The 68,325-nt window shown below is 43.6% G+C and overlaps 1 protein-coding gene across 1 annotated transcript; it reads left to right on the top strand.

Moving 5' to 3' along the window:
• Positions 1 to 20,349: 20,349 nt before the first annotated feature.
• LOC103780112 (pappalysin-1-like) lies at positions 20,350 to 61,046 on the top strand (the record flags this gene model as incomplete). The annotated part of the gene is made up of 7 exons (XM_008947761.1): positions 20,350 to 20,495; positions 25,036 to 25,329; positions 29,354 to 29,546; positions 36,010 to 36,131; positions 41,903 to 42,410; positions 59,240 to 59,368; positions 60,955 to 61,046. Coding segments are annotated over 7 exons (1,484 nt in total), but the record flags the coding sequence as incomplete, so codon positions are not given.
• Between the last annotated feature and the right edge of the window lie 7,279 nt (positions 61,047 to 68,325).

The following is a 68,325-nucleotide window of genomic DNA, read 5'->3' as shown; positions in this document are numbered from 1 at the left end:
GGAGATCATCCCCTTTTATCTAAAAAACCCAGCAGTTTGCACATTCCCTCTGGTTTATTCTCTTTGCTGAACGATTCATGTTACAGTCTAACTCACAGCCAGCAACCCCTTGCCTACTACCGCATAAGCAACCAAGGTGGAGATCATCCCCTTTTATCTAAAAAATGCTGAACGATTCATGTTACAGTCTCACTCACAGCCCTGTGGTTTGATCACGTCCAATGTGCCTCTGGCAAGTGCTGTGGGGCTTTGAATTCATCACCCTGGTTTTCTCCCGTGTCCGTGTGGGTACCACCTCTCCTCAGCAGTGGGTGTGAGGCACCCTTGGCATTTTTAATTAGTGGCAGCTGAAATCTTCTGTAAATTCAGGAGGTTGCACCTTTCACATGGAGGAAGATGCAAAGCACAGGCTATTTCTGTGGCAAGCTTAACCAGGTGCAATACTCCCATTTGCAATTCCCATTCTATCTTTCAGACTTCTTTTCTGATAGGAATTTAAGCCAAATGATTGCAAGCAATAGGTGCCCCTTGGGGAAGGACAGAGCAGCCACCTCCACCATGCTCCATTTACAGCATCTAGGAACATGATGCATTTGACTTTGTCTCTCACATGAATTGCTGGACTTGGGTAAATGGTGCTTCAGTTGGGTTTTGTTTGTTTTCCTAACGATCCCTTCACTATTGCTGCCAGTACAGAAATCTTTGAGAAGAGACTGTGCTGACTTGTGCTGTGTCCTGGGGGATTTTGCTCTGTGCAGCCACATTTCAAACCCTTGGCATTACTGGTGCCTTCACATAGTGGGTTTGCATGGTTCAGGAGAAAGGGTGAGAAGGATAAAGTGAATTTTCTTTCTATAGTCTCAGCTGAAAATGTCAATGTGAGCAGAGAAAGGAATATTGGCCTAGCAGCTCTGCCTTTGCCCAATATCTGTGAACTTAATGCCGGGGGAGAAGGCCAACCCAAAAGTGTGATTGCTCAGAAAATAGCAGTTTCTATAAGTAGTTTATATTTCTGGGTAAAAAAAAAAAAAAAAGTATCTTTATGTCACAGAGGACTTGCCTGCAGGCTTCAGCAGATGTGATGGAAAGACTGGGAAAAGAGATGCAAGTTCTGAACAGAAGAAGCAGATAATAGTGATAATAGTGTGCCAGTGCTGTGATTTTCAGAGCAACGATGGTCTTGATGTAGCTGGGAGAGCTGAAGCTTACAAGTAAGGCACGTTTCAGCAGCAGGAGGGGTGCCTTTTCTTAAGCCAATTAATAGTGTTAGAAAGAAAAGATATGAGCAACACAAAGAAGGGTTTATGAGCTTGAAAACTTGTCCTTTTTTTTCCAAATTAACCAGTTGGTCTGGTAAAAAAAAAAATAAATAAATTGATATCTCCCAAAAAATCATTGCTTGTGATTTGCTTTTGTAGTCTGTTTTGATGTAGTTTATTGGCCTGATGGGGGATTTCAGAGGGATGAGGAGTGTATGTCAGGGGATTTGGGTATGTGTGTGTGTTTAAATTTGATAGCTGGAACAGAGTGAAGAGGGGATTAACTAAATGGAAAGGTGATGGAAAAGAGGAAGGTCTTGGAAAAGATTGAAGGAGAAAGGATGCAGAAGTACATCTGTAGGAAACAAGCCTGAAGCATCGTCTGTGTCTATTGGCCCTTGTTTGAACTCCTTTGGCACAGTTTCCTGATGTTTTAAGTCCCTGTCTGCCTCCTCTCTGTTCTCTCTTCCTTCTTTCTCCAAGCAAAGTCTTCCCTTCAGTGTAGATTTTCCCCTCTCCCCAGTTTGGGGGAGACTCAATATGTGGATCTCTATCTTCTCTGAACTGCAGCAAGAAGAATTAATTGTCCTTCAAGCACCCCAGGATCAAGACAGTGTGGAGCTGTCCTATCACATTGGCAGCTGCCCACCATGAAGATACACTGTGCAGAATGATTGGCGAGGCCAGTTTCAAAGCACACGTGATGCTTTCTCCATTATTCTATGTCAAGACACCCACTGAAACCACCCTATAGTCCTAAAACTTCCTCTGTGTGCATCTTTGGGAAGGGTGAAGAGCGTGAGGGATCAGAATGGCTACAGGGAGCTGCTGATAATAATTTCCTTAGGGCTCTCAGGAGATGCAATGATGCAGAGCTCCACAACAGAACTTTCAGGACTACTGAGATATGCTGGAACCACTTCAATATTTGCAACACTTTCCTAGAAGCTGTGTTGTGAAAAGGGACAACACTGATAGCCATAGTCATTTGTCATCCATTAGAGCCAGATTCCTTGAGAAGCAAGGTGGAAATATCCCCACCCCACAACATGGTAGAGTCTTTAGACCAGGAATACAAACCACTGCTGTCAAAAGCAATTCTGTGTTTCATTGATTGCAGCCCTGGCTGAAGCAGAGTTACAGGACCCACATACAGTGGAGGAAGATTAGGAGCATGTGCACTGCTGGGGTCAATGAAATCCTGTCCTTCAGTTTTGTGCTAAGCAGATTTGCAATTTGGGAGTTTGTCAGGGTAACTCAACCGAAACTACCTAGTTTTCTCAGAATCTCAGCACTCTGAATTAACATAAATTTGCAAGAAAGTGTTTTCAGGTTCATTAATAATGGATGGATGGCTACGCCATCAGAGTGCTTGTTCTCAGCTTCCAAAAGGATCAGAGTGAGCTCCACTGAGGAAACTTCTTGGAGTATTTAAATGTTTGGGGTATGAAACTCTAATAAACCTCCAAAAAGCCAGGAAATTTGGAGTGAAGGCTGAAACTCCATACCTAGTGCACCCTACTGGGTCTTTGTATTTCAGAACACGTTACGTTTGTTTGCTGAAATATCTCTAGCATGGAGCTCTTGAAGGTGGAGTTTCACCTTTAACTCTAAATTTCCTGGCAAGTGTGTGTTTGAAGTACACACTTAACTTTTCCCCAGTGCTGTTTTTCATTTTTAATTTCCTTTTTATTTTAAAAGAGGGACCCTGATAGAGGGACCCCTGCTAAAAAGGGACCCCACTGAAACCCAGATTAGAGCTTTTGGTCTAATTTGATCTTTCTGAAATTCTTCAGGAGAATTAGGCTCAGCATTTTTTTTCTTTTTCCATTGTTATTCTAAAGACTCTCGTGGCCAGCCCACCTCAGTGAAAAAGGTGGATAAAATCTGCACCCTACAGACCAATTATTTTAGAAGATACCCAGATGTTTGAGTAGTATATTACAAGCCTTGGAAACACAGAACATCCCATGTAAATTCTAGTTAAAGATCTGGTCATGGCCATTGATACGCGTGAGTTGTTGGTTGTAAAATGTGTTATTTCTGTTAATTCCATAATTGCAGCAGCAGTGTTTGCTGGTGACACTTGTTGGGCTACATCAGTGCTGGTGACATCCTGGGAACAGCAGTGGTTTGGAATGGCAGCGGTGGCAATTACCTGCAATGCTTTTAAAAATCATTTTGGCCCTAGATGTTGAAAAGATGTGTCATCACTGATTTGTGCCAGGGCAGCTTCAGCAGGGTTGAATTACAAGGCTTTGGAGAATAAAATTCTTTCTGCTGCCTCAAAATGCAACTTTTGAGCTATATGCCAGTAGGTAATATGGAATAAATTTGCTTCTCATGCTATATCTTTGTTGTGTCAATAAATTGAGGACTTCAATGAGAAGTTGTGGTAGATATTTTCCCCAGCAGAAGACTCTGTTGGTTTTTCAGATCATTCCCATCAGCTTTGCAAGGTGAAACGTCCCTAGGGAAATCTGAGGAGTGCTGAACTGCTGTGGCATTGGCTGTGTAAGTGCCTCAGACCACATGTTCTGGAAGTGCTGAGAGCTCCAGCCTGCTTCCCAGAGGACTCAAGGCTCCCATATCATTTCCCTACCAACCCTCATGATGGCTATGCCATTGTACACTTTGCATGGAGGCCACTGAAACTCAGCAACTGTTGAGATTTTTCAAGAAGTTTGGTTCGTGGCAATGAAGATTCAAAGTGAAATGCAGGGAGGATTCCTGCTGCCTGGAGCCAGGCACTTTGTCACCGACCAGCCCCTCTGCGATGGGACTGGTTCTGTGCGGTGCTGAGCATGAGGAACTCCCTGTATCCTCTGCTGAGCTGAACATTTCTCATTCTGATTCACATAAGAGCACTTTGTCCCTTTACTGGAAGACAATATTCCTCTCCTTTCGCCCTTTCCAGTATGGCCCCCTCAACATCCTTGTGTTGTATTTCCAGCCTTGACTTTGTAATACAGATCACAGCTGGCTGGTTTGAATTTCCCCTGAGTTACCCAGGATGCTGCTGAAAGCACAGGAAGAGCAGAAATGCTTTAATCAGTTAAATCAATCAAACAAAGAAAAAAAAAAAAAAAGGAGACTAGACCTTAAAATTTACCTGTCGACCTTTGATACTCGGAGCAGTGACGTCTTTGCCCTATTTTTTTAAGTGCAAGGTTTTATTGGGACTTGGCAGAAGGGTGGAGCGAGGAAGACATTGGAGGGGGGGTTTGCTGAGTGAAAAATAAAGAAGGAAAAAGAAAATGTCAGTGAGAAAATGGAAACACCCTGATGTTTCTCTAGCCTAGCGCTGGAGTCGGCCTCGCTCCCCCTCTCGTGCAGGGAAGGGGCTCCTTTTCCGCTCCCTTGACTGTGGCCTTATTTAATCGGTTTGCTCTGACATGGAGCCAAGAAAGAGTTTTGCTGCGTGATCCTGGGTCCTGTGTGTGTTCAGGCCTCCACAGCTGCTCCCTAGCAAGGGTCGGCTTTTGACTACCGAGGTATGTTTTAATAGCCACAGAGGGCAACTATTAATAGATGAGATTTACCAAAACACAGAGCTACGCAGCATGGTGTGGAGGGGAAGAGGGAAACCTGGGTGATTTATGCCAGGAAAATTCCATGTTGAAATTAGACTGAAAGACAGAGTAAAAATGAGTATGCCAAGAAGGGGATTTAATCTCTTTCTTGGGCCATGCCAGCATTTCTCCTCCATTAAGAATCTGCCCCATCACATGAAGTATGTGGTTGAATTATTTCAGCGTTAAACAACACAAATTATACAAAGCATAAAGATAAGACACACAGACACATAATACCAGTTTTTCTGAGATGTGATTAGACTGTGAAAGAAATACCAAAATATTCCTGACCCTGAAGACATTTCAGTTTGATCAGATGTGGGATTAGGGCTAAAATGTGAAGAATTCCACATTGTTTGGTAGGAACAAGCTGATCAGGAGCTTGCCTCTTTGTTTATTGATTCATTTTTAATTTCTGTGATACAACATAATGAGACTCGTGCCCTTGTCAGACTTGCAAAGTATATTCATATATTGAAGACAGCAGGTTAGGGAGCATTGAGCAGAAAGGAGTGAGGGTGTCAATTTAAGCTTCTTTTGAAGTTAGATCTCAGACATTGATTAAATAACATAAAATCCAGATGATATCAATTCATAGACCCATCACTGTAATCATCTATGTGTTTTCTGTGCCCTTTCCAAAGGCACAGAAGGGAATTTTATTCCCAAGGCAAGACCCACTGACTATCAGTAGCATTTGGGTATCAAAATCCCCTTTACACTTTGACAAGCTTTGCCTTAAGTTGTTTTGTGTTTCCTTGATTCATTTAGTTGTTTTGTTTAATTAAGAAAGAGACAGGGAGAGATTAACTGTGAAAAATTCAAAGTAAATCAAAATGATACACTCATTTAGAGAAGGTGGGTAGACATCAGAAAGGACAGAATTCAGTTTGCTTCACGTGAGCATCAGTGGCTGTGGAAACCTGTCCAAGCTGTCTGAACTGCTTAGGTTTGCAGAGCTGATGAGAACAATTACTAAACAGCATTTTTCTGTGGTGTCCTGATTTCCACAAGCTTGAAGATGCTCTATCTCTATCTTCAAGTGCAAATGGAGACAAACATAGGCATGCCTGATAAACATTAAGGGTTGCATAAACTTCTGTTATTCAAAATATCTGAATGTGTTTGGGCTTTGCAAATGGAAACAAACATAGGCATGCCTGATAAATATTAAGGTTTGCATAAACTTCTATTGTTCAAAATATCTGAATGTGTTTGGGCTTGGCATTGTTGGGTAAGGGGTTTTATTTTGCCTTTATGTTTGACCTGCTCTCTGTAAAGGGCTAACACTGTAAGTTGAAGATTCCTCCCAAAATGTGTAGCCTCAGTGTTGCTGCACAGAGTGCTGAGGATAAGCTCTGGCTATTTGTAGTTGTTGCTCAGTTAGTTCCTTAGGGGAACAGAGGTACCATCTGCTCACAGCAGGTATAGACACACAGCACAGGCGTGATTTAGAGAATTAAATCTTAAAGTCTTTATAATTACTGGAGAAAAGGTAGGTGCTTCCACTAGGATAGAGAGCACCGGGGTTAGAGGCTGAAAATAGGTATGTGAATGCCATGCACAATTTACATCAGGCTTCCCCATCACACTGCATTCCTTAGCAGTCATTCAATCTTTTCTATTTTTACATATATAATGTTGTTCCAAACGTATGTTATGCTTTCTGTCTGGACTAAGTTATACATCCCAAGCTCTTTGAAGTCTGCAGAAAGACTGAACTCCCAAAGACTTTGGTCTTTGGCTTGGATCTCTACATCCAGAGCATGAGTGAGGTCGAGAGCCTTCCTGAGACGAAGGGCAATAGCTCAGAGGAAAGCTCCTACAGAACAGCGCTGCACTAGAGCAAGGAGAAGAAATGTTTCGGGTAAGGATTGATGGCAACAGTTCACAGCATTATGAAAATTACTTCCCTTTTGCCTCCAGCCTTTTTACCACGACTGTGTCAGTGCCAAAAACCAGAACTCACTCACTAATTCTTCCAGAATTGATCGGTCATGATAAACTTCCAAACGCAGAGTAAAATGCTTCCGTCAGACACATCAGAGTGTTTCTCCCAGTCTGCCTGAAGAAATCTGTGCTGTTTGATTCCCCCCTGCACTCAGCTGGATTCAGAGAAGGGCTAAGAGTTCCTGGCTTCCTCCTTGTGCATGCAGAATTCCTCTAATAGTTTGACTTCTGGGGATAGATTTATTTATGTGTTTTTGCTTCAGAATATCTTGTCTTATAAATGCAGGCTCAAAGCTTTAGCTATTCTCATCTTGTTTGGACTCAAAGTTCTTTTGTTGTCCATGTGGGAACAATACTTGAAGCATTTCCAGTTTTGGGTCTAGAAAACCATCAGAAGGAGATAGTCCCAAAGGTGGTTTTGGGATGCCCTCTCTTCCCCACAACTGAATGAGGCAGGATGTCAAGTTTTGCAAAGTTCTTGAGGTGTACTGGAGCTGGCAGAAGAGTTGTGGAAGTGAGGAAACTCATAGCAGTCCCTCTCTCTGTCTTGAGTTGTCATGAAATGTCTTGAGCTGCAAGACATTTCATGCTAACACACTTTTTATAAATGCAGGTTTGTATAATTCAGGGTCTATGTGTGGGAAATAACGGACAAAAATGACAACCTGCAATTTTTGCTGGATCCTTTGCAAAGCTAGTTTTGTAGTCATCAAGATCTTCAGTCCTGTGGTAGTTGTTAGTGACACATTATCAATAAATTACTGCAGCAAACCAGAGAGAGAGTCAATGTGTGGTTGAGAGGTACAAATGGAGTGACAGAGGGTGCAAATGTCACGGGGAAATTAAACTGCATGTCCTGTCTATAGCGGTCATACTTGTGGCAAAAGTCAGTCAAGAAATTTGCCATAAAGGAGAATTAGAGTTTTCCCCATCTTGTGTTAGCATTCGATGATGGAGAACAGATCTTTGCATTCTTGTAGCCCTTTGCTAGAGGTCTGTGTTTGATTCACGTGGATGCACAAGCTTGTGGTGCCAAAACAGGCAATTTCTGCACTCGTGTCTGAAGGCCAAATATATGGGTATGATTTCCTATAGTTTACTGTTACATGCTGGATCAGTATTGTACGTTTCATGAGCTGCCAGCCCAATTTTGTAGGGTCTTGGGAAATATATCCTCCAGGGAATGCTTACAATCAGCCTTATGTTTTGGACTGATAGTGCCTGTTTTCTGGTGTGCCTGTTAGCAGATCCATATGTGAGGCCACTCAAATGTCCTTCCATCCGACTAATAACCTGGGCATTAGATGTCTGCTGTCTGCTATTTCCTTAAGAGGCAAAGAACTTTTTCTACTTGATGCATCCTTCAGTCCAAGAAACATCCACTGTCAAAAGCACCACATTTGAAAATACAGTGGTATTTTCTTTACCTTGTATCCACGCAGAAGTTGCAATTCCGGTTTAAAAACCAGAAAGTCTGAAAATTCTGAGTACTTGGAAAAGGCACATTTACATCTTTCCTCCTGTTGCTTGTCTCTGGCTCAATGAAGAGAAATGAGGGGCAGGATTTTGATGTCAGGGAGTTAATTAAGTTAGTAGTAGCTGTTGCAGCCATTGCTGCTGTGTTCCATCTCCCAACAGTAGTTGCCTGATGGAGTCATGTTCTGCTAAGACCTCTCCAGCTCTTTCTATTCCTTTCTTTCTGTTTTTCTAGTGAGCAGGAATAGAATTTTTAAAATAAATAATTAAAACTGTTGTATTTAGAAAATAAGCTGTCCACAATACTATCCTCCTGCAATTCTGAACTGTTTTCCTTGCAGGTGTCTCAGCATTTCTTCCAGATCACCTGGCAATGTACTGTGAATTCTGGGAACTTCAAAGCCAAATGTTCTTATGTGAAATTTCTGTTTCAGCATCTGACATTTTCTGTTTCCTGGTAATCTCTTCACTGCAGGGAAAGAACAAGAGTAACCAGCTTTCATAAATCTCATAATATTTAGTTGTTCTTGGAATCTGATTGTTCCATTATTTTTTTTTTTTCCTTAAAAAAATGTGTTCAAGATTTCACTGTAGAAGATAAAGGCTTAATGGTGTGATACATCACTACTCCCTGAAAAAAAAAAAAAAAAAAAAAAGAAGGCACATATTGCTACATATTAGTCCTTGATTGTAACAGGGAGAAAAAAATCTAATGAAAAATGTGAGGATTTTAGTGCCAGGGCACAAGCTTTATTTGATTTCCCTGAATTGAAGTCTCCCATCACCAGATTGTGGTCTTTGATTTTGCTTTGGTGTCCTTTTCCTGCATAAGATGAAATAAGAGGAAATTTCAACCAGTCTCATTTGAATCAGGTTTCCATTTCTTTCTCAGAAAAGAGGAAAATTAAGATGACCCTAACCATAAGCCACTGATGATTTGCCCACTGCAGCAGGACCAACTTTATGCACAACCCTGCCAGGAGATTAAGAAATGAGATTGGAAATCCATGAGTTGTAAAAACAAAACCAGAAAAGAAGCGGCACCTCAAAGCAAAAGTCCTGTTTTGTAAGATGCATATTTGGACTGGTTATTTTGGCCCGTCAACTCCAGAAATATCTGTAATAAACATGCTAGGCCCTTTGTGGTTATATATGATTTTATTTTACTCTTCTGCTGACGTCGGCCTGATTCCAAGTCACTCTTCATTCCAACAGCAACGTATATTTCACTTCGTGGCATGGGGTTTATGTGCAGGGAGGATTAGTGTCAAAAAGTGAGATGAAACGAGCAAAGAATTTGATCTTGTTCTTTTTTTTTCATCCTGCATTTTTTAAGGCATGTTGATTAGGGAAGATGCTGAAGGACCAGCCCCTTAAAGTCCCAGCTACACATCCCAGCTGGGATGGTGCCACGGTGTCACCCTTCTGCAGGAGCTGCGAGTCATTGCATTCTGGCTATGAGCACCCCAAGGCCATGGTGCTTCTTACCCTGATGGGTGTTCAATTTCCTAAAAATCTCAAATATTCCTACAGTAGATGACCAACCAGAGCCCACCCAGGCAGAGTCCTGACCCATCCTGCCTGTGGTTTCCTTGTGCAAGGACAGAGGGCACAGGTAGATGAGCCCAGGACAGAGCAGTGTCTACATGGTAGGGTAGCCCCATGCTTTCTGTGGACTCTACAGAGGGGACACAAAGCGTTTCTCAGTGCTCCATAAGTTCCAAAACCTGAGTCACTCCAGCTGTGACTCCCAAGGGTTACACCAGCTGGATACTTGTTTGGACAGGCTGCAATTGTGACCTCAAGCTTGACCCTGCAGCCTTTGGGATGGAGATGAGAAAGACAAGACTGAGTTGAATATTAGTCGTGGTAATTGTTAGACAACAGTAATAGAGAGACCTGCTATGAGCTACCTCTATAATTAAAGAAAATTCTGTGTCAAAGCCTCAAGTTTCCTCTTGATCTCTACCTTCAAGACTGATTAACAGAGGCTCTACCTCACTCTTGACCTGATTCAAGGGCGTGATGACAGGCTGCATTCCTGGTCTCTGGTGCTTTTCATAAAGAAATCAGGTTTGTTCTGGTGACTGAACCCAAAATGTCCTTTAGTTGAACTATTGTGCAGTGTGCTATGCGCATTATCTGTTGGTTGTTCTTGGAAGCTTTGGGACGAGAGGTGGTATGTAAATGCCAAATATTATTAGAGCTGCTTGCTCATTGAAAGCAGAGCCCTGGTTTCACAAGAAAATCTGTTTGTGAAGTAGATGTGCTACACTGTCTTCAGAAACAGTAAAGCCACGGGATTCAGGAAGGACCAGCTTATTGTAGGGAGCTCTGGCTTCCCTTTTGATGAGCAGCAGACCTTCAGGACTTTTTTTTGGAGATTGTAAGATATGAGCAAAAGATTGTAAAATAAGAATGAAGGTTTGTAAAATATGATCAGTGGCCACCAGCAGAAAACTTTAAGGACTGGTAACACAAGCCACCACTTATTTAAAAGAAAGATGATCCATATTATCACAGAACATAGGCTCAAGAGAGAGAGTTTCTAATCCTAGCTGTCACACCAAATGATTTTGTTACTTTGAACAAATATTACTCCTCTCTACCTCAATTTTCTCTGTTAGGAAGACATGGAAAATGACTCTATTTGCCTATTTCATGCCTTCTTCAGTCATGGTCAAATTTCTTGAGGGGAGGACCAGCACAAGGGCTTTTGTCCCACTGTACTATTACTTAAGCTCTTGGATGGGGTTTGGAGTGGTGCAGGGGGCTTGTGTCAGGGCTTTGACCAGAGTGGAATTTCCCTCTTCGTGTTTAGGAAGCATTTTGAGGCCCAGAGGGGAAGCACTATGGAAGTGCCAAGCAGCGTAACTGGTAGTGAAAATATCCTAAAAAAAAAAATTATATATATACACACGCACACACATACACCTTCCTATAGTGATTTCAATTCTTGAGTATATGTGAAGGAGGTTTGCTGCAGCCAGGAGGGGTTTTCAGGAAAGGGGCAAAGGAAATCCATTTTAACAGAATGGGTTCCTGAAAATATACTTACGCTGCTTCTTTCTTTATCTTGTGACTTTTCTCCTTGTTAGAATGGTTCAGCCTGTAGAGTCTGGAAAAACATCAGGGTAACCAGGGCAGGGGAAATATCAGATGGAGATGAGGGATGGATAAGAGACAAATTACAGTACATTTCTCATGGGTCATTTGGCTCTAGTCTTGAAAAAGAGAGAGAAAAAAATCCCAAAGTAGTAAAAGAAAGAGAAAGAGACAATCAAAACAAATAAACCTGCCAGTGTTGCTGATTTCAAAGCTCTGTGAAATGTGCATATATGCTTCAGAGAGGCATCTTGAACTGTTCCATGCTTTAATCTTACTCACTGTCTCAGAAGTTAATTGTACAGTAAGATCATAATTCTCTTTGCCAAGGCTTTCCTTTTGTTTTCTTTTTTCTTCCTGCAAGTTGGCCAGCCAGCATATCTTCTCCTAGTTCTGTGTAGTTGGTTAACTTAATTATTTTTTATGGTCGTGAGAGGAAACGGGGCTTTTCAGCTCTTGCTGCATGAGTGAACTCAACTGTTGCTCCGTTCTTGGACATAGATCTTGCAGTGGAAGAAGTCTCAGAGATCACATATTAATGGTCTGTAGCACTGCAGCTCTTTGAAAACCTACATAAAGGTTGTATATAAAGGTTTTCACAAGGGCCTGCAGTGATAGGACGAGGGATGACGACTTTACACTGAAAGAGGGTAGATTTAGATTAGATGTAAGGAAGAAGTTCTTCACCATGAGGGTGGTAAGACACTGGAACAAGTTGCCCCGAGAAGCTGTGAAATGCCTCATCCCTGAAGTATTCAAGACCAGGTTGGATGGGGCTTTGAGCAAGCTGGTTTAGTGGGAGGGGTCCCTGCCCATGGTGGTGGGGCTGGAACTAATGGTCTTTAAGGCTCCTTCCAACTGAAACCGTTCTGTGATTCTATAATGAAGGTTTGGTCTCTTGTATAAGAACTGGGCAGGAAAGTCTTGGAGGATAAAGGGAGAGGGGGGAGAAATAATTTTGTGTACTTTAACAGCTACCCCAAATTTTTGCCAAGAAATTGGACAGAACACAATTGACATTTGAAAATTTTGACATCATCTTTTTCCCTGTTCTTTTCTCGGAGCTTCTACTCTCTCTTATCCTGGCCAGAACCAGCAGCAAAAAAATGCCGGGGAAAAAAAAGAAAAAATATCTGTTTTCACTGTATTTCTGAATCTCAGCCCAGGTTTGTGAAGGATTTGGCAAGGATTTACAAACCTTTGAGAGAATCTGTGTGGAGATCTGAGGAAACCCGCCTCCCTCCTTAAAAAAGCAAGTTGTATTGGCCAGAAATTGGGCAAAAATTGGTCGTTTCAACTGAGGTTTCCCTTTGAGATTTTGGATTTGAACCTGAAGCTGTGCTTTGAGAATCAAATTTTATTCTGAGTAACTCTAGATTTACACTGGAGCAAATATATCACAGTCAGTGCTGATACTTGTGCACAGTCCTTTGAGAGCAGAAGCTGGCTCGAAGAACAAGCCCACATGAACCAAACCAGAAGAGGGCTTAGATCTGGGTTTGGAGTAGTCCAGCCACCAGGTTTATTCCAACCTGTTGCTGTGGTTCAGCCCAGAGTTATTGCACTTAAAACACCCAGAAGTTATCTAAAAGCAATTGCATGAAATGAAGGTGTATCATTTATTAGAGGTCTTTTATGAGAATGTCAGATAGGGCTGAGCAGCAGGGTGCACCATTCAGGTTCTATAAATGATAATACTGAGTTTTAGAATTTAGTAGCAAATAATTTCCTTTATGAATGGGGTGGTTTGTTTGTTTTTGTTTGTTTGTTTGTTTTTTTGGTTTTTTTTTTAATTTATTATTTTATTTTTGTTTGTTTGTTTGTTTTTTATCCTTGCAGTCCTAGAGATTTATAATGCAAAATGTTAGAGTAGAAATCTGCTTATTTCTAGGACTGTCCTGCTGGAAAGCCAGGATTTCAGACAAATGGAATGAAACTGATGACTTCACAGTTGTAAAAATTCACCGTATTAGACCAAGGAGCTGCTCTCAGTCCAGGTTGCTGGACAAAGAAAACCCAGACCCAAACGATTCCCATATTTTGCACAGTAAAACTCTTTTATTTTAAATAATTTATTTTCTCACAGGGTGAGTAAAACCTGAGTCATTAGCGTAATGGTAGAATTCATTCAGTTTGGAAAGAAGGCTACCCTAGGATCAACAAACATCCAGATACTGGTAGCTGTGTGGGTTTTTATTTTGTAATATGTGTTTCTTAAGGTGAGTTTTTATTTTATGACATGCCAGTGATGTAAAAAAAACCTTGTCCAGCTTTAACCAGCTAACCTGAATGCACAAGCAGTATCACAGAGTGATGCAGCTCTCAGCACAGGCTACCAAACCTGCCCAAGAAGCTGGGTTTGTGTTTGAACAATTATCCACAGTGTCTCCTCTTGGATCCTTATCATTATTACTTTTTTTTGCCAAAACATTCCTCCTGAAAAAAATTCCCCCATTACATTCTTGTAATGGGAGATGAGATTTGGGGCTGTAGAGGACATTTTGCTGCAGCGGATAAACCAAAATTCTTTAAAAGCTGCCAAGCCTACATGTGCTGACAGTGCCTGCAATTTATGCTTGTGGACATGACCTAGCGACTGCCTGGTTTGGATGTGGTCAGAATTACAGTTACACATTTGGACTTCAATGTGAACACAGGCAGTGATCTGGATCTAAACTGGGACCTCAAGCCTTCCACTTGTAATATTCTGGCTCTGCTCTATTTCAGGCTCTTTCCCAATCACTGAAAGATTTATTCCTTTATCAATAAATTATCATGACTTTTACTACACTTACAGCAGTGTCTTAAATTAACACTAAACTAAATGTAGATGAGGCACGCTTCCTGCTTCACATGATTTATGACAATCCATCTGAAATGAGGAGTAAAATTAAATTTGCCAACAAAGGCAGAACTTTCAACATCAGGTCAGACAAAAATTTTGTTGAGTCCACTGCTAAAGAGAGTTTATAGGTTGTCTTTTTCTTGTTCAGGTTTTTGATAGACCTGTATCACTTTAGGCAAAAAAGAAGAAAAAAATGTTAGAAATGTTTGTAGGTCTGAGATCTCTACTGTGTACTTTATGTCAGGTTGGAGGTGATAGACAGGACAAACGTAGCAGTTTGATGGCACTGATAAGCTCTCAGCTTGAGGACTGTGTCCTCTTTTGATGACTTGCCTTTGAGAAAGATGTGGAGAGTGCAGATGAGAGCATCAGAAATGACCAGAGATCTTAAAAAAAAAAATAAAATATATAACCAGTGGGGAAAGGTTGAAGAAATGAGATGGTTTTAGCCTAAAAATGAGATGGTTTACAGGAGGTACAGCAAGCTTTCAGATAAGGAATAGGTTTGGTAAAGCAGAAGGGAATAATGAAATCTCCCTGTCTTTGGGGGACAGCACAAATAGTTGTGCACATCTGCTGAAAAAAAACCAATATTCTGGTAGACCTTTGGAAAAACTTTCTGACCATAAAGGTGTGGAAATACGGGCTGCAGGTTGCTGGGAGAGTGGCAGAAGCCTTACCACGTGTGGTCTTAAGTATGAGTGAGGTAAAAATTTGCTTGGTATAACAGAGATGCCCCTGCTTGGGGTGAGGGGCTAGCAGGGATGGTCTCTGGGCATCCTTTCCAGACTGTTTTTTCTGTGACTCTGTGATGGAACGCAAAAGGCAGCTTAGGCACTGGCACCAACACTGTGTGTCCAAAAGGAGAATCCCACGTCTAGCCACCCGAGACTGAGAAATCACAGGGGGAAAAGCTAAATGATAATTGTGCACATCTGCCAAGTGGCCCCATTTCAAGGTCAGCTGTCAGTGCTATTAAGTCACAGCTCTTGCCATTATCTTCAGGAAGAACATCATTTATCTCAAAACCATCGCTTGCTGTTCACTGCAGATATTGGAAATCTCTAGGTGGACATAGTGCCCTAAAACCTTGGGCCCTCATGTTGCTTGAACAAATGGGAAGATAGTTGGTGAGTGTCTGTCCAAAACCGACCCACTGTGGTCTTTGCTGGTCTAATGACTCAGTGTCAATCTTGGGGCCAAGACCAGAGCTGGAGGGATAAGGGGAGCACCTCTGAGACATATTAGCCTCACTGTGTTGGGAAGCACACCTGGGTCTGTCACAGGCTGCCAGCGAGTGTTGCTGGGTCTCCCCAGGAAAGCTTTCTCTCTGTCTGATAAACTGTATTCCACAGTTTAAGCTGGGTTAACAGCTTGTTTTGAGACCATCCAATGCAAGAAGAAACAAGGAGTCTTGGGAAAGAGAGACACTAGGTCTTTATGATTCTGGCAGATCTCTTCTGTTGTGCCATGTGTTGAACCTGCTGGGTAAAGGATTAGGACATTGTATGTCCAGAGATAAAATGGAGATTTTTTTTGAGGCTGACACCAATTTAGAAGATGCTGTCAGAGGGGTTTTTTTTGTGTATTGTTTTTTTAATGATGAAATGCAATGCCTTTTATTCCTAACAGACTAATCAGGCAGTTGGAGCCTAGACTAATCAGGCAGTTGGAGCCCACAGTTCACAGTGAGCAGATAGTAAAGTTCCTACTCTGTGTTTGGGTAGGGTCTTGCAAATAATCCCTTTAAGTACCTTGTTTGTTTTCTTGCTGTAAAGTGACACTTGTCTTGGAAGGGGAAAAAAAAAGAGAAAACAAAACAAAGTCAAATAGAGAATAACTCAGAGCAAACAGTAGAAAACATTTCCTAACAATACGGGCTGGAAGGCTCCGTGTTCCTTGCAAAAACAGCCATGGGTGCAAGATGCTGCACCTCAGCCACGTTAGGGAAACATGGGAAAACCACTCTCTGACCTGGAAGAAAATGGAGAAGGAAGAGTTTCCAGACCAGTTACAAAACTACTCAACTCTAGTCATCAAGGCCAGACTTAATATGCTTAGAGCTGATACCAATTGAGTTTAAAAGCCATTGTCAAATGTGTTTGTAGCTAAGTGGCAGAGATTGCTGTCTGGATTTGGCTCTGGGGCTGAGGGCCAGCAGGAGGGAGCTCCTCACCCTGGCTCCTGCAGGCAGGTGGGGCTGCTGGCTGGGGCTTCACCTCGCTGCCTGGGGATGAGTCCTGCTCTGGGGAAGCCAGAGCCCAAATGGTCAGGAAATGGGCTTGACAGATGAGAGAGGCCCGGGGATAATGGCTCGTGTGAGTGATGGGCAGGCGGCGTGGTGGGGAGCGCAGTGGCGAGACACGGCTGGCTGAGCTAAAGACTCCATTAGACTGAAACTGGAGCAGTGTCCAGGGTACATATTACTGACTGAGGTCTGGGGCTTACTGGACAAGGGTGAGGTGCTGCACAATGTGGTTTCAGGGGGCTGTTTACACTGTGGTGGAGGAAAAGCAAACCAAAGCCATGCATTGGACAAAGAAGTCGATAAAAATACCCGGGTGGGAATGTGCACATTGCTTGATATGATTTGGTGTCCCAAATGGCCTTAAACAGCCCATAGAATGTCTACGTCTAAAACAGATTCCAGCAAAGGAGAACTTTTATGATGCACTAATAGGCTCATTAGGCTTTCTTGAGCAAGGCACGCTTACAGCATTGTATGTTTTTTTCCATTACAGGAATTACATGTGTTTTGTTGTGCTTTGGGTTTTGTTTTGTTTTCCACATAGACTTGCCCTGACAGTTCCCCCATTCAGGTTTATATTGGAGGTACCATCCCGAGCCAATGAATTTTATGAAATATGTTGCTGGCACTCACAGGGAGATGCATAAAGGAAATATTCTAATGACAGTTGGAAGGGCTTTGATCCCTTTCCAAGACTGCACTCACGTCTTTGAAATGTGAGTTTGGCAATGCTGGAAAGGCTGGGTTCTCTGGCTCTCTTTGGCACGAGCCCATGTGACAGACATTATGTCCTCTATCAGGGGACCCACATAACCTTGAGAAGTGTAAGCAATGCTTGCAGATTGCGTTGGGTCAGATAGTCTGGGCTGATAACAAAGCAGCCGCGGCAGCAGGGGGGAGTCAGCCCAGTCCAGCGCAATAACTGAAAACTATTTTGACCTGGTAACTGTTGGGTCTGCTGCCTGCGGCTACATCGTTGGACATGAACTGCAAAAGTAGTTAATTTATGCCTCCTTGAGTGTAGGAATGTGGTGATGATGGATAGGGATGGGAGGTTATTAGAAACATGGGGAGGAAGGAGAGGATGGAATTCCAGCTCGTGTTTTTATCTCTTACACACACACACACACACACACACGCTGGCTCCTTTGCATACACACTCTTGGCTGTCTTGCACGTGTGCAGTGCCAAAGCCACGCTTACACACTTGTGCCTGTCTTTCATGCACACACATGCAGGCACATGCTCACATGTTACAAGGGATTTTCCTGAGCTAAGTGCTCGAGCATGTTTATATGCTGGGATTTGCAGTTACTTCCTCCCAAGCACGATCTGTTTACACCTACTCCGGTGCAAACTCTTCGCTAAAAATCCTCTGTGTGTTCTGTCCTGACACTGTTTGATCCTTGAGATCCCTTCCAACCTGGTGCTCTATGATTCTGCTCACTCACAGACTATTGTTGGTTAGCAAAGCCATGATCAGAGACACACTACAAAACCAAGTCCAATTGACTTAGCCCTGTGGGTTTATGTAAGATGTGAGTTCGGTCTCGGTGATGCGCTGACATCACCGGCCAATTAGTTAAATGCTCTCTGCTCTGGCTGTTGTCTGCAGAAATATTCAGTGTACAAAACAGCCCTAGATGCCGAAGCCCATAGTCTGTATGTGAGAGAGGGAGCGACTGTGGCCATGTGCTGGGGATATAAATGAGCACTGGGGTATGTAAATAATAAGCAGAGAGACAGCTGAGAATAAAGAAATATTAGTTTAGATTATTTGAAACCATAAGAGAAGAGTGAGGATAAAAATGGTAATCTCAGGAGGGGAGTTTGATTGTAGTTACTCCTACAGGGATTTGCATAGGCCATAAAGCATCTGGATCCAGAGTCAACAGCCGCAGTCTCAGTACAGACAGTGGCCTTTCCTTCCTGCTGTGAGACAAAACACACCAACGGTTTTCTACTTAGAGGTACGCAGTGCTTCTGTTTCTGTCCTTTTCTCCCTTGCACAAAGTATCACATCACTCCCACATTCTCTCTCACCCTTTTTCCTGCTGTCTTTTACTGATGCTGCCATACGTGCTGACATACACGTTGTCCCCCCCTCTGCCACATATTCCCCTGATGTGCTTACACTCCATTTGGAAACGTACATTTGTTCTCATATGTACTTTCAAGCTATTGCTCGTGGACATGTGTAAGTATGAGCCCATGTTTGGAAAAGATGTTTTCAAAGGCACAAAGAAGATCCTGGAATTAGATTACGTGCAACCTCAGAACGCTGGGCAGCTACATGCAGGACAAGCTTGAGGAGTTCAGGGGAAGATCTGTGTATTTTCCATAGATATGTTGGGAACACTGGAGAGATGAGAAATGTGTAAAGGGTCACAGCGCTGACCTGTCCTTCAGGATGTCATCCACATTTGATTGGAAGATAAACACTGTATGGAATGGAAACATACCCTTCCACTGGTGTCCCCAAAGAGCACGTCTTCCTCCATGAGTCAGCGAGGGCCTGGGGACACCCAGCCATGAACTATTTTGGAGGCAATGACTTCAGCAAGTGGCAGGGGAAGCTATTGTGGAAATATGAATGTATTTTCCATTGGTGAGTCCTCCAGGGAAGGACAGAAAGATCTTGGTGCTGGGCCAGGTCCCCTATTTTTTCTTCACCCTTCTGGGAATGAAAGCCTTGCAGAGTATGCAAGGAACCCTACATACTGCATGTGAGCGTGTTTGGTTTGAGAGAGCTACGTGAGCCCTACACACACACGTTACATACAGAAAGGAGGACTTTAGGAAGCAGGAATCAACCTGTGTGAGACCATCATGGTGCCCTTTCCTTACAAGCTAGTCAACAGCACTTGACTCAGTGTGATCTCTCTGTTTTTTTCTGCTTGTCAAGTGAATATAGTACAATTTATCTGCATTTTAGATCTTGTGCTAGCACAATGCTTCATCATCAGAGGACAATGCGAGCTAAGAACAGAGAGCCAATGGGTTTACTCCTGTGCTTCACTTCCTCCAGCTTTTCTGTGAGTTAGAACATCACAGTGCCACTGAAAGCAGTGTGGCACCACAGTCCACACGCCAGCAATTAGCTCCTGTATTTCAGTATTGACAACGTCTACTCCTTTAATGGAGTGCAAAAAATACATCCAGTGGCCATCGAGATTAAAGGCTTCACTTTGCTTGTCTGTGAGCAGATTGCTCTGAAACCTCCAGACATCCCAAAAGCCAAGAGGAAACTCTACTCACATCGGTGGGGGATGACCTAAGGAGCCTTAGAAATTTCTGTCATGGTAGAGGTACCACTCCTGTGGAGATCTCTTGCAAGGAGATCACTTGGCACAGCTTTTCTTACTGAAAATAGCAACTCCCAACCAACGGTCCTGTGTCAGGGTTAGACCGTGTGCATCTTGGCACAAGTAGCTGGCACTGGTGCTAAAGGAGTAACTTTGTGAGCTGGTGTTAGTTGCTGTGCCAGCCTGAGGATGTGAAACTTGTTATTGTAAAGGAAAATTAGAGGTAACTATAATAAACATCTCAGAAGAAATGTGTAAAGTAACTGCAGATATAAAAAGATTTACTGACCATAATACCTGGTTAATTACATTCATAATAAATAGATGCCTACACTTATCTCAGGAATGTGGACAGCTTTATGTATTTACCTTGGATTTTGTGGTCTTTGTTAATCAATGGCCTGAAGTCCTTAGATGAAACTCACTATATGCAAAGTAATTGAAGTTTGGGAGTGGGTTATGAAAATACTTCAGATGACTGATACGCAGGATATTATAAGATCTTTGGCTGGATTGCAGCACTTCTTCAATATTTTGTTGCTTTTTGTGTCACCTTTAGAAAAGATATGCTTTTGTTTTTCTACAGAGCATACTTAGATGTCAACGAACTGAAGAACATACTCAAACTGGATGGATCCACGCACCTCAACATCTTCTTTGCCAATTCCTCTGAGGAAGAGCTGGCTGGAGTGGCAACTTGGCCCTGGGACAAGGAAGCCTTAATGCATCTAGGTGAGTGATAAAGATGTTTCTTTTTTTGTAAAGCATTCTTTTGAGGAGCTGAGAAGGAAAGACAAATATGCGTTAAGCTCTGTTCTGATTTCTTATCATTCCTCTAATATATAGTCAGGGGAAAAAAAGTATTGCACGATTCCCAGATACTGGCTCACAACCAGGAAAATATTAGGTTATAAACCCAAAGCATATTATGGTATTTGTAGATGATGTCAAGCTGAAAGTATTTCACCTTTTAAGTGAAGCTACTTTACAGGGCATTCACTCCATGGGAGCACTTTGTGAAGAAGATTGGGGGGGATAGGTGGGGGAATGCTAAATAGAAGTGAATTTTTAACCTTAGCCTGTTATGTTCTGCTCCATAGTTCATTACCTAGTAAGAGTTCAATTAATTTTCCTCACAAGCTGTAGTTAAAATTTGTTGTTATTTTTCTCTGCCAATGTGCAAAAGAGCAAACTGCTGGGAGATTGTATTTCTAATGTTCATTTAAGTGGAACTGGAAAGAATTCACTACCCTGCAGACTGCCCTGCGTGTTTCATAACTAGGTTGCTGAGTATGGCTGCTGGAACCCAGGGATCCAGACAAAGCTGTGCAGCCTCCCAAATGACTCATTGCCCTGACACCTGCAGTGCCACTGGACTTGTGTTCCTTGCAAAACGTCAGATGAACCTCAAAAGGTTCAGAAGGCACAGACTCAGTCTGTTTGTACTCCTCTTAACTGCACAAACCTCCCTCAGGCTGCGAACCTGATCTGGTCATCTTAGTAAAGCAGGGATTCTCACAAGTTTTCCAGATATTTCTTCAGCTTGTCCAGACCTTCCTAGGCTGGAGGCAAAGTCTAGTTTCAGCCAATTTCAGTCTTTGTGAGAGGCTCTTTCAGCCAGTTTTTATATTACCCAACCCCATGCTGAGCAAAACAAAGAAGACATAGTAAATGTAAACCTAGGTGAGGAGAGCAAAACATGGTGCTTATTGTTCTAAAGCATGCTATGAGAGCTGAATTACAATCGAGCATCAGTCAGGGAGGTGTTTCCACATTCAAAAGTACATTACCCCAAAACTAGACGTTAACATCTCTTATAGTCACCTGTTTCCAGAGCTCTGAGAGGCTCCACGGTCCAACCAAGCAGTTGGAGCTGGCTGCCCTACTTCAGTTAGTAAACATTTCATTGCAACATTCAGCTGCGCAGCTGCTCTGGAAGAAGTGTGAGCAGACTTCCCTTCCCAAGGATGGGCTCTGACACATATCCAGTCTCCTGCTGAGCTGGGCTGGACGTGAAGCCACTTCCACTCTGACTTGCCTCCAGCCCCATCTGCATGGGCTCCTGCTGGGGGCACCCAAACCAGAAGATGCTGAAAATGCCCAACCCTGGGCATTCCCTGCGGGAACATCTTTTGACAAAGATGTGATTTCTATTGCTTTGTAGTAGTATTTCTTTTGCTGTGTTTTCTGTTGCTTTGTAGTACCGTGACCCCTTACTCCTGCATTAGCCCCGCAGTAGCTCTGTTTGCTTCTGGTTGTGTAACAGCATGGGTTGCTGATGAGAAACATTAGCCCTGATGCCACTGCTGGAGTGAAATAAGCTGCAATATAGCCAGTCCTTCCCTAAATGAGTATTTTCACAGCTTCCCTTGGTGTTGCCATGGGAGGGAGCAGAGAACAAGGGGAGAGCTCCAGAGTGCCAAGAAGAACCTTCTGCAAGAGGGCTGGGGCTTGCCGAAAGCCCTGATGAGTTCTTCTGTCACTTCGTTAAGCTAATTGTCAACATCATGCCTAAGCAAAACAATTTAAATTCAGCCTCTACAGTGTATTGACAGAATTCATTGACCAAAAAAAAAAAAAAATCTCACAAGAAAAAAAAAGACATTAGCTAACAGTTTAAAGTTGATTTAGAGTGGAAAAAGTAAAAATAAATAAATAATGGTCATAATTTCCTGTCATAATAGTCCTCCCAGACCTGTGCTTGATCTGTAAGAATTCATCTTTAATCTTTTTTACTCTCTTCTATAAATCCAATATGTACTTAATAAAAAGTATGAAATATGTCCTGTGGTGCAGATCTAAAGGCTGGGATAGAGATTGTCTAGGTGAAGGAGTTTATCTTCTCTGCAAAACTGCAATTGATTTAGATTCTTGACAGCTGTGAAAAATATAAATTTTCAACAAAGGCAAAAATAAAATTTCCCTCTCAGCTGCCTCAGGGCTGTCCAATGCGAGAACCATTTACTCAGCCTTTATTTTGAAGGCACATCCTGATGAGGAATTTCATGCATACTCTTGCCATTGGAAAACAAACTCTGGAATTATCTTTGGGAAAGAGACTCCCCCAAAGTATACCAGGGTCCTGTCTGAGTGTAAATGGCTCCACCCGGGTAGAGACCAAGCACCAGAGGAAGCAGAGAATGTGTTGTGGAAACGGGAAGAGAGAGACACAGGGGATTGCTGTGGGTGAATACCAGTAGGGCTGTCTACAATTAACTGGGATTGTGGAGAACTAGACTAAGGAGCAGTTCCATGCTGTGAAAAGGATGTGCAGATGCTCCATGTGGCAGAAGAGGTGTGATGTTGTCTCTTGGTTTGACTTTATTCACTCTTTTTTGTCTGTATTTAAATTCTCAGTTCATTTTTTTTAAGACTATGTCTGTATTTGTACATGCCCACGTGACTGCTCTCCACTGTGCACATGTAGGCACACGTGCCCGTGCACAAAGGACAAGTCTTTGCTCTGTTGCTGTTGATGCAGGACATCTGAAGTGGCCCTTCCTCTCCCTTCAGCACTGAAAACATTTCATCTGGAATCTGTTGTGTTTAGACACTGTACTTGGAGGAAAACGTGAGACAACCAGGAAAACCAAAGGAGAACACTCAGGGAGGTCTAGAAAAACGAACTACAAGGAAAGGCTGAATGGATTACAGTTATCCAGGCTGAAGGAAGAGAGCTTAAAGTGGGGATGATGACAGTCTCATAAAAGCTGATGAAAGGGGAGAGAAATCTTCTGTTCTTCATATCCATCTGAGGCAGGACTTGAAGTCATGAACTTAAATTGCTGAAAAATCAATTCAGGTTAGATGTGAGTAAAATCCTTGCAGCCGTAAGGATACGTAGTGTGGAAGTTGATTGCTGGGTGAGTCATGACATCAGGGGCTGTGAAGAGATACTAGGCCAGTATATGTGAGGGACAGTACAGACCTAACTGGTCATGAGTTGTTTGAGATTGGAGTTTAGATGATTTCTTAAGATCTTCTTGGTTTGTCTTTGCCTCTAATTCCATGGTTATTGCAACCAAGTCTCCAGGCAGTTGAGAAAAAAGTGTCTGTGGTGCATCAGAAACCAGTGATCTCATCTTCCCTACCCTCCAGCCACTGATAAAAACCCGTTTTTCTCTTTCCCCCTACCCTCCAGCCACTGATAAAGTTTCTCCTGCCAAAACCTTTTCTCTCCTCATTGTCACTAAATTATTAGTGTACCACATCCAAGATTTATTTTCCCAGTATAACTTTCACAAAGCAGTCTCCCATTCTCATGGTAGGCAGTATACACAAAGAGTTTTAAATAAAAGGCTTGGAAAAGTTGAGGTCAACAAGCTAGCTAAAGAAAATATGAAGCAAACCATAAATCCAGAGGTACATCTAGCTGAGCTAAAAAAATAATTCTTATGATTAATTCAATATACTGTAAATCCTCACTAATTTACTATTTGCTTATCTACATATCCCATAATTCATACAACAAAAAAAAATCATTGTTGATTTTCTTTGTGCACATTTAACAGCCATGTGGTTCTGTTGGAATTATCACATTCCAGGATTTCATGTTTTTTTGACACATTAGACTTATGCATATTCATCAGTGGACTGTGCAGTTCAGATCAAACTAAGCTTGTCTGGGTATGTGAACAGAGCGTGTTTCTGACAGTTCCTTCAAAGCTGTCTGTATGATCAGAGCACACCCTGCAAAAACTGCTCCAGCCTTGGGTGTATTCTGTTCTCTTTGTCCAGCTATTAGTTTGCAAATATTAGTGCAACCTACTGCAATATTTAGGGCGTTTCAGAAGTTAATAAGCTTCTGTTACATCTTTACCTGGTGCAGTAATATACAGAGAGCAAGCACTCCAAGTATGTTTTGTTGGGCTCTTGGTATCAAATCCTTTGTTTATGTTATATGAGCAGGATCATTCTTTTTAACCACATTATTTGAAATTGCATAGTACAAAGTAGTTAAACTTAAGATTTTTCTCTAAGTTAACAAACCAGATTGAGCATATGCAGTTGAACACCGACTGACATTGTGGTTTTGGTTTAGGACACTGGGCTCTGTCCCACAATTCCTCATCCTTAGAGCTCCACATCAAGATTAAGCCTCACTGTGCAGTGTCTCTGAGCAAGAAGTGTGTCTGATTGTGCAAAAAGCAACCTATGCTCTAGAGGATCCAACTAACTGCCAGTAGAACTGCCCTTAAGGTTGTCTTCCTTTCCCTCGCTGTTCTGAGGAAGATCAGGCAAACATAGAAGCTATTCTCCTTTCCTCTTGCAGGTGGCATTGTGCTGAATCCCTCCTTCTATGGAATCCCTGGCCACACCCACACAATGATCCACGAAATTGGGCACAGCCTGGGGCTCTACCATGTCTTCCGGGGAATCTCTGAGATCCTCTCCTGCAGCGACCCGTGCATGGAAACAGAGCCCTCCTTCGAGACTGGGGACCTCTGTAGTGACACCAACCCTGCTCCCAAGCACAAGCTGTGTGGGGATCCTGGGCCTGGCAACGACACCTGCGGGTTTCACAGTTTCCTAAACACGCCTTTCAGTAACTTCATGAGCTACGCAGGTACTTGGGTGTCCTCGGTTTGCTGGTGGTGTCTGTGGTTGGGCAAGACCAAAGAGTAGCAGCACGACCTCTGATTTCTACAGTCCATTTCATGTGGGGCTTTATGTGTGTGTCCATTGGTCTAAGACCAATTTATGCGGAATCAAAACTGGTGGCCTCAGGAATCCCTTCTAGATCTCCTGTTCTTTTTTGGCAGTTTTTCTTTTCTTTACAGAGTTTCATGTGAAGACCAGGCAGAAGGTTTGGGGGAGGGAAGAAACGAGAAAACAGTTTCTAAAGGCTCTACAGCAAATTTGACACCCTATTTCCCTGGGATCTGGATGTCTGATCTTTGAGGACTTCCTTGGAAAAAAAAAAATAAAAAAAAATATATAGTTCAGAGACTGTTTATTCTCTCCCAAGGAGACCTTGAACATCAGATGAATATTGATATCACCAAGGCTGTAGGATGTCCTGTGATAGTAGATATCTAATGAAGCACTACTCATGCCTCCAGGTGTCTGTTCCAATATGTTAGTTGTTTGATTTGGAGTCACCGTGGCTCAGCTGGAACTACTCACATCTTTGTGGAGAGATCATCAGTGTGAGTACTAGGATGTTCCCTGGATCAGGATTGCTCTTCTGGTCAAAGACTACCAGTGTGCTGTGCTGGTTTGTGCTGGGAGTGCAACGAAAAGGGCAGTTAAAGGCAGTTATCAGTGCAGTTAAACAACCCCTCCAAGAGAAATAAGCTGCTTAAGCAAAAGCTTGATCTTGTAACTGCAGGCTTCTGTAGACACCGTGGTGTTACTCAGGGGTGCACTTGTGGCACTCCTACCAACCGAGTGCATGGCAGAGGGCATGAGCTCCTGTGACCCTTGCCCATTGGATAAGGGTGGGCTCCTTGCTGCATCTCTGGAAGTTCAAGGGGAGCTGGAGGATCCTCTGCTATTTCTCAGAATGAACAGGGGATACCTTAGCTCGTGTTTCTCCTTATTTGGGGTCACAGGGTCTAGCTGTGATGAAGGTCTGTGACACTGAGCTGACAGCACCAACAGCATTTTAAAGGTGACCAGTGTACTTCTAGCCACTGAAGGGCACTTTTATACTCCAGACAGAAACACAGATTGCCCACTCAAAAGGTCATAGGAGTGCTTATTCTGTGATAAAACTGTAGAGAAGCAAAGTGTTTAATGTCAGCTGGGGCACAGATTGCAGTGATTTATAACAGAGATGCTTTTATGTCCTTCATGGCACTAGCTAAAAGTGATGCTTGGATTTCTGTTTATTTTTCTGTTTGTTTAGAGGGTGTTTTCAGGGACAAACACCCCTGCTCTGAGTCAGCTCCTCAGTGTGCTGTGCGCTTTTGTGCGTGCGGTAGGGCGGCGTCCCGCTGCGTGATAGAGCCTTCTGGTAACCACCCAGATCAGCCCGTGCCTCTTCAGATGGCAATAGCCCTCCACCAAATCTGCATGTTTGTATGTGGCAACGGGTGGAGCCTGCTTGTTTCATAATGCTGAGATCTCTTCTTCCAAATAGAACTTGCCTTGCCAGTTCTCTGGAGAGCTGAGAGAGACAGACCACAGAGATATCTATCTGCTCCTGGGAGCTACGTATGTGCCAGTGTGATGAGCAGAATTCCCTTTTTTTTTTCCTTGAAAAATTAAGTGAAGGGATATGATAGGTATCTCTAGAGCTCATGCATGAATCTGTTTGCTTTTCTGTTGTTGCCAGTGGAATAAAAATATATCAGGATATCAAATTGCTGTAGAAATACCTTTGAAACATCTAGTTTGAGGTCATGCAGTTCCAAACATTGCCTTTCTTGCCTTTCTGTTTTGCTGCTTCTCTACAGCTTGATCATATTGTTTGTCTCTCTGTCTTTATCTCTAACATCCATCTGTCCAGTTCCTCCCACCTCTATAGCAGAGCACTTTTCTTTCCCTTGAAATATTGAGTTGAGATGTCCAGAAGACCAAGAAGTGTGAGAAATTAGACTTGTAAATTATTTTTACAAGTTTGAATAGCCATGGTGTTCCCAAATAAAAAGATAAGCCTTTTAGATGACTCTTCATGAAATCAGCAGGAACTCTGCCTCTGAATTCTGTTGGAATATTCATCCCAGCAAAGTCTTTTGAATGTCTCTAATTATTACTGAAACTGAGGAGCTTGAACATTTCTTGAAATCAAGTGCTCAAGTGGAATACCTTTCTCCCCAACCTCTCCTCCCATCCCCTCCCCCAGGACACAGCCTGTGCTGATGTTTAAACAGATTGAGAATGCAGGTCATCTTTCTCCTGTGCCATTGTCTCACTGCTTTGTCCTATATATATTTTATTGTTCCTTTATGATGCCTATTAAGGGCCTTTGTCTCCTTCTGGGCTTCCGTGAAGAATATTTATGGCTTTTACAGCATGCTCAGGGATAGACCATTGAGAATTATTGAGGAAATCCAGAGATGTCATATTAAAGTAGCTTTCTGCATACCCATGGGGATTTGTAGAGATTTTCAAGCTGGTGGTGTCTGTCTATCTGTTGTGCATGTTTGATGAGAGGAGCTTCACTGTTCAGTGGAATTAGGAGAGCCACAGGAGAACATGTGAACTGACATGTCCCTACTGTGGTAGGACAACATTTGGGGCTGTAATTTGAGCAGGATCCCACCCGAAGCTGTCTCCTTTTGTTTGCATCTCTGGGAAGATGTGGTAAGGTTTTAAATTAGCCGGTGAATTCACACTTCTCTTTAGAACAAATTCAGATTTTTTCGTTCCTCTGGAGTTCCTCAGGGCACGGGCTTGGAGACAGCAGAGCATCGAGTGCCGCTATGGCAATATTGAACTGCCAACGTACACGCACGCAAGCGACTCTCTGAGCAGCCTTTGGTGACCTGCATCTTCCCAGAAAAATGTATTACTTGACCTGTGCAAAACTGTCATTGTTGTTTGTGTCACAGCAGCGTGCAGAGGTCCCATCTGGGACTGAGCTTCACTGGGCTACGAGCTCTGCAGGCACATGTGAAGAAACACTCTGTCTTTTCAAGAGCTTTTCATCTGATGGGAAGAGTATCAGAAAAAAAATGGTTCAAGATCTTCAGTGTAGCTTTTCTGGCTGGCTTTGCACAACATATTTATTCCTTCTGTGATCTGCACAATAGAGAAATAGTCATTTTCTACTTCTCTGGGGCATTGTAGTTGTAAAGTTGGTTGGTGTTCAGAGGGCACTAGATGTGTTCCTCTTGCCAAATCATGTTTGGCAAAAACAGAAGAAATGAGGAGTGGATATTTATGGGAAATCATTCAGGAAAGTGATTGCTCCATTTTGAGTGGAAAAAAAAAATATTTAAAATGCTCAGGAAAAGTTCAGACAGGGGTTACCATCATCATGGTAATGGGGGATATTTTAAAGAGAAATAATGTTAGTTTACTGCATGAAAAGTTTCCACTTTTAATCATTGTTTGTAATTTTTTTTAATTGAACTTTCAGAATATTTTAATTTATTCATTAGAAAATTTAAGAACTTTTAAATATGTAAATATTTTTAATTCTGTGTTCTTTTAATGTAAGAAGCCTGCCCATCTATTGCACACAGTTTGCATGAATCTCAGCCAGTGCTTTATCCTAACACTACTTGTCCTTTGCCCTTTTCCCTTCTCTGAGATACTCTTTTAGACTTGAAATTCTTCTAAGCCCACAGTTCCACTGGTAGCCCCAATTCTGACCAGAAGGTGCTGCCCTGAGGCTTTCTGTTTCTTCATCTCCATGTGTCTCTGGCTCATCTAGGGATGACCTCTAGGTGCTTCATGTGTATCCTGGACCAGAGGGAGGGAACATTTATTGATTTATTTTTCCCTTTTAACTTTTGTTTCCTTTCACCTACCTCCACAACTGATGATTGCACTAATTTGTTCACAAGCCATCAACTGTTGATTGCTGGGAGAAATCGTCCCCACCCTTGCAAGAATCTCCCATTCTCTGGGTTGTACTTCTCTAGTTTGCTCTCAGCTTATCTCCTGGGTGGCTGATGTGGCTTCTACTTTAATTTCAGATGACGACTGCACCGACTCCTTCACACCCAACCAAGTGGCCAGGATGCATTGCTACTTGGACCTCGTCTATCAGAGCTGGCAGCCCACGAAGAAACCGGCTCCTGTTGCAATTGCCCCCCAGATTGTGGCTCGGACCTCCACCTCTGTCACCCTGGAGTGGTTTCCACCCATTGATGGCCACTTCTTTGAAAGGTGATCACACGCTGCTCTGTACCCTCACACTGAATTGAATGGAAAGGGAACAGGAAACAACCCGAGGCCTCAATCCAGGAGTGCAGCTTTGTCACGTGCTGTGCTCAGTCTGGATTAAGGCTCTTTCCTAAATTGGTTCCTACTGAGGAGGTTATTGATCTGTTTTCTGCTCTTCCTTTCTCAGCCTGTAGCACTCGGTTGAGGGCCATTGATTTGCCACGTAAAGGGCAAATCTTTTTCCATATGTTATGGGAGGAATTTTCAATCAATGATTCTGGCCTTGTGATTCCCACTGTTATTGCTGCTCACAAATACCTGTGGGCTTCAGCTCTGCCTGCACGTTCCCCCCTCCTCCTCTTGCACGTTGTCTTTGCAAGGACAAAGCGAATCTTTCTTCTACCCCTGTGACCACACAGAGCTCATGGGCAGTGGAGTCACACAGGGAAAGAAGGTGGCAGGGCCAGGGACAAAAACTGCCTCCTCACCTGAGCTGCAGGTCTGAGGTGGGAGTTGAGCGAGGCAGAGTCAAAGACCTAAACCCCTGAATATCGTGCAAATGTCATCTTGCTGCACCCTGAGCAGAGCATGTAGGTCAGGACACGTGTGTGTTATGTCTGGTAGGCGTGCAGCTATGTGGTACCCATAACAAAAAATGAAATGGATGTAGGGCTCTAGACAAGAGCTGCACCACACTGCAGCTCATAGCTGGAGCAACGTTACCCCAGGATGACCTGAGCAGCTGGGTAGTTCATCTAAATACTCCTACGCAGTGCTTGGATGAGCTTGGAAGAGACCTTCCTAAATGAGTGACCTTCTTGCATTACTATTAACTCACCTTCCCTCTTTGTATTTCTTCCCTGCTTTTTGCTTTGTTATTTTATAGAGAACAAAGTTTGAGTGTCCTTCAGGACTGTAGCAGTTCGTATCACAGGAGGCCAAATTTACAAGCATATTAGCACCCAAAAAGCTGTCTCAGCACTGCTGCTTTGTTCAGTGAGAGCACCTTGAAAGCCACTGCCTCCATCAGAGATGAAACTCCTTCCAGCACTGCTAGGACACCATGGTCATTCCAGTGGCCAGCCTGCATTTTAACTGAGTAGGCAGATAGCTGTTATTTTCACATGAGATTTTCCACCTTTATTGCAGATTAGTATGGGCAGGGCAATCAAATCATATTAGGAGCTGATAAAAAGAGGTCTTATGCCCTGAACTGTGTTTGCTTTAATTGCAGTTTTGCAACTGACTCCTTTAATTCCTTATGTGTGAAAAGGACTTCTATGAAGTTCTGAAAATAAAATCAGATTTTTTTAGCCCATATTCATTTTTAGGTAAATTAAGTTTCTCCAATTTAATTTAGATTTCAGGAGATACTTATTGTGTGTTAAATAAATACCATCTGCCTCTTAAAACACGTTGATGCAGAGTTAATTGTTATGTAACCAAATATGTCTTTATTACATATTTCTCATAACTCAATCAATATGTTCTTAATAACCTCTAGTTAGTTGCTTCTTAAATAACATACAGTGGATAGCCTGCTAAATCTAAAATTTCATAACAAAGTTATCATATGTTAAATAAATAGTGATTTTCTAGGAAAAAAAAAAAAAAAAGTCCTCTGGGTTTTCAAACCTGAGCTCAGTATTACTGAAGAGATTTAAAGAGACAGCCTCAAGTAGTTTGAGTCCAATTCCTTGTTAAAACGAGATTCCCAGAGCTAACGGATCCAGAAATGTTGCTGTGACCATTTAAAAAATTTTGCTGAAATATGGAAGTGATCCTGTCTAAAACATGCCCGAATTTCTGATAGATTAATCAAAACAAGGGAGATAGTAGTCTAACAGTGACTAATCCTGGAAAAGCTCACGTGCTGAACTTCCAGCCTCGATGTGCCCAGCGCTGCTCAGTTACAGATACATGTCTGTATCAATTTGGAAAATTGGGTCACTGTGCAAGACAAGTAGGAGGTAAAATTGGCCAAGTATAATCTTATCTGTGTGTGGGAATACTGTAAATCTTTGCAGATATTTTTACACAAAGTGCACACCATGGCCCAAATTTTACTTGCCTCACTTGAGTGAATAAACTCATTCACTTCAATGGGACTATTCATGTAAAAAACAGAAGACTGATACTCAGCTGCAAGAGCCTTGGGCTTGGTTTCGAATGCACAGAGGCCCCTTCCATGCTGTTTTGACAGTGTAAAAGGGCCTTAAAAGGATGAATGGCTCTGGCTACATTAGCAAGTACTGTGGTCCAATATAAGTAGATCTCTAGCTCAAAACAGTTGTTAATGAAGACCTGACGTCAACACTGTAGAGGTTTAGGGGTGGGTGTTTCAGCCCAGCTCTATCCTGGCCCCATGACATCATTGGAGCACATCAGGTGTGGTCTTGGAGCACATCTCTGCTCTGGTTTCAGTCAAAACTGGGTCCAGCTTCCATGCTTCAGGACTGCTCTGAGTTCTCTAAGTGGGCAAGATGAAGAGTTTCACTTCAAAAGCTCACTTCTAATCCAAATTAAGATGCTGCTGTAGGTGCACACAGTATGACTCAAGTTCCTTTTATGTCCCTTTTATTCTCTAGAGCTGTGCACAGGCAATGACTTCTGCTTAATGAAAGTCAGGATGGGGGAATTTAGCCTTGTGTTTTAAAACATAACACTGGGCTGGCTGTGTCTCTGGGTGAGCTCCTGACTGGTCTGTGGTTGAAGGGAGAAGAAACATGGAGGTAAAGACCACGTGCCTTTTCCCTACTTAGATGTGGCTTTGCCACAGGTGCCACAGCATCAAGTGCTTTTCTCTTAGGGCCTCAGTTCTAGGAATTACATGATTAATTATGTGGATCCATAATGATAATTCATAGTTCTTGTAAATTTGGGGTTGGCTACCCTATGTCCTCACACCTCGGCAAGAGTAACTACATGAGCTGTTCCTACCTGTTTATCACGTTCAATGGATGGATGCTGTAATACTCTAAAGAGTCATTTACCTGCACATAAATTTGCCATCTTGTGTCTGACCCCGAACTCCAACAGCTGGTTGAGTTTCCAAACACTTCTAATAATCAAATATATCAAGAACCAGCATTTCTTCTTGTGGCTACTACACACAGAATTGGAATACTTCCCATTGTCCATCCTCCCACTAAAAAAAAAAGAGCTTGAAAAACGTTGCATGCGCGTATAATAATATCTAATAAAATAATAACAGAGCCAACAGAACAAGTGAAAACAAGTGAGAAAAAGAAAACTCTGTTCATTTCCTGACTGCATCTCTTAGATGCGTTCATCTGCTGTCGCTAAGCATCCATTCATGAGCCTCCTGTTTGATATGCGTAGGCAGGATGTAAACAGTTATTGTAATAGGGCTCTGCAGCAAATTCTGCTTGGACAGGAAACTTTGAATGCATCTGCTCTTCCAAGTTTTCATTGAGGTGACTGCATTAATTTCCATGAATGTGATGCTATCTTGTTCTTAGCAAGCAAATATTTTGGTCAGTATGGTGTCCCACATGGAGATGGCTGGGCTTGATAATGGCTTGTTTAAACCTTGCTGGAAAGTTTCAGTGCCTTGGAGGGGAGAGCACCAGTTCTGAATTTCAAGTAAGCAGATCCAATTTAGTCTGAAAACAGGCACTCTTTGCTGAAAGGAATGACAGATTTTTACTAGTTTTGAGTTGCTCACTGAACTGGTGCTGGCCCTGAAGAGAACTGTCTGTTTTTCACTAGTAATCTTTAGATTTTTGAATCCACTTCACTGAAATATCATGCTGTAGGAATGAATTCCTCCTGCCCTCTGAACTTCATAACCTGGAATTTCCCCAGTACTTGGCTTATTAGAAAACAGAGAAGTCTAGATTTTCCATTACCCTGCACTTTGGGGAGTCATGTGCACTGGTGTATAAGGTGTCAAATATGCTATCGTTCCTAATTAATGGTGTTTTGAACCAATTTACGCTCATTTTGTCTTGATGTCAGTGGCTGCATAAGGTGTAAGGATCTGGCATAGATTTTCATAAGCCTGTAAATGTGATTCCATAATTAGTTTTGACATTCATGGATGTTTGTAGGATTTGTATGCAAAAGTCCACAGACCAAAATCTTTAACCCAGGAGTCATCCTCTGTGTGTAACTCCTTTCAGCCAGTAGAGTTACATCAGGGTTGAGTTTGGCTCTCAAACTGGAAAAGTAAAAAGAGAAAGTTTGCTCATAGCCTTTCCCACATGATGCTCCTTGTGATTTCTCTTACCTCCAAGTCCTTGCTGGTGAAAGGAAATGTTTGTCCATAAACCTACAGTTTTTTCCACCATGGCAGCCTGTGATGAAATTGTATAGCTGCTAATTTGAGTAAAAAGCAGTTCTAATTGTGGAAACCTGGCTTTCAGAGCCCTGTTCTCATCCAGGACCAAGGGCTAATGCAGGAGCCTCTTTGCAGAGAATCTGAAAGATAGTTATTGCAGGGACTTCTATCCTGACGGCTGGTGGATGTGTCTGAAAAACAACTACTGCACAATAATTCTATCCTTTTATTTCTCAGTGCCTTTTCTTGGATTTTTATTTATTTATTTATTTATTTTTATTTTAATGTATTATTTAGGCAAGCTGAATTGGACACTTAAACCACAGTTAAATAGGCAGCTGAGAAATGAATCATGCCAATAGTCCAGGTAGGCAAAGTGAAACAGAGAGAAGTTATTCACAACCTGCCCAAATTTATACATTGTCAGCACTACGAGCTGTACAAGGAAGAAGAGGGCACCTCTACCTCCCTCTTTTTTATTCCACCCCATTGCCACCTTTTATTCTTCAGGTGTTTCCAGCAGGTGCATCCCTTTCTGCACCACCTGCGAGTTCAGCCTTTTACTGGCTCTTTGCAGGGGTGGCTGTGGGTCATCTTGAAAAGGAGACAAGTTTTACCACCAGTTTCATTCCATGTCCCCCTGTTGACAGTCCCTGCTTCTGCCTAATTGAGCCAACAGAAAGCTGACTTTCAAATAGACATCTGTCAACAAATGGGAGATGCTAAGCTGTGAGGCAGCTGAGCATGTGTCGTCCTTACCAGCAAAGGGGAAGGAGATGGCACAGCCCAGGATTGCTGTGAGAGTAGATTTACAGTCCTGCTGTGCTCGCTGAGGATCCAAAATAAGTTCTGCCTGAGGATGACAACACCCTTTGCAAAGAAACCGAAAGAAATCGTGCAATGGGAGATTTGAAAATTTACATAGCTGATTATAGTAATTGATGACTCAATCCATACTTACTTGGGTAGTTTAAAGTACACTATGTGTTACAAATTGTTTGCTTAAAACTTCTGTCCTTTCCTAGGTGTATTTAATCTTTAAAATATTTCTTTTTCTCCTTTCATTTCGAATGGGCAGTGTTCCTTCAAGGAGAACAGTGAATTCTGAGTATTAAGCAACTTACTGGGATGAGTAACTACACATTCTGGGTCACACACACAGTTCCAAATTTTGTGACCCCAAGGAACTTAGAGCTGAACTGTGAGTTGCATCTTCAGCTGGTATAAATCAGCTTCATGTTATGGAAGACATTGGAGTTATTCCAGTCTACACCAGCTTAAATCCTGATCCTGTGAATGTATTAGTAAAAATATTTGTGAATTGATGTTTAACTGGATTTTCATGTCCAAAAAAATGTCCATGTTTCACTTCTGCTGATAGTTTTTTATTGATAGTAGCTGGTATTAGATGTATTGTGTAGGTGAAGTAACGTTGGCATGGGACAGTGAAGTGCCTGTCTTAGTGCCATGCCATCTGATGGCATGGAGCCATAAGACATTCCAGTTCAGAAAGAGTCATCCACTGGTGCCAAAGCTGAAGGTTTCCCTTGAGAAAGAGATTAAGGGCATGTTCTTTTCTGTATGTTCATAACTCACCATTTTTCCCGGCTTACAGTGATCTGTGACACCCCTCCAAAAGCAGGTCCTTGCATCCTTAGCAAAGCTGTGCTTCACAGAGCACATCTGTCTGTTCTTCTTAGAGCCTGGGACTTCACCCTCTCCTCTAAAGACCAGTAAGCTCAAGGCCTTCACAATCCTCAAGATGCTACAAGTTCAAGCAATACATCCATGGTGGGAGCAGAAATAGATCTCATACCTCCTGAGGACAGTTTCTGTGTTCTAACCACTAAGCATCACATATTCTTTTGTCAGGGTTTGATGCAGTTGTGGAGCGGGAGGGGGGAAGAAAAAGTTATAGCTGAGCATGATTTCACAGTTTGCTGTTGTTTTGTGTTGGGTAGTGGACTCAGAGATGCTGTCTACACAACCTGCTAGCCCAGACCTACAGAAGGTCAGCATCAGAAAACACTCTTGTCTGTGCCTTGAGAAAACAGGGTTAAGTGGAACTGAATTCTAAGTCTTATTGCTTTTAATATAGTTGAATAAGCAGCTCATTCAGCTGTTACTAAGTTGGTGTGTTTTCCTGTTTTCCTGGCCTCCTAGAGAAGTGGGATCAGCATGTGATCTGTGTGTGGAAGGAAGAGTCCTGGTGCAATACGCCTTCAGCGCCTCTTCTCCGATGCCCTGTGATCCCTCGGGGCACTGGAGCCCACGGGAAGCAGAAGGTGAGTTGCAGGGCTGGGGACAAAGACATGGTGGGGAGAAGATGGGCCAGAGCAAAAGGAGAGTCACAAAGACAAAATGGGAAAGTCTGGGAGAGAGTGATTGATCTTACCTGTAGGTAGCATGAACAAAACTAGAGGACAGATGAATACACTGTGCCCTGAAGTAATGCCACTGGCTGAAGTACATGAATTTTGACCCCTGTGTCCTGATCTTCCCTATGAATTAAATGAGTTCTGGAAGTTGAACCTGAATTTCAGAAAACAGTGGAGTGCCTAGAAATGCTGACCATCCACATCTGCCAGATGAATTAATGAAGGGAAATGTTGACTCCTTCTACTCCAACTCTGCAAGTGAGGAATTGCATGTTATTTATTGGGACCCGATTTCTGCTGCCTTCTCTGGTGTTGAATAGTAGTGGGCTGCACCAGCAGACAGGCTGACAGGAGATTGCCCTGTGGGCAAGTGCTCTGCAGCATGAGAGCAGGTGACTATGTCAAGCCTTTTCTAGTTCAGGGTGTTTTGCAAGACATTCCTATTGCTTCTCTTGGAGCATATTGGCAGGATAATGGTCTGCAGAGATGGTTGTACAATGCCATTAGATTTCCACCACTAATTCTCCTCTATATGTACCTTCCATTACTTAAGTAGGTGGATGCCATAGAGCATATTTAAGTTTATACCAGGCAGAGGTCAGCAATCACAAACTATGGTTTGGGAAGAGCAGAATGCTATTTCAGTCTGGCCATCATGAGCTGTTCCTTTGGGAGCAGCACACTCTGGACCCAGACTTCACTGTAAACACACAGGTGGGCTTGGTGACTCAAAGGCCAGTCCCTGGATTTTGCAAAACCATTGTACAAATACATCCTTACATTAAGGGCTTCTCTGTCCTGCAGCTGGAGTACGTGGGCGTTGTTCCACAAGGAAGATGATTTGTAAGTTAATATGGTGATCTGTGCAGTGCTGGCACCCAGGAGCCCTCCCTGGTCCTAAGGTCAGCATGTGCAGCAAGCTGCATCCCCACTGCATGGTGAGACAACATGTGTGGGCAAGTGTCCTCTGACCTGCACACCTGTGTCCCTGGGTGGGGGGCCAGTGGAGATTATGGTTCACTCCAACTCACCCCACAGATTCACAGAATGTTAGGGGTTGGAAGGGACCTCAAAAGATCATTTAGTCCAACCCCCTTGCCAGAGGACCCTACCAATCTGGACATCCAAGGGCCAAGGCTACCAGGTACAGCCATGAGTGCCCCTGCCCCTTGGGTGGGTGTTCAAGAGCTTTGACAGAGGCAGCAGTGCTCCAGCTCTGAGCGTGGCTGGATGATCGAGCGAACAGGATTAGCACAGTTTGGATCATTTGCCACAGTAGTGCAGGGTAGAAGCTGGAATTTCTACTAAGCCAAGGATTACAAGACTTTGAAACTTGGTTTCATTTGGAACAAAACCTGAAACTTTTGAAATTCTCCGTGAAGGAAAATTAAAACCAAAAAGTGTTTGGGGCTGGCCAAAATGTTTTGTGTAGCTCATATAATTCCTCTTTCATGAACTTCAGTTAAATGATGACATTTGAAAATATCCCCTTTTAGTTTATAATCTAGGGCAAAGGCAACTTTTAATATCAAAAGTGCAAAAGTGAAACAATTTCTTCCAAAAATGGCAGAACACAACGTTCCAATATTGTTAGAACTTTCTTCCCATATTCTCTTCCACACTAAAATTTTGGCCAAACGAAGCCAGTTTTGCAAAGAGTTCTGCTTTTGAAAGAACTGTGTATTCCATTGAGGTACACAAGTCTGTCAAAATTTCTCCGACGAGCTCTGATTTGAAAACTTCTAGATCTCACACATCTTGCCAGCGGCATCGTTCCTAGAGAAACTAAGCTACTCTAAGATTTATTACTCAGCTGCATTTTGCATTTAATTTCCTCTTCTTACAGTGTGTGCCTGCATGTTCTTAACTGTGAAGGGTGCAGTCTGATCCTTATCGTTCTCATTCAGTTGCTGTTGTGCCATTGCTCTGGAAAGAAAATTTGGGAATCCTATCCTCTTACTACGTTAGCAAGTTGTCTCCACTTTAGGGTAGAAAATATACCAAGTGTATGGTATCTGTTGCCTGTAATTTTCTGTCATCACTACCACACTCCCTGACATTCAGGGTCTCTGCCTATTTGCACTTGCTTTTATAAATAGCACAGTTAGATCATTGTCTGGCTTCTTTAATTGTCTATCTGTGAATATTCAAGCATGCAAGCTTTAAATTCACTTTCTGCAGGTGTTCATGTGTGTAAATCTCCACTGCTTGAATGTTCAGGGAAAGTGAACACAAAGGAGACATAAACATGGCTCGTTTTAACAACTTGAGATGACATTTTAAAATTTTAGAAGACCCTCATGGAAAATGTTTTGAGGTCCTCATCCAGCTTCTTAGCAGAAAACTGTATTTCTCATGTATCTCTGAAGCAGCTCTGAACTTGGTTGGTCTGATTTAATTTTCCTGAGGTCTCAGGACTCAGGACTGAGTCTCAGGACTCAGCATTGTCATGCTGCAGCTACCCCAGGTAGCTGACACCAGCTGTGCTCTGGACAACGTGAGCTGTGCCCATTGCAAAGCTCTGCTGTGGGGTCTGTGTCCTTCCTGGTGTTCTGCTTGTGTGTTCAGCCCCTGGGCTGAGGTATTCTGTGATTCCTTCTCAGCCAGTTGTGCCCCTTGCAGGAGGGGCTGTGTGCTCCTTGGCAGTGCTTGTGGGTAGGCACTGGAGATGAGACAGTTCTGATTTACTCTTTGCCTTTGCCATAGAGCAAGGAAGCTCTAGCCTGCCTGGATTCTCACCAGCAACACCAGGTAGATAAACAAAACTTACAGCACCTCCACAACTCAGTCAAAGGGGTTTTTTACATATGAAAGGTGATTTTGGCTCAAACTCAAGTAAGTACCTTTGCTTACTGTGCAATGCATGCCTGTGTCAGCCAATTGCTGCTGCCTGGCTCACTGTTGACTAAGGGAAGTGTGAGAATATAATAAAAAATCTTGCTGCCTTAGGCTGCTCTAGTGCCCTGACTTTCCCAGTGGTCGATACTTCACTCGAGAGTGTTTCGTTCTGTATTTGCAAGTGGAATTGTCTCAGTTGGACATTAGAGTCCCACTGGATGGTTCCTTTGTCTTGACCACCTAAGAAATGTGGCAGGTGAATTGTAGCTGTGGCAGCAGCTGGATCCCCACAGGCTGCTGATCCCAGCTGGCCTCCCCATGCAAGTGTGTCAAGTCTCTGTCCGTGTCTACAGGCAATGGAGGGACATTCATCACAGCACTTCACTGTGTGGTGAAGGCTTGTGCTGGCACACCAGGCTGTGGTTGTGGCTAACATTTTAGGGGAAGGCTTTCTCCAATTCTGCCATCCCTGCTCTCTCACCAGGAGGTGGGATTTAGCTTATCCTCACAGACCTCACAGTCACGTTTTGTGTTAGGTTAGACAGGAGGTTGTATGAGGTGCTATTCTATGACCAATCTTGCTAGCAATCTTATAAACCAAAGGGTTTTCAGAACCTGAGTGAACAGGGGCAGAATAACTGCTCCACCATTTCTTTTTATGTCCAAATATTTGTAATTTTCATAGCATTTGCACATCTCTAGATATCTAGAGTTACATGGAATAAGGTTTCTGTCCTCTTCCACAATTAAATGAATGTTTGTTACCCACGGGTAAGTGTTTGATGATATTTAAGAAAGGGTTTCTTTCTCTCAACTTCATTGAGGTTTTTAATTTATGGATTACTGCATTCATATGCCCATTTTTGGGGTAAGGATCTGCATTAAACTCCCTGGAGGCTGAGTCCAATTCATGTAACTCCAGGGATCACACCCTGTTTTACCAAAATGTATAGGTTTATTTACTAAGTCTTACAGAGGCTTTGAACTGGCAGAGGTGAATTTGCAGGAACCCAAGTGGGGAACACTTTTGAAGACATACTAGGCTGTAAGCCATCGATCAACTCCCTTTTCCTATAGAATCATAGAACCATTAAGGTTGGAAAAGACTTTTAAGATCATCAAGTTCAACCATCAACCCAACACTACCATAACCACTAAACCATGTTGTAAAGTGCCACATCTTATCTGTGAGATGGCAGCAACAAGATTGACAGATCTTTCCAAAGCCCTCTGAGATATTAGGGTTAAAAGCAGCCTTCTTAGGGCTGCAGTCAGGAGCTTGCTGTGAGCCTGTGAGAGTCATCAGAGGGTCCAGCCAAGCACATGCAGATGGCAACAACTGTTGTGAGATAACGTGAGTCGAATGGGGTATTCACTACTCAGAATGATTATCCACAGTACTTGCAAGCTTGCCAGGGAGAAAAAAACTTGAGCGTGTTAAATGGAACTCTGGCTTTCTTCAAAATCTATCATTGCTGTGGTCTTTCCAGATGCTGAGGTTAGTGGCATTCCCGCTGCTCTGTGGCAGGCGAGGAGGAGAGGAGGGCTATGGGTGTGTGTGGGTGAAGGAGAAGTGTTAAAAGTGGTGCATCTGCAGGACCATTGGGTGGTTGGGGAGGGCAGCCTCAGATACCAGGAGAGATATGCTGCATCTGGCTTCATGTGGGATGAACATGAGAATTCCCTGTGCTGTTTATCCTTGACAGAAGAGGCACATTTCTAACACTTGACTGGATCACAGACAATAACAATAACCTTCACACATTGCCCTTTTCTCTTCAAATTAGTAGCGACGTCCTGTTTGCTCATGTTTGCCCAGTGCTTTATCCTTTATCTCACTTTCTTCCTCTGGTGCAAACAGCTGTGCTCTCTTTTTTCTTTTTTTTTTTTTTTTTTCACTTTGCCTTCTCCTTTTCTCTCCTCTCATTACCTTTCTTTATCTTTACTTTTCCCCTTTTTCTTTTCTGTACTTTGTCTTCTCCCTATCCTGCTTGCTGCCTTGTGATTATTTGGGAAGGAAGAGGGAATTTATAGCTCTCACTGGATTCTGTTACCAACTGTTCCACCCATCTGACCTCTCTGGATCTTGCAGTCCGTGACTCCGTGCCAAATTGTAATGTTACCATAGTATTTGGGAGCCCAGCAAGCATTGTGGCTTTCATTAGTTTTTAGTAATACCTCCCGTGTAGTTGAACATAGCCAACGGTGAGAAATGTAAAAGTACAAGTGCCTGTTGTTTCATCCCAACGAGTGCAAAGAGAACTCAGACCTGTGCTCCATGTGCCTCCAAAAAAAAAAGGCTCTTACACAATGTGCTAGATTAGCCTGTAAATGGCAAAGGAGTTGCCCCTCAACAGCACAGTGCAACAGCTTCTTGGAATCAACAAAAGCTCTTTTCTTGGCTTTGTTAAAGTGAAAAATATTGTGCTTTAGAGTGAGAGGCAAGGGAATAAGCAGGAGCACAGAGGTGAATGGAAGGCAAAGTGATGCTGTTTATCAGGTGAAGTACCAAGTGGAAGGGCAAGAAAACATTGTTTGGCCCAGAGGAAGGCACTAGAAATAGGAATTACAGGACCAAATGCAGAGGTACAGGATGTGTTGTGTGGTGTCTGGTCCAGCGGGGCACTTAAACCGGGTTTGCATCTCATCTGGCCAGGGGATGTTGGCATTTTGTTCCTCATTTCCATGCTGGCCAAGCCTCTTCTGCTCAAGTAAATAATTAGTTTCCTGGACAGATATGTTCTCCTGCCATCAGTTTGTCTTTCAAGAATGATGCCAATGGTAATACATGTTTGCTAAAGTCCTTTTTGCCTTGTCTTTGCTTCCTTCTTTCTTTCCAGGCCACCCTGATGTTGAGCAGCCTTGTAAGTCCAGTGTCAGAACATGGAGTCCCAACTCTGCAGTCAACCAACACACGGTGCCCCCGGCCTGTCCCGAGCCTCAGGGCTGCTACCTGCAGTTGGAGTTCCGTTATCCCCTGACTCCAGAGTCCCTCACAGTCTGGGTGACGTTTGTTTCCCCAGACTGGGACTCCAGCGGAGCAGTGAATGACATCAAGTTGCTCACCGTTAGCGGGAGGAACATTTCTCTTGGGCCACAGAATGTCTTCTGTGACATCCCGTTGACAATAAAGCTGGATGCAGGACAAGTGGGCGAGGAGGTGTATGGGATCCAGATCTACACTCTGGATGAGCACCTGGAAATTGATGCTGCCATGCTGAGCTCTGTCCCCAACAGCACGCTGTGTGCAGACTGCAAACCCATCCAGTACAAGGTGGTTCGGGACCCTCCTTTCCAGTCTGGATCTCCAGTTGTCATCTCAAACCTCAGCAGGAGATTTGTTGACACGTAAGTACTGCTTTCCAGAGGGATGAATAGACTTGTTCAGAGAAAAACAGTGACCTGTTGTTTTCATCTTATTAATGTCTATCATCACAATTGATTGTTAAGATTTTGAACTAGATAGATGTACCAGGCATCACCAAGAGAGAATATTCTCACAGTTTCTCTCTGGAACCAGAAGCATCACACTCAGGTGAAATATCCCATGATTTTGCAGATAGTTTGTGAGAATTTTCTGGGCTGGTTGTGCAGAGGTGTGAAATTCAGGCTTTGCTTAACCAGAAAGGATATTGCCAACTACCTATGACAAGTTAAATGTTTAAGATAACCTGAATGAAGACCTCTGGAGTAGCATGACCATAATTTTCTTAGAAGTTTTTTGAAAGTACTATTTTTATGGAGGCAAAATGGCTTTCAGTGCTGACGCACCAATGAACTACTTGTAGTTCATGAACTACTACAAAAACTCACACTTGTATGTTCAGGTATAGAAATGATTTTTGACCACTTTCATTTTCTGCTTTCAAGTGTCACTAAACCAAATTGTGTTGGAGTGAGAATGTTCTATCAGAGTAAACATGCCCCGTGCATTAGGTTGTTGTAGGGACAGAGTTTCCTTCCAGCTACACTCATCTCATCAAGGAATGCATGACTGTTGAGGAGAATAGAGTACAACTTCAAAATATTGACTGATTTCAAGGAGATCCTTGATCTACCCATAGGCATTCTACAGCAGGAAGAAAAACATCTTTTGCATAACCTGATTCCCTGGAAATGATTCACTCATCTGTGGGAACAACATGAAGCTCTTTTGAAAAATGAACACCAGATAAAAGGAAACCTGCTAAGAAAACTGCACGCTCATTTAGAAAAGATGATCTAATTAGCACAGCTAATATCAAGGAAGCATACATCATTATGGTCTTCTAAAGCATATTTAAATATAATAAAAATGATTAATTAACAATTCAGTAATCACGACCTACCATCCCTTTCATGGCCAAATTATACAGCTCAGAAGATGCAAATTGTCCCTATGGATTTAAAAATTCAAAGTAACTAACAGTAGTGAATCTGAAAACAAGGCCCGGGACGTCACTGGGGTTACTCATGTGCTGAAAGTTAAGCATGTGCTTAGGCGCTTTCTTGGGTTGTAGCTTTGTTCCAAAAATTGCTGGCACTTAACCTGAGATGAACATTGGCATATTGGAAACATGGAAAATGGTGCATTTTCCCATGGTTTTGCTGTGAAAGCATCTTTCCCTGAAACCTCGCCCGCTCTCATTGGAAAATGGGACTGGTTTACTTTGAAATATTTGCGTACCTTAGCACAAATACCCACAGAAACAGGTCCAGTTTTGACTTCATAACTAAATATCAAAATTTTTAAAGAAAGAAAGAAAAGCCCAAAACATAACTTGTATTCTGAGTTCTGTTTCCTTGTGTTTTATCATGATTTTGTGGGTTGCTTCTAGCTTATAGGTAGCTGAAGTGAAATGAGGCTCTAATAATTAAATCAGTAGCCAGGGATTAATGACAGTTTCCCTGTGTGTCACTGAATAAACCAGGTGGGGTAACATTACTGTACCTGCCTGTGTGTCTCACCTAGTTACAGAGACAGCTAAAAGTCAGGCATAAAGTTTACATCAGTCTTTCTGGGTTCTACCTCTGATCAATAGACAGGAATGGGTGTTCCTGGAGATTGACCCAGCCAACCTCACCAAACCCTCCAGTCTAACTGTCCTCAGATTGGCTGTATCTTTGAAGGGGGCTACTGGGAAAATCCTGAGAGTGAGCTGCGATGAGACACTTGGAAAGCTAATATGAAGTTTTTAGTCAAGTTAAGATGCAGATTCTTAAGCGCTCAGTGTTGGTTTTGATTCAAGTCTCCTTCACAGGGTTGAAATTCTGAAAAGCGGGGTGATTTTTTTTCCTCCTAATATCCATCTGTGCACAGCACTGATCCGTATCCCCTGGTGATGAGGGGTCATGCAGGTTTTCAGGCTGATCCTGCTGAGCCACACTTTGAAAGATAGAAAACTCGCTGAAACTCTGCATGAGGTTGTGGTTCTATGGTAGAGGCAAAGGCAAGATGAACTTTCCATTAGCACCTCGTGCAAGGAGTAGCCACGGTCCTTGTGCTCCGTAAGCAGGCAGGAAAGAAGGTGCTCAGGGAAGTCAGGGACAGAGGTGCTGGGCTGTGCTCCTGCAGATGTGTATGTGTAGGGGTCAATGCAATCTTTCTTGAGCCGTTTGTGTCATTCTGTACAGCTGGAATTCAGCATATCTGTGCAACCAGACTTTGCAACCCCTTTATCTCTCTGTACACCCTAAGCCAGTTACCCCTCCTTTGTGTGTTTTCCATATTAAATAAAATGACCCCCCCCAACATGTTCTACGGAAGGTTATTTTGAAGGCAGTCCCATATCTTTACTCTTGCCTCCTCTGACCTTGATCTTCGCTTCCTTTTTCTCCCTAAGAAAATATTTGCTTGCACTTTTATCTGTGAGCAAGATCCTTTCCCCAGGTGTGGCGATGCTGAAAGAAAAATTAATTTCTCCTGCCTTCTTCCAGTCAAAGAGAGGGAACTTCTCTTTAAGCTGAGAGGAGAGACAGCCTTTAATGGATAGCCCTTGCATAGTCAGCACTGGGTGCTTCACAGAGGAGAGTAAATAACTAGAACAGTGGAAACCTTTTATTAACAAATGCAAAATAATGCCAGACATTCTGTTCTCAAGCTAAATTTTCATTTCAGCTGCTGGCTCAAGCTGAGGCTAACCAACATTTCTAAGGGACAGGACGTTATCTTTGGACCTTGCAGAAACCAGGCAAGATGCACTCAATTCCACTGAGTGTGATGGGTCAGAATTGCAGGTATCTGTGATGGAAAATGAGAGTCAGTGCCTAGGAAGAGAGTAGGAAGCTAAATAAATCAGTGGGGGGAAAAAAGAGGTCAGGCCAGGTGCAGCACAGAACTGCTGAGTCTTCACAACGCAGCAAGTGATAAGGAAGGAGCCTCATCTGCAAGTCTCAAAGTCTCAGCTCACAATTTAATCCAAAGTTTGGGTTGTGCTCGTATGTAGAGGGTTGCACTCTGGATCTTCTTGAGAAATAATGTCCAAGTTAGCCACAACGATGAAGGTGGTAGTTGCTTTGCCCTACTGTAGTGCTCTTGTGCTCACATGGTTGCAGCTGGAAGGTTGCTCCTGCAGCCATTTGTAACAACCACTGATTTCTGAAGAGCTCAGTGAGAAGTGAGCACCCACAACAAGATGCTCTCCTGAGGATGTCTTGGGGACAGTTAGGTGTCAGTCCCACCAAGTCAGCCGGGGGTGAGTAGCCCGTGTTCCCTATGGCACTTGTGAGCAGCCAGGTATGCTGGTGAGATCTCTGCTCTCCCCACTGGCAGGACAAGCTGAGAGACACCAAGGTTAGTTTTGGAAAGTTGTCAGAATAACCAGAAAAGTTTCTAAGAATTGGAAGTTTTCCCAACTTTTCTGCCACAGACTTTGTAGGAAACCTCAAAACGTGGTGGATGGCGATAGATCGTGTCATCTTTGTGCTGTTAACCCATAGATTTTTTAAGAGGCATTGGCTGAAATAGCCATAGAAAGAATTCCAGCATGAAGCCCTGGTACGAGTTTTGGTTTTGCAGAGCTGAGCGTCACTGAGAAGCAGGTATGATCTCTGTGATATATTCATCTATGCCTAGAGCTTTAGCGCCTCAGTGACACCTAGAGATACTGCATTCCTACTCAAAAAAGAAAAAGAAAGAGATGCTGGGAGAGAAACCTGCATTTTATCATGTAGAGAGCATGTTTTTTCTTCTTGTTTTTGACTGATTTACACCCACATTCTATGGCTAAACCTTTACTGTCACTTGGTCGTTGTTGGAGGGTACTGGTCGTCATCTCTGTACAGTTTAAACAAGTACAATATTTTTCAATATTTTGTTAGAACCTGGAGTTCCGTTCAGTGCTAAGTTTGCAAACTCCATGTCATTGACTGTGTTTTCACTCCACACCCACGAGTGCAGATCTCACTGGGGCTTCTTGGACTTCTTGGCTGAATGGCTGAGAAATTACCATCATCAAGGTGGCCAGCTGTTGGAGGGCTGCTGTAGCATTGCTCATGGGCCCTCAGCATTTTGTCTCCTTCAGCGCTGTACTTTATTGAAAACAATTATTTGTTCCTAAATTCAGGCTATTGATGTGTTTGTCCTTTGTTACTGTATCCCATCAGAAGGCTGTGTGATAAGTGACTTGGCAGAAGCCCCTGATAATGAGTAGCAGAAGGAGATGGAAATCAGTTCTCAATCTGTATGTGTGTGAAACATCAGGTAAATTCCTACAAATATGAACAAGCAGAGAGGCTGGAGAACCAGCGGTGGCCATTCATAATGACCAATGATTAATTCCAGACAATTATTAGTGTGCCTTTTAGCCGCTGATCTTCATAGGAGGGCTGCACTTACATGTCACAGGCTCAGCTGAACAGAGGACTGGGAAAATATGGCTATCACAATGAGGGTATGTAAACCCAAGACCCTGCTGAATGCAAGACTAAAATTTCATGGCAACATCTGTCCTTATTATGGCATTCCTTCCTTCATCTTGAAGATCTATTTCTCTATTTTCTGAAGGTCTACCAGCCAGAGGAATGTATGATCTAAAGCAGCTGAAAGGAATTGCCAGATCCATCTGTCATGAAGATAATTAACACCATATTTCCACCCAAACAAGATACAGATCACTGGATGGATGTTCTCCCGACACCAAAAGCTGAAGCCCATATTATCACCATCTTATATTTACCCCTCCTCCACAGTTACCACGCCAAGACTCTCTTGATATGCCAGGAAATACTGAGGAGTATCTAAGATAGGACTGAAATGTTAAGAAAGCAGTTTACGTGCCCAGATTTATCTGCTAGAGCTGGTAGGTTGTCCGTGCGATATCAGCACCCAGTGCATCTGGATTCCCAACAGGCTTTAGAAGTATATGTGGTGTGCCAGATGTCCTTGTACAGGAATCCTTACCCAGCTACCTTGGAAATGCCTTGCCTTGATGTGTGCAAGGACCTTGTACTTTTTTTGTGGATACACTCCAATGGTGGTTCATAGCCATTTCTACATTATAACTCCTTTCTTCTCTGCATTGGCCTAGTCCTTTCACCAGTTTTGTGTTGTCTGTGGATACTTTGACTTTTGGAGTTTCAGATCTTAGTTGCAGGAAGTGTTTGTTATTGAACTTTGAAGTAATAACTGAATTTCTGTTTCCATTCATATTTCTCTTTCAAACAGACACTAGAAGTAAGTGTGAAATAATGTCATCTCTTGGTGATTCTCCACGTACTTGATGCCGGCTCTCAGTCCTAGCAGTACCAGAGACCTGTTGGCACTAAAAGCATTTGTTCTCCAGTCTGGATCTAGGAGGTTTCTTTCCCATAATTACATAATTCTCCAAATTATGTCCCTCTAGTAATATATTAGAGATCCTTATCTCTATCCATATACAAGTTTACAGCTCATCTCCACTAAAATTACTTTTACCAAGCTTCAACATGAACAGATTTACTCTTATTCACACTTTCTTGCTCATTCCTAAGAGCTTCCCTATCACTACTTTGCAATGCTGCATGAGCAAAGCTATTTTGAGCCTTCCCAAGGTGCAAACACTCTTCTGTCCCATACGGTTTCTCCTTCCTCTCTCATTTCTGGTTTCAGGTACAGTACTAGCACTGCTAGTTCTTGCCTGATTCTTCATGGAGAGTCCTTGCATTAAGGACGTTTCAGTTGTTCTTCACTGACCCCAGTTTCCCAGCTGGATCAGTGGCCATGTTGTCAGTGTCCAAAAGCCTCTACATGTCAGTGAAGAGCTTTGAGTGTATTAGAGCTGCCTGTGGTCAGTTTTGGCAAAGTTGTGAAGTTTGATATTCAGCTGGTGTAAGACAGTGTAGAAGTCCTGGAGTTCAGCAGAGGTGTTGGCCATCTGCTAGTGAGCATCATCCACCCTCACGACTCTCCGAGGCCATGTCTAGCCTCGGCTGCCTTGTCAGCTTCTTTCCTCATGCAGCCAAACATCAGTTCCCCTGTTTATGCTTAACAAACCTGGAAATTTTCCATGATGAAAGAACAGAAAAATATAGGAAGTTTGCCTGCCCCACACCTTCTCTTCTAACAGCAGGAAACGAGTCGTAGACTCATCTGACCCTAACAGAGGCAAAGTGCTGGTAGGAAGGAAAATCTCCCACCCAACAGCATCTTCACCACCAGCATTCCCCTCAGGAAATGCTTCCCTTTCTCAAACAGCATGTCCTTGTCCCTGGCTTGCATGGCAGCAGGGAGCTGGGACTGGGCAGGGAGGCAGCAGGGATGACTGATCCTGCTCCCTGTGCCAGATAGGAGCGTGCACCCCTGCTCTGCACCAAGGGCTTGGCAAGCCAGGAAAACTGCTTCTTTTCTGTTACTGTTACTGTGTCTTTCACCCACATAAGCTCTGCTGCTGAACACCAAGGTAGTGTGGATATTATGTATAGCATGCCAGACATTTTATAGAAGAAATACCCAAGTGGCTTCTTTCAAGGAGCTCACAACTGCACGTCCGAGGCTGGCAGTGCTGCCATGCTCAGGGGTCGCACGACTCCCCTTGGCTGATGTGACTTGACAGCTGGGAGCCACATTCTGATGGCTTTCCTTCTGCCTTGCTTTCTTCATTAAAGGTGCCAGGTTATATTTGGGAAAGAATAAAACCTGCTTCCTGACCCCACACACAGAACAGATAGAGCAATTTTTTCCCTTACCACCCTCTGCCAAATTGCCCGAACCCTGCCCTGGAGAAGAGAAAGAACAATTTGACAGTCTGTGCCCATTCAGTAGGCAGCTTTTCTGCTAAGCCTGTGCAAAGATGCCACTTGGTGCCAACTGTAGTGATAGATTTGTGATTCCTCACTGTTGCGGTTTCTTATGTAATGCTGTAACTGTAGCTGGCACTTGACAAAATCTGTAGCTCCTGTTCTGGCTCGGCCGCACATGATGCAAGAATAAGGTAGGAAGGGCAGGTTTAAACCTTTAGAGTTTTGTGATCCTGAAACAGGGCGGCCCAGAGGAATTTTTCATCTTTTATGGCTAGGATTGCTCTGAATGACCCCCAGCTGCCTCTCTCAAAGAAATGACTCGAGAGCACAGGAAGAGCCAGGAAAAAGGGACTGCCCCATTCGGGGAGTGACACTTTGCGATGAATTGGCTCTCCCAGCTCTGCTCCAGTCAGGGGCTCCCCAAGGACTGCTGCTACATTGGATTCGTGGCTCCAGTGCACCTCTTGAGCAACACACAGGGGCTGTGGAGAGATCAGACCCACAGAATACAACTTTGCCTTATGCAAGTCCCTGAACCAGTGAACATTAACAGCTGTCCTATTATTAACCAAATAGATACTATTAGAAATTGATATATTTAATCATTCCCAGCCAGAGTGGAATTTGAACTTGTGACCTAGAAGTAGTAGCAGAATTTTCAGCTGCAGGAAAAAAAAAAAAAAATGAAGGTCAAACAAGACTTTTCCTGCTGGGCAAAATAATTTATTGCAGGTGAAACAGTCTCAGATATGTGGTAAATTAGTCTGTGCATTATCTCATGGATAATAATTTCTCTCTGATGTTTGCCTTCATGTGTGCATCTTTATTTTGGGCTCTAAATAAGATAAGAAGCACCAGAAATCTCTCAGGAATAACAAATGCATTTTCTTTGCTTGATTGAGGAAAGAAATATTGGACAGACATGTGTTATGCAACAATTTAAAAATAACTCTCTTGTAAAACTTGGAGTGAGCCTCAAATACCGCAGAAGAAGCAGAAATGTGTTACCTACCTTTTTATCAGCAGTGTCAGCCAGCAGAGCTTTTTTCAGCTACTTTTGCTGAACTATTGGCCTGATCATTTCCTGGGCATTTTATTTTAATACATTCTTCTAGGAAATAAATTCCAAGTCTCTGTTAAATTTGGAGCTACACTCAAACAAGGAAGGATCTGAAAAACATGCTGCAGTAAGACTGAAATACCTTTGCTGTATTTAATACCGTGGTGGAGACAGTGACAGGACAGAAGCCTTTTAGGTGTATCATTGTGTGGCATGTAATGCACTGAGCCCACTGTGGGCCCAAGACAGATTGCTTCATCCAGACTTGATTTTAGTCATTCTGGCCAGGATCTTCTTAAATACATGTTGACATCGGATATCTCCATTCTGATGCCCCATTTCCAGCATTTTCTCGGGGCATTTTGCAATAGGAGGGGTGGAGATAGAGCTTGTTCTCTGCAATTTGTACCACAGAGAGGGTGCCTGGAACTGGACAGCCCAAATTATCAGCCACTACTAAAAATACTGGCCCTGAGAGCTCAGTGCAGTAAACCAGATCCTTTATTCACAGTGGTACGGATTTATTTATTTATTTTTAATGTAAGACCAGTTGCAGATGTAATGACAATAGAGGAAATTAGCTCATGATGGGATTTTAGAAAAAGGCTAGTGGAAATATGTTCAGTAATATTCAGTTATTAAACCATTAAAGATCCCACTGGAGACCCACTAGTAGGATTTCTCATAATCTGAAGTGGCTTAAGGCAAAACACAGAGCCCCTAAGGAGGGAAATGACAAAATGTTCCTTTGGAATAGTCACCTCATCTCCTAACCCATCTCTCTGTGCTGTGCTTTGTGGTGTGCGTGGCAGCAGAGACACCTCTCTCACACATATGCACATGTACCTATAGGCTCCCTCCTCCTGAGGAGCAGGGCCCCAGGAGTGCCATGGCTCCCATGTCCTTACCCTCCAAAGTGGAGTTTTGGCAAGGAGGAATGCTAGAAGTGCAACTAGAGAAAGCTGCAAACATCTGTGGTTGCTTGGGGCCCAATCTAAGCCCTACTGAAAATGCACATAATAACTTCCACTGGCTTCTGGAGCCTTTGGTTCAGGCACTGTGATCGTCTGCTCCCGTGGCTCTGTTTATCATTTTGGTGGGATTACATGGAAACAGGAAGGTATTAAGTTCTGAAAATCAGATCTTGGTCTATGCCTGTTGAAAGGAAATCCTAGAGGTTGGGTCTGGACTCAGGGAAGCTGAAGAACATTATTCTGTCAAGCTGATGACCCTACATTGGGAAGGACCCTCTGTAAGCAGGGAGAGCCAAGTCAGACAAAGAAGGTAGCAGCTAAAACACTGCGAGCCTCAGAAACAACTAATCAATATGTAAAAGTTGAGGAATGGTTGTTGGAGTCCCAGACCCTGTGCAGGGTTTGCATCAGGCATTTCTCCTGCAGCATGGTCTGAACCAGCGCCAGAGTCCACGCGGATGCTGCTGCTGGTGGTCCTGCAAGGAGGAGCAATGGAAAAAAAAAGGTTGTCATTAACTGTGTGAGTGATCAGGTAGTGCTCACCAAGAGGCATGATTGCAACAGGCAAAGGTTTGCTTGTGACCATGATGGCCTTTAAAGCAGTTAACCTGTCCTAACCTGCCCGCTGGTCACCGCAGCACTGTCCTCAGGTGGTGGACACTGGCACTGTTCCCTTGAAATCAGAGAAGTGCTGGCTTCCATCAGTTGGCAATTCCACTGCATTCCACGTCCCAGATCTTTCCTTCCTCCGTCAAACCATAACAGCCTTCCCTCCTGCAGCGGCCTCATCTGAGCTTCAGGATGAGAGGTGCTCCCTCCTCAGTGCAGGGGCTGCTCGCAGCCGTGAAGAAGCAAACCCAACAGATTTCCCCCCTCCTTCCCAACTTCTAATAGCAACCAGGTGCTCCCACACTTAACCTGTGTGCTGCCGTGAAATTGCCTGTCTAGTGCAAACACCCATGTGAGGCCCTGGGCCTCTAGGTTTTACTTTATCCCAGGATTTGTAACCCAATCTCATTTAGATCCTCCATCTCTATCGTCCACCTTAAAAATTCATGGGTTTTGTTGTTGTTGTTCTTTAAACATGAAAGTAGAAAATTGTCTGTTGACATTTCTTTTTTTTTTTTCTTTAGACAAAACCCAAGAAATATCTTCAAGGTCTTGGCTGCAAACTTTGGTTTTCATTAGACGTGCTACTGTGTTCTAAATTGGTACCAGGGCAAATACTTGGATGATTATATCAAAGTCTGCTGGAGTTAATCAGTTGCATATATATCTGTATGTCTGCTACTTTAAAAGCCTATGGTTCCTGCACAAAGGATGGAAGAGTGTGTTCAGGGTGTTTAAGATCCTAAAGAGGGGCTGGATTTCAGAGCAGAGGTGTCACAGCCAAGCGTGTGGTCCTGCACCAGGGCATTCTGTGCAAGCAGGGAGCTGGTCTGAGCAGCAAGTGCAAATGTTTACAACTCAAAGGAACAGACAAGCAGCTGAGTTGTAGTGGTTTAAACCTGGAGTATTTTACTAAGTTCTAAAGTTACTTGAGATTTCCACCAACTTAAGCAAGAGCAGAGCTGCACACTAATTGTCTGGTTTGGTAATTATGAGAGGTGATGGTGACTGGCTTCTAGAAGTATTTAATGGAGCAAAGGTTATTTTCTTTTTCCAAATGGACTGGATCCCTCAACCTTTGAATTCAGTCTCAAATACATGGGGTCTCCATGTTGTTGTACAAGTGAGTAAGGTAGAAATATTAGTAGAAATATCTTCCTGATACAGTCAGAAGCAAAAGTTGATTTTGGGCATTGTCTTGATGCCATTGCTTTGAATAGTGAGACTGGATTTCAGATAGTAGAACCACCTCATTGGACAAAAGTATTCAGCAGACATTATCTGTTACGTTATTGTCTGATCTGTTGTTCTTCCCTGGAAATGTCCAGTTCAGGTTTAAGCTGATCTAGGGGGCAGAAATCCACCATACAGTCCCCACTCTCCCAGCCAGCCCAAGAGTGCTCATTCAGTACTTCAACTACCCTCTTCTGATTTGCTTGTAAACAAATAAATAATAAAGCTGGAGGGCACAGAGCAAATCTACTGCCCTTGTTGGGCCCTATCTCATCGTGGATAGAGAGAAAAGCCTCTCCATGGCTGCTTCTTTGACATTTGTGTCTTCTGAGTCAGCTCGGTGTCTGAGAGAGAGGCAGGAGACTTGTTTTGAGGCTTTTGCACCTGCCATGTCTCTGGGCTTATCCAAACAGCGAGGGATCGGGCCGCAGCTGAGAAAACAGCCCGTTGCAAGAGCTGGGGAGTTTTGATGTCCTGCTCTTGTTTACAGCATCCTGCTCCTCCTCTCTCCCGACTGCAGAGCCAGGCAGGAATTCTCTTCATTATCTTCCGCCGTGCTTCTCATGCCATTTTTATTAAAAGAAGGAGAAGCAAGGTGAGGGGGAGCCCGTGTGAGAGAGGAGGTAAAAGAAGAAAACAGTCGTGTTTGTGCAGTCAGTGGCAGTGCAGGAAAAAGGATGGGATGTGGGGAGCAGGTCTATCTGGGTTATCCTGGATTGACCTCATCCCCTGGGTTGCTTTTCATCGACAGCTTTTGGAGCATCTGAGAATGGCAGGAACCTGCAAACACTGTGGTGGTGTTGCTGAGAGGGAAAACCCTGTGCAGTTTAGTGACCCACTCTCTAAGTCTCAATGAATGTGTTAGCTCTTCCCAGCTAGAAACACAGAGCCCCAGTTCAGTGCCTGGGACTGGGAGTCTCTAACCATGTCTGAGCAGTGCCATGCTTCTTCACTGAGTTAGTGGCTGTTCGGGGTAGTTCAGGACCTCTGTAAATGACACTGGGTGTTTCAGTGGCCGTGAACAGCACGCGGGGATGGACTGGACAGCTCCAGGCTGCAGAGGATGGGGCAGGAGATGGTGTAGACCTTCGGCTCATCCACATGTGGTTGTATTCAATCCATCTTGAGCAGCTGATCCAAAGCATTGCAACAAGTGAAGGTACGAGGTCACTGGTATTTGCTGCCAGCAGATTTCCTGTTTTGCTCGGCAAGGATTCCTTCTACTGGAGAAGAAGAGCAAAGGCGAAGGTGTGAGAGGGAAACGGATGTTGCTGGCAGACCAGGGTTCGTTCTGGGCTGTGGAGAGCTGTCCAGGAAATGTTGCCTTTTAGCTCAAGTGTTTGGTGGCTATTTAAGGTGAGAGAAAGATGGGTTCTTCATGAGAGCTGAGGTGTGGAATTTGCCTGTTTCATATGACACAGCCTGTGACAGCCAGAATTTAATTGGGGATTGTCGCCTTGTCCTTAAATAACAGGAATGCTGTCTGCTTTCATTTCTGTCTGGCCATTCACATTTTCATAGGGCAGAAGCTGGGATCAGCCTTAAGGATATTTCCAGTTCTGTTGGAAACAAGTCTTTGCTGAGTAAACCCCCTCTTTGCTGTTATTTGTAGTAGGAAAACAACATATGCCATTGTAGCAGGGAGAGAGGGGTGGGATGTTTGCTCTCCCTTGGTGCTTTCCCTGTAGCTCGAGCGTGTGCTGGGTCCTCATGAGCTGAAACCATACGGTGGGCACAGAGCAGATGTGGCTGGGGCAGTGTCAGCCCTTGCAGATCCGCTGGAGCTTGAGGGGACTTGTGTTGCTTCTGTAAATTCAATGATCCTTTAAACCTACCTTGGTCTGAGTAGAAAACTACTTCCCAGAGGTGTAATTTTTCCCGTAAATTTTATAGGAACACCCAAACTGAAAGCAGAGGTCCCTTGCCTGGGGGACAAAGGAAGATGAACTCAACTGCCTACCTCCCCAGTAAAAACAGGAAAAGAATTAGAGGGGTTTATGCTTCTGACCCTGGATCTGTCGCTTGCCACAGCAGACAGGAAAGTTGCCCTCATGGTATTTCACACGGCACGTCCTAATTCCCCCTCTGAGCAGAGGGCTTGAGTCATTGCTTTTTAATAAGACAGCCTCCCCACGGGCGGGAGCTGCAGCGATCAATGTGGCTTACTCACTTCTCGAAAAGGTCATTAAAAGACCATAGATATAAATTTAAAAGAGTGTTTGTTCACATCCTTAATGTTAAAGCTGTTCTTCTCTCTCACTTCCTTAAGTAGCATTGTATGAAGCTGGCGTGTGTTGGACTTGCCTGACAGCAGAGAGGAAGACCATGCTATCGCTGTTCGTGCTCTGAGGGCAGGCAGGAGAGAAAAATAAATGGCCAAAAATCACACTTTCATCACCACTTGGAGCAGAGTTTATTTTGCTGACATCTCCAGATACAGTCTAATATCGACCTTGGCTCCCCGTAACTATATAAGAGAGAATAAATTCTTTTTTGGATCTTTTTTCCTCCTTTGTTCCTGCGTTCCTTCCTCCCTCCCTCCCTTGCTATGGTGCTGGATTACTGCCCGAAGCACTGCACATATTGTCCCTTCAGCAACTATATTTTTCCAAAATGTGGGTATTGTGAAGGAATGCTAAAAGTCTCGGTTGCTTCCAGGGTGATATATTTAACAGTTCAGGAGGATGTAAGTATCTCAGGTTCCAGTTGTTGAGACGTGAAATGCCACATCTGGCTCAGTCAGGTTTTTGCCACTAGTTGCATCAGGCCCGTGTGAGCTGAAAGTGTCGTAGCTTCTGTCTGTGTTTCTGAGGTGACTTTCTGGTGCTCTGGTCCAGGCTTACCTCCAGCTGTGACTCCGTGATGCTGGAGGACACCCCTGGAGCACACATACTCTTCTGGGCATGGATTGTTTGTTGGTGCTGCCTTGAGTGTGACAGCCCCTCTGCTGTTCCCAGAGTGGGGGAGGTTGTGAAGCTCCAGGTTGCTCTCAACTGGGATGTCCAAAAGGGTTGCTGGGGTAAGGATGGGGAGGATTGGCCCTGTGGCTGCAGTGTGGGTCTGGAGAGCTGGCTTTATAGGGACCATGTGTCTCCAGGCATTTGTCTTCACTTTCTCTGTATTTTAACCTAAACCCAGGATGTTATCCTCAGAGCTCATGGGGTATTGTGAGCATAAACAATAGCTATTTTGTACCCAGACTGCATAGAAGTAAGGGAAGGCAGGCTGCACAATTACCTAAATCTGTGTGTAAGGAGTTACATGTTTTGTTCACCTTCTTTTTTGGACCACCATCCCTGGAGGGACTTCAAAGACCTATAGATGTGGTGCTGAGGGACATGGTTTTTAGTGGTCACCTGTCATTGCAGGGTTACTGGTTGAACTCAATAATCTTAAAAGACTCTTCCAACCAAAATGATTCTATGATTTTTTTTGTGTGTCACTAAACTATAAGGATCATTTGCCTGTCACAGCGTGTTGTTTCTGCAAAGGCTTTCCATTTTTGAACAGCAGGCAAACCTCCCTCCCTAGCATGTTGCAGGTGACAGGACTAGACCGCAGCCCACTTCCCTAAAGCCAGCAGCCACTGCTCTCCCAGGTCCATACCATCCTCTCCCCATACAAATTTTTTATGCAATCCATACAATCAGATACACAATCTATACAATTAAATCTGCCAGAGGTCTCTTATTAAGTTCACTTAATAACTTTGATTTCCGTTTTTCTGTCTTATTCACCCCACACACACATTCATCTCCTAATAATTCATAAACATCTCATTCTCTGATATGTTTAATTTACTTCTATGTCTTCTTTTATTACATTCTGCCAACTTCCCACGCTGTGCATAAACAAGTGTGAACTTTTCCTGTTTTCTGCTTGCTTACATGTACACAGACACATACACAATCACTCCCACACACTGAAACTTGCCCACAGAGACACATGTTCTGCTGTTAGACGGATGCCTGCCCATTACCTGTGGGTATTGGTGGAAATCACACAAAAATCAGAATCTAAAAACTACCAGTTTGCACTCTGGCGTGTGATCTCAACACATCAGGCAGCAGCATGGACTGAGATTTTTGTAGCTCTTATAGTCGCCTGAGCTGGTCATTTGTTAACAGTCTTGCCTATGAATTGAACCTTTTTTTGTGGTTGGCAGATCCCCAGTGACAAAATCCACATTTCTGCAGATACATTTGTTAATCTTAAATATTTTACAAATGGTTTTGAGAAAAGACCTGAGAAATAACTGATCCTCTTGCCTCTGTTTTCATTCCATCAGTATATACAAGAAACTTCCCATCTGAATAAATAGGAGTGAAATCTAGAGGAAACCCTCAGTATTATACATGGGTGTGCGTTTTGCCACTTAAGTTATTTCCCATAATTTCACTGTTTGTTTTGTTTAGTTTTGGTTTTTTCCTCAAAAAAAACCCCACAAACCTGTTTTAAACAAGTCTCAAGGGCAGAAGTTTGAAATTTTTCACTTTGACTGAAAAAACACTCATACTAATATCTGGGTAGGTGCCTCCCCAGTATGTAGGTGAATTAAGACAGTGTTTGTGCTGCCTCAATCCTCAAATGTAGCTAATAGGAGCTACAGACTATCACCGACTGGAGCTGGGTGAAGAAGCAGTGAGGAACCCAGTTGTGTTGTGGTTTTGTTCCACTGGGTTTCACTCCCCATTTCAAGCATGACAACAAAGAACCAGCTCCCAGCACTGTTGTGTGTGGTTCGTTCAGTGATAGTTCTTTGCAGCAGAGTACCCACGAGAAACAGCTTTGTTGTAAAATATACTGTGTGATACTGGAGTTTAAGTCATGCTTGTTAATTTAATGGATGTTGTAAGGAGATGCTTATTTCACAAACTTGAAGATTTCAGTAACTACAGCCCATTGATGTCTACTTCAATGGCTTTGTTGCTCTGTGCAGTGGATGTATCTCTTTGTAGTACACGCTTCATTAATACATGCTTTTTGACCAAGTTTCCGTGACAAAAAGACATGTATATTACTGTCAGTAATTGGGGCAATATGAGAGAGTAAGTAGAGGACTGGCATGGGTTAGGAAAGAGCTGGGTTGTGTTATGGGCTCTGCAATTAGCCTGATTGATGACTTTGAGCAAATCATTTTGCCTTTGCCGCTCCGTGGCTTTACAAATCGGCACAATGAGGATAATGGTAATGAGTTTCTTTGTGGAACGTTTTGAGTTCTGATAATGTAAAAAGCATTGTAAAAAGAGCTAAACATTTATATTAGGCTCTTTATTATTTCTGTATTGCATATAAAAAAAAAAAATTCCTCGTTTACAGATGCACAGGATTTAGGTAATTATGGTTTTGCATAAATATGTAACAGTTGGCTAATTCTTCCTGTGAATATTTCAGTGCTAATACCATGATGCAGTGCTGTGGATCCTATCTATTTTTCATGCACTCCTTTTTAACTCTGTTGTTTTAATACCTCTGTGCAAAGCAAATAACTTTATCTATCACTGAAACATCCCCAATCCAGTTCTGTCTTAAATCAATAGGCAAAATCCCACTGGCCTCAGCTGCAGTTGGATTGAGCTCAGGGCTGTTGAGGAAGCAATCGATGTTTCCAGGGTATTTTAAGTTCCTTAAATGCACTGTGCCACAAAGTTGCAGGTGACACTGTCCCTGCCAAGCAGAGATGGGAGCAGAGTGCTCGGGGTTGAGCACAGTGGAGCCCAGGGCTGTTTTCTCAGATGCTGTGGGCACTGCTGCGGTGCCAGCACCGAGCCATCTCAGCCAGCCAGTACAGATGTAGGCAGCCCCACACCAAACCACCTGGGTTTTATCAGCACATAGTTTAGCTGCCAAATAGTCACGGGTGGCTCCTGTTTCTGAGCTGTGCATAAATCAAGCATGGACAGAGGTAGCGCTGATGGTGCTCATGAGAAGAAGACTCCCAACCAAAAATTAATCCCATCAAAATGAGTGAGGAATATTCTGAGCACCTGACAGAACAGAAACTTGTTTTTTTGGCAGCCAGCCCCCATTTCAGTGCCTCCTTCTCTGCCCTTTGCTGCTGCCTTTGTTGTGCTGATCACTTGATGTTTCCTCCGGTCTTGCAGGGAGCTGAGCGACAGGACCACGTACACGTACCAGGTTGTCATTGTTTCGGGGATGGAGGAGAGTGAGCCTTCCCCTGAGCTTGTCTATATCTCTGGAAGTGGCTACTGTGGAGATGGGATCATCCAAACGTAAGTCAGGAGTGAACAAACAGATAAACCTGGGAGCATCTCCTCAGCCAGCATCTGTGACTAGAAAGGAATTGCTGACCTGTGATGTCTCCTAGGTTTAGGCCAGCTCTCATCTGTAGAAAATGACTCATGTGCTTGATGATTACCAGGATGATGACATTTAATTGGAATTTAGGCCCTAGTATCCCGGCACCAGTAGATACAGACAGAGATACAGATAATGGAGTCCAGGCAGCAGGATCGATATGGAAGTACGCTGTGTGCTGTTTGTGCTGTTTGTCCATGTACCCCTATCTTTGTACATGCATATGACATAGAGCTGAAGTCAGCACTGGAAAAATTCCCACAGCCTTTGATGTTGTGAAGTCCCATGTGCCTGGCAGCTGGTGGACAGGGTAAAACCCCTGACACACGCTGGACCAGGGTCCTGGTGCAGCCTCTTGTTTGACTGATCCCTGGAGCTGGGATGCGCTTGGAGGTGATGGATCTGGCCTCTGAGGGGGAGTGCTGGGAATTGGCTGTTCTCAGTCAGCTCCTCCTCTCAGCAGCTGCCCATCCTCTGACCACTGATTATGTGAAACAATCGTTCACAACTATGTTAGGGTATTTTCTTTTACTGTGTTGGCCCTTAAGGCCACCTGCTCCAAAGCTTCCTGGCATTAGATGATTTAATTATTTAAACGATAGAAGTAACAACAAGCAAGGGCTTAATCCAGTCAGTATTATTTTCTTGAAATAATGCTGATCAGCAATCACATAGTGTAAATCTGTCAGATGATATACCTGGCAGCAAGTATGTGCAGGATGAGGCCCAACAGGCAGGGAAATCAAGGAGAACTATCAAATGACATATGAATCCAGGGCAGTCTTGGAGAGAAAGTGGAGAAAGACAAATTAATTTTGCTTTCCATAACTCTTCTCCTACTGTTATGTTTACACATTCCTCAAACATCACTTGTGGCTTTGCAGCAAGCGTTGAACAATAGCTGAGCTGCCTCAGGAGCAAGCAGGAACCAGACTGTGTCACAGCTTGGTTGGTTGTGGCCCCACTTGCAGCTGTGGCAGCCCCTTTCTCATCTGGTTCACACTCTGCTGCAACCGTGTGGGCTGGTGCAAGGCAGGACCCCATCCCCAACACCACCTGCTCCCTGTTGACTGCCCTCCTCCGAGCACTGTCACCTGGAACAGCCCAGCAGCAGGCTTTGTGCCTTGTTATTCCCATACTGGGGTCACAGTCTGGCCCTTCCAGGTTTAATACAAGGAGTTTCAGAGATTCCTGTTCTCTTTTTCCCCACCTGCTGAGCTGCAGCCACGCCAGCTATGAAGGAAGTTGCTCATATCCTCATCAGAGAACAGCAAGTGGTATCCACATGTGCACAGGAGAGAAGTGGCCAGGCACACTTGTGAACCAGGAATGATGGAAGTCAGGGCTGGAGGAGAAAGGGAGAGGTATTTTAAGGGTTGGCACACAAAGCTGCTGTACTGGACTTTAGGGCACTGGGGTTCTGCAGCAGGATTGCAGGGATCACCAGCATGATGCCAGTTGCCATCTGACTCCTTTTTGCATGTGTGTGCCCTTCCTACAGAGAGCTGGGGGAAGAATGCGACGATATGAATAAGATGAACGGTGATGGCTGCTCCCTGTTCTGCCTGCAGGAGTTGTCCTTTAATTGCATTGGTAAGTCTGGCTCAGAGCCCTTCCACTCATGGTGGCCAACCGTTATTGTGGCCAACGCTACGCAGAGCGCAAGGAAAGAATCAACAGTATTCTCAGCATTTCCAGCTGAAAAGTTGTCATGGAAGAGAGGAAAAAAGGTGGAATTTGTAGGTTTGAAAGGCGAACATATCTTCCCAGCTTCTGGTCATTTTGATGGGAAATTGGTTCTGCTGGCATTGAAACAGCCTAGGACTTAAGGCTAAGTCAGCCATTGTGGGACTGATCCAAAGCCCATTGAAGTCAGTGGGTGGTAGATCTGGCTACGTGAGAAGACATGAACTGATTTTTTTTCTGGTAAACAGGAGGAGGAGTGAAAGGAGAAGGGAGTGAGACTAGAAGCAAGTCCAGCTGAGGTCACACCTCCTTTGAGTTGCAAATCAATATCTGAGGATCAAAGGTCTAGCTAATCCCCTTTTTCAGAGGTGAAAACTACTTAATCAGATTTCATTTGCAAGCCTGGTTTGCTCTGATTAGCAAAACCTGTAAGTACAATGGCCGGAAGATGCTCAAGCTATCGAGGATAGCAGGGCTGCAGTTGTGAGCTTTACATATTTATTAAACTCTCTAGGAATGCTGGGGGCAGAGAAGAGAAATAGAGACCGATTTATGCTGCACTTCTGTGGGGTAGCTGTGTGCTATGGGGTCACATTTCCCAAACAGGCCTCGGTAGATGGGGGAAGGATGAAACAAACTGAGCTTCCAAACCCAAAGTTGGTGATGTCCTTATTTACATATTTACATATGTAAGTTGCTCTGTTGAAACGTGAGAGTATTTATGGTCGAGGCTAATTGTGACTATTGGTGGTCTTGAAGTTAAATTTGTGTTTCAAGTAACTTGATGCATTAGAGCCTCAAGCACTGAAAGATGGTAGTCATAATATTTTGAAAGTGAGATAAACACTTATGCAAATGGTTTGGGTTCTCTGAAAGTCAGGCGTAGTGCAAGGCTGGTTGCAGCAAGTGGGTTGGAGCTGGATGGTTGCATCTGCCTCACCCTGCTTGGCAGCAGGTCAGAGCTTCTCGATCCAGGTCTGTAGTTTCACCACATCCCAGTGTTACGTTAGGACATGACCCATGTCCTCCCTGTGTACACTGGTTCTCAAGGAGACTGGGCTGTGTGGGCTGGACAGGAGCTGCATCATGCTCTATGTAAATCCCCGGACTGAGGTCAGAGTGGGGTGTCCCAAGCCTTGGACCACGCAGTGACCTCCTGCCAGGTGGGTGCAGGAGCCTGCTCTGTGCCTGTGTCCACATTCATCTCCAGGACCAGCAACAGGGCTGGTTAAGACTGTGGAAAAAAACTGACAGCAATATGATTAGAAAATGAAGCTACTAAAACACGCAGATGGATTTTTCTGAGCCATTAGAGAGGAGGTGATTTTTTCAGATTTTCATCTGTTGAAAAGGAAAGGGGAATTCTGGAGGTTAAAAGTTGTTTGTTTGTCACGGGCTTTGGAAGGCTGTGGTTTTGCCTGGGTCCTGGATTACAAAACTGAATGAAATCAAGTTGTTTGCGAAATATTGAATCTGGAGATTCACTGAGGTGAGTCCAATTAGCTGAACCAGTGGAAAGGTGCCCGGACACAGACCTGATGAGGGTTTCTTTGTGTGACTTTGTAATTGTGGTGGTGTGACTGCTACGGTGCTGATGGCCTCGGTGAGCGTGCAGGATCTGTGAGAGAAGAACAGCTGTGGCTGGGTTTGGATAAACTGCCTTCATCAAGTCCCTGGAAAAGGTGTGAAGGAGGTAATGCCTGTGAAACGGGTCCTCTTGGCTTTCATGGGTGCTGGACCACCATGAATTAGGACATCAAGAACCAGAGAGGAACTCCTGCCGAATCTTTCAGACAAATGAGCATTGCTGATTTGTATTCTAACACATGAAACATTAAGATCTCACTAGAAAACATAGAGATGTTGGAGAAGCAAGGGGCTGTACATATTACATGAGAAATAATAATTAAAAAGAGTAGAAATTCTCCATTCTCCACAATCTAGTAATATGAGACTGTATCCTCTGCCTTTAGCCAAACAAAAGTTCTTTGAGGCTGGTGGGGTGTTTTCCTGGAAAATAGCGAATGTTTTGGGTTTCTGTTTGAGGAGCACAGAAAAATAAGTATACTTTATTTCCATGTTTACAAGGCTAACACATGTTATAATCCTGTAGGACAACAAGTAATTATTTCAGACAGTGTTATTTTTGCAGTGATGTTCTTGCTGTATTATGTAGCTCTTTAGAGCCCTGGGAATCACTCCCCTTCACCAAAGAATTCAGTGAGCCTCAAACACATGTTCAGAGGCTTTGCTGAATTGGGGGCCTCAGGGTTTGATCTTGCAAATGCTTCCTTCCAGGCATGTTTCTGAACTACCACAAGGCATTCTTTAGACTTCAGCAAATCTAACCACAACAGCGAATGCAATGCTTGTCACAAATTGTCTGCAGGATTGGGTCCCGCGTGGCTGAAAATAATCATTAAACGTTTTGTTTGCAAAGGCAGGGCTGAAGGGGCATCGTAGGGGGGTGTTCCACAGCAGAAGGTTTGATAGCAAAGCCCAAGAGGGCTTTGCTCCTTCAAAGCAGAGACCCTGCAAGTCACCTCACTTGGTAGAAGAGAAATACAACAGAGCCTGCAAACACCATCAAGCTTCAGATTTAGAGTCATGAATCACAGAATAGTTTAGATTCAGAGGAGTCTCTGGAGGTCTCTGGTCTAAGGAGGGCCAACTTCAAAGTTAGATCCAGATTCTAAGTTGGAGCATGTTGCTCAGGATCATGTCCAGCTGCGTTCTGGACATCTCCAAGGATGGAGGCAGCCTGTTTGCAGGTGTCCTTCTGCTTCTCTTGCTCCTTTTGCCTTTTAGGATCATGAGGTTTATGAGGTTTTTTTAATTGCTCCAACTTCCCTTTGAATAAACAGCACAAAGCTCTCAAGACACTTTGTGCTACTGCCTGTAATAAAATTAGTCTTTTTTTTTTTTTTTTTTTTCTTCCCTTGGTTTTGTTTTCCCTCCTCCTTTCCTCTCTAATCAGATAACAGTGGATCAATCTGCTCTGCCACAGGAGGAGGGGCGCGGGGGAAGGAAAGGAGGGAGGCAGGGAAGAAAACTGTGTGGTCTTACTGTCAGGCTGTCCTGGCCTTCTCTGAAGACAAAGCCGGGTAACAGAAAACAGATAAGATTAATAGCGGTTTCTTCCTGCAACATGCTGAAGAGCGACAGTGAGATTAATTAATTAATTAATGAGAGCATCTGGCGGTACTCCTTTTTTTAGCTTCTCCACTACACTCACCCTTCCCCATCCTGAAATTTATCATCTCCACCTTTTTTTCCCCTTCGAGTAGTAGGTTTTGCATATTTTATCTCCTCCGCACAGAATTTGGTCCCACAGGGAAAGTTTCACTTTGCCTTTTGATTTGTAGGAGACAAGTGAATCAAAGGGGCGGCCGCTGTGACTGATGCACCCCTCTCCTAACTCTTGGCTGCTTTTCTTCCACCTTGCTCTTGGTTACTCCTGGGACGACTGATTTTTGCGATTACCGTGGATCTCGGCCAAGTTCAAGCCGAGGTGTCCTGTGCAAAACAGGCTCCAGCCCTAAGAGTTATGATTTGTAGTTGTGGGAACCCATAGCTTTCTAGCATTTGATCCATTCCCACCAGACGGCTGAGAAACGGGTGTCTACCCAGCAGCTGAGCACCTTGTCCTTGGTGTGCACTCTCCCACACACCAACACTGCACACACGCGTCTAGATATATGTGGGGACATTGAAAAAGAGCACTGCTTTCATTTGCATTCCTTTTGTCAAGTGTGATGTGCATTATGCATTGATTTAGCTCACCAGTGCTGAAGAAAGAGAAGGATATAATAAAAAAGATGCGGAGATCAATAAAAAAGAAGGGAGGGGGAGTGAAAGCAATATGAAAAGAGATGAGTAAAGACTGATACAGACATGTTGAAACACGGCTGGGAAGTAACTTCAGAACTTCTATCAACCCTTAAGTTTGCTTGGTAATTTATGGTGTTTTCAGTCGCGTCTTATTGGTGTTATTATTGCTACACTTTATCTCCCTTGCTTATAAAGGACTCTCGGCTGAAGCATTTTGAGAGTGAAATGGGGCAGCACTTCTGCTGACTTCCACATGCCAGTGGTCCCACTGAAGAGCCTGAGTGGTTCAGGTTAGACACGTAGCTCCGTGGTTTGTTGGGCCTTAGGGATGTAAAACACAAAGAAAAGACACAGAGTAAAGAGAAAACAAATATATCTAGCTCTTGAATTTACCACCAGTTTCTGGCACTCTTGAAGCATTAGAATCAGTGGTTGTTCAGGGAGAAGTATGATTTTAATTCGATGATGATCCTTAAACACCTTTTCTTTTGCTCCTGCTTGGCCTGAAATGTTTTTTTTGCTACCTTACAAATCTGGATCCGTCCTTTTCCTCTGCAGAGGCCTCTCCCTCCAGCTGTGAGCCTTACCTTTGTGGGAGCTCTATCCTTTACCTCTCCCATTATCCATAAATTAAGCATAGCACTTTCCCCTAATCTTATTGTTTGGCGGGCTGCATTGCATTCAGGGAAATGATTAATATTCATGAGCTTGCTATCTCTGTTTGGTGCATAATCCTCTAGGGAAATTGCAGTGTTAAATGAGTGACACAAACCTAATTTTATATGTCTTTTCTTTCCTTTCTTTCTTTTTCCTTTTTTCCCTTTCTGACAGAGAAGTAATGTGCTTAAAATAAATTGATGGATGACCATCCATATTCATTGTGGGCATGCTTTGAGAGCGCGCCTCGCTCCCATCCTCTCCCCCTCCCTTCCTCATACCCCTGCCCAGGGACAGAGCTTTGACTGCCGAAACCGCGGCCCCACGCAGCAGCTAATGGTGATTTCGCCTTCTTTCATGAACATTAAATAGGCCTTGGCTGACCCTGCCGAGGGCTTTCAGGAGAACAACAGCATGGGAGAAACCGAGCCACCTTGCACGAGAAACTCAGCATCTCACAGGGCATCAATAAGACTAAAGCATTGACCAAGGAGCTTGGGAAAGACTGTTGCTGTCGATAAAGAAGCTGAGGTTCTATAGCAGAATTTCATAGCACATAGCAGTGAATTTACTGACCGGGGCTATTCAGATGTTATTTGTGTGAATCCTTCAGCTTAAGGCAAATTCTTTGAAGCTGACTGTTTCCTGCAGCTCATGGGAGTGTGGCTACGTGTTCTAAAATGTCTGAGCACTCATTTGGCAAGTTAGTAATCACAGAATCATCATAAAGTCTTTTAAAGTGATTTTCAGACTGTCATCGTTAATAGTGCAGTCTTGGCAGGGCCAGCTGAGCCACAGAGCAGCGAGAGCAGGCATCTCAGGCAGCAAAACACAAAGGTCAGATGCTTTTTTGTGGGGGAGAATGTGGGCTGCAGTGGTATTTGCCTGCATTTTTCCCTAGGCCAGTGACTCCAGCCTAGACCAATCCAGCTTTGGTTTGTAGGACACAGCCACAGTGAGAGCTCAACAGAGGAATTACTCTTTTGCTTGTTGTGTCCCTCATGCATTACTCTCCGTGGATCAGTGAGGCTTCCACAGATAGTCATCCTTCCCTTCTTAGAGCATCTTCAGCGACTCAACAGCAACTTGCTGTGCTTAAAGGATGATGCTGAGCCCAAGAGCTTCCTTTGCAATAACATCCAACCACATATACAAAGAAGCAGTTTATTTTCCTTGGTGAGTGGCATCTCTGGATTTTTTCTCTTGGGCTTCTTCCCAGCCTTCCAAGTAAGAGGACCAGGTGTCAAGAAGGGCCACGTTGGCCAGCCTTCTTGTGGTCATAGTGGTCACCACCTTGTGTAACAGATGCCTCCATATTTTGTCAGTCTCTAAGTTTAGCTGATACATCTGTATAAGTCTGAGGAAATGCCAAAATATTCTCAGCACCACTTTATGGATTTACCCAACCTCCTAGGGACAGAAATATGATTAGGAGGGAAGAGGACACGTGTGGTAGTGCTTTTATAACATGCCTGGCTGCCCAGGGTTGGGGAAAGGCCACATTGACTCCTGTTGGCTATCTGTAGAGCAGATGAGGTCTTACTACCACTGCCAGAGATGGAAAACATCCTTTCACTGAAGTAACAAAGGCTCGTGTTCTTGGAGGTGAACGATCAAATTTCAGTGCCGAGCTCTGCAAGGGAGTTGTAATTGTATCTGTCTGCAGCATGCAGATCAATTGCATAATTATTGTGCTCCGATTGCTATATCATACCGATGAGCCGAGTCCCAGCAGACAAAGGACAAGCCCAGGAATGTATTTCCACGAAGCAACTGTATTACCAGGGAGCCTTCCGCCCGCCTGCTCGCTTCGGGAGATGCTCAGACACGATTGTCATATTCTGTGGAAAAAAAAGAAAATCCTCCTGCGAGGCCCCTGGATGTTCCTCAGCAGATTGCAACACCCGCGTTGCCTTCGTTTCCAAGGTGTCTGTTTTATTTCATTGAAGGAAAATGTCACAATGTATTGATATGCGGCTTGGTTCGGAAAGGTCTGCCCAAGCTCCGTGTAATGGTTTTCCTCTTTTCAAATCAGAACATCCAGGAAGGAAACTAACTCTCGAATATTTTACTCTAGCAGGAAATATCTCTGTCTCTGGCTTCTTCAATATTAAAGAAGAGATTAGCAGATCTCCTGGAAGCAGGCCATGTTATTCACTCTCTTCCCACTGAAGCCAAAGGTGAAACTCCCATAGAAATAAATGGAGCAGGTTCTGCGATCACTCAGCTGCCGAGCCCGTGTGATCTGCAGTGGAATTATTTCTCCTTTTTGTGATAGAAACCTCTGGATATGTTTCTTTTCATCTGTGAACAAAACCAGCAGTGCTGGAGATGCCGATTAAGTGACGCGGTGGTAAAATCCTGCTTCTGCAGAAGTTGCTGACTTGGGTGAGACTGTGATTTGGGCCTGGATATCTGTAAGGGCCCTCACACCTCTGGACAGACCTTTCAAGGGTTAAAATACAAAGCTCGCCCTTTTCCAAGAATTTGTTACTCTGAGACAATGCTGCTGCGTTTTTGCCCCCTTGTCTTTTTTATTTTTTTTTTTATTTTTATTTTATTATTATTTTTTCGGACAAACAGTTATGTGGCATGAGGCTTGTTATAGTTGGAAACATCCCTAAGTAAACAGCTGAACTTAAAAATACTCCTTTTTTTTTTTCTGGCCTTTTAAAAAAATAGCAGTTATTGCACAAAA

This window comes from Merops nubicus, unplaced genomic scaffold (assembly GCF_000691845.1).
Source record: "Merops nubicus isolate BGI_N331 unplaced genomic scaffold, ASM69184v1 scaffold20019, whole genome shotgun sequence".
NCBI lineage: Eukaryota > Metazoa > Chordata > Aves > Coraciiformes > Meropidae > Merops > Merops nubicus.
This window is presented reverse-complemented; position numbering and strand designations above follow the sequence as displayed.